General features: G+C 37.1%; 2 protein-coding genes across 14 annotated transcripts; one reads left to right on the forward strand and one right to left on the reverse strand.

Annotated features, from left to right (window-relative positions):
* Positions 1-9100: 9100 nt before the first annotated feature.
* Positions 9101-28348, reverse strand: TRIP13 (thyroid hormone receptor interactor 13). 3 transcript variants are annotated; one of them, XM_039712016.1, is made up of 15 exons: positions 28274-28348; positions 26414-26478; positions 20973-21075; positions 19261-19426; positions 18830-18959; positions 17471-17526; positions 15668-15758; positions 14401-14473; positions 13417-13480; positions 13101-13187; positions 12211-12317; positions 11408-11561; positions 11114-11226; positions 9897-9966; positions 9101-9323 (listed from the first exon to the last, which is right to left on the reverse strand). In XM_039712016.1, exons 3-15 carry the CDS (start codon positions 21062-21064, stop codon positions 9228-9230), a joined length of 1299 nt encoding a protein of 432 aa, XP_039567950.1. In that variant the 5' UTR covers positions 21065-21075; positions 26414-26478; positions 28274-28348; the 3' UTR covers positions 9101-9227. The 3 variants fall into 3 exon arrangements, with proteins under 3 accessions (XP_039567950.1, XP_039567952.1, XP_039567949.1); XM_039712018.1 differs by having other exon boundaries at positions 26414-26473; positions 28274-28315; XM_039712015.1 differs by lacking the exons at positions 26414-26478; positions 28274-28348 and adding an exon at positions 21335-21472.
* BRD9 (bromodomain containing 9) lies at positions 21411-51057 on the forward strand. Of its 11 annotated transcripts, none has more exons than XM_039712013.1 (18): positions 21411-21612; positions 22540-22760; positions 26483-26615; positions 28298-28358; positions 29268-29412; positions 31309-31419; positions 32176-32351; positions 34414-34503; positions 35359-35491; positions 37693-37768; positions 39068-39163; positions 39907-40039; positions 40820-40931; positions 42507-42545; positions 43611-43682; positions 44938-45040; positions 46802-46969; positions 47723-50183. In XM_039712013.1, the coding sequence occupies exons 1-18, from the start codon at positions 21540-21542 to the stop codon at positions 47821-47823; spliced, it is 2043 nt and encodes a 680-aa protein (XP_039567947.1). In that variant the 5' UTR covers positions 21411-21539; the 3' UTR covers positions 47824-50183. The 11 variants fall into 11 exon arrangements, with proteins under 11 accessions (XP_039567947.1, XP_039567939.1, XP_039567938.1 ...); XM_039712004.1 differs by lacking the exon at positions 34414-34503 and adding an exon at positions 50856-51057 and having other exon boundaries at positions 21458-21612; positions 47723-47831; XM_039712003.1 differs by lacking the exon at positions 34414-34503 and having other exon boundaries at positions 21458-21612; positions 47723-51057.
* The last annotated feature ends 17374 nt before the right edge of the window (positions 51058-68431 follow it).

Consider the following 68431-nt stretch of genomic DNA (forward strand, 5'->3'; position numbering starts at 1 on the left):
TGATATACTTTCAGGATATTGACTTTCTGAATTTCCAGAACAAACCTCAACAGGAAAAGAGAAAATATTGTTTCTTAGTTCAGTAGCAATCTTTGTATTCTTTATATATGAACACAAATCTTCTTGTAATTTTTGTAAGAATTGAAAAAATTATTTCAGAGATTGACATTGAATAAACTCATTATTACCAAAAATATATTGATTAAATTGTTAACAATATCCCTGTACCTTTCTGCTGTCATATTCCAGTCAAACAAAAATTTAATACAAGAAAAGAACGAAAACCAAACTAAATTTTAAGAGTTGGATTTCATCTTGAAATTAGTAGTGGTCAGCTATGGGTTTTCTTTGCATAGGGACAGAGAGGACATTTTAAAGAGCGTTGGAAGGCATTACATCTTCCTTCTGCTTCTGTCCAGGCTTACCCTGGAGAAAAACTCTTTCCTGGACTAAGAAAAAGAAGCTGTATAAGAGCACAAGAGTGCACATTCAAAACACATATACAATTGCTTTGAAACAAGGACTTTTCATGAAGAACTGCAATCAGAAAACAACACAGAAGTCAGTGTGCCTAGAAGTTAGTTAGATAGTTAGTTAGTTAGTTAGTTAGGCAGCTCAGGTAGTACAGACACAACACAGTAAGGAAGAGTGAAATAAAGCTCCCTGGTTTTCCTTCAGGGAGGTGAGTTCAGAATACATCTCTTTATCTCCTTCATGGGCACAAAATCTGCAGGTGATGAGGGCTCAGATTCCCTTCCTGTGTGTCCACTGTGTGAAATCACAGCAGTCTCAGCTTTGTAAGGACCTGTGTATTTGAGAACTAATTGCAAGAACCTGGTCCAGAAGATTGCTCTTCTGTAGGTATGGGAGTGAGCAAATGCAGTTGGTAGTGGAGCTAATTGCTTCAAATCTGCTTTATTTGGAGATACTCCATAAGCAATCTGACCTAAATTGGTCCTACCTTGGGCAAGGGATTGGACCACTTGACATGCAGAAGTCTTTTACAGATTGAATTCTTGGAAGGGTCTGTGATTCCACAGGGGCGTTTGAAGGGGCAGAAGAAGGTAAGGGCCCATTCACCACACTGCCAACATGCAGTCCTGAGGTCCATGAGCAGAGAGAATCTCTGAGCAGGACACCAATACCAAGTCTGCCTTTTACATGTCCTTCAGAAGATGACATTTGGATCAAGAAACTGTCTTTGTAAAGCCCATCCACAACCATAAAGAAACTGATCTTTGCTGGGAAGTATATGTTGCATGTTGGAATGAGATAAACACAGAAACCAGGCTGGGATTGTGATAGGCTGGACTGTAACAGGCATCAGCAGATGAGAAGGGGCACTCACATGAATACTGTTGCAGCACTCTTTAGATAAAGATTAAATAAATTGTTCAAAACTATTTAACAGTCAGTAGTAAGGCCAGGCATAGGCAACTATAAAACTAGGATGATCCAGCTCAAACATATCAATCACATTATGTGATTTTCTTTCTATAAAAAATACTTAGTATTCTATTGAATAAAGCTTGAAAAACAATAATGTAACAAGCCATGTGCAAATATTCACAGTAAACATATGGTTTTATTTGACTAAGTCAATAAAAAGTATTTCAAATACTATAAAATGCAACTTAGTTAATCACTTCAATAAATGCTTCCCAGTTAACAAATGTGGATGATTAAAAAGGGGATCAGTAACAGAGGATCTATACACATCATACTATGCTGTTACAAGTAGTGTATGCAAATTAAAGAACAGTGACTGAAGAGGTAGAAGAATAAAGCTAACAAAGGGAAGAAAAAAAAGTTGTGTTTATTTGACAGGATGAACATTCAAAGATGAAACCTGGATCACCTCCCATTTATGTATCTGACTAATTGGCTTCAGAAGGTTTCAAATCTAGCCAAGGATGTGGAAAAGATTGTACATTAGACAAGGGTCCAAGTATTTAAACAATTGCAACAGCTGTAGGGCAGGTTTGCAGGCAAACCTACGTTCATTGGAGATCTAAGTTTTTCAAAATGCAAACACCATATTATGAAGGACATTGAGGTGGTATTACTCCATTTAGCTGTAAGGGGCTGGTGCCACCAGGGAGGAGTAAGGACTCGGAGTGGTCTAGGGTCACCTTAATGGCACAGAGCCCCCAGATGTGGGACCTCACCCACAGTCCAGGATGGGGGTTCAATCCTGCTACTGGCTGGATGTATGGACATGCAGCTGCAGGTGGAGGTTTGCTTCTGGCAGCTTGGGACAGCAGGATTTACCCCAAAAGGAGAGCCAACAATTGTCTACCTTCTAACATACTCCCACCACTGCCCCCTGACAAAAAAAAAAAAAAAAAAAAAAAAAAAAATGTTGTCTGAGTTTGTGGTGGTTTTCTGTTTGGTTGGTTTTTTCTGATTTTGTTTTGTTTTGTTTTGTTTTGTTTTGTTTTCTGTGTGTTGTTCTTTTTTTTCTCCCAAGCCAAGATTGTTGCTCTTGTCTTCCCATTTCTTTGATCAAAGCCTTAGCAAAAAGTTAATGCTTCAAGAAAAATTCACCAATTCTGTTTCTAATTTTTTTTATATTTAATGAGAAACCTGTTCATAGTTAGTGTCTTAAGAAAGGACTAAGCCCTTATGTGGATAATGAAATTCAGATTTGGAGCATAAAAACTTTAGGATAACTGAATCTGACTCTTGGTTTCCTTGTCAAAGGAGCCATTAGTCAACATGAATCTTCTTTTCCCTTGAGAGCTAGATTATACTCCTCAAAGGTTCAGTGATTTAGCTGTATGAAAACTTGACATAACTTACTGTTAGATTTTAGAAGTGTTGGTATGCATTGTATTTAATATTCGATCTAGAAATAATTGAAAATTAGAGTAATAATTGGCAGCAGGTTAATGCAAAAAAGAGGGCTTTCAGAAAAGCAAATGCTGTTCTAGTTCCCATGGCACCAATCCCAATATTTGTTTTATACTCCTGAGAGAAAAGAGGAAAGCAGAACAAATGTTAAACCTCCCACACAAAATTCTCAAAGTAATATTATAATTCCCCCTAAGGCTCCAGCCTTGCTGTCAAATTGCTTTTTCTGTCAAGTTTCCAAATTCTTTTATTAAGAAAGGATAATAATTATAATTATCCAAAGTTTAAGTTGGTGAGTTTTTACTAAAATAGTTAAGCTGCAAATTCTCATTGAAAAACCTTGTGGAGTCATTGATTTAATTTGCATGGTATGATTACCACAATGAGAAAGTCTCATGTATATATATATATATATATATATATATATATATATATTTGTGTAAATGCATTTTTTGCCTAATTATCACCTTCATGGGAAAATTACTGGTTTGTATGAGCAATCTCAGTAATTATTCATAAAAATTATCTCAGAATTTACTGCTTCAAATTATTCACTTGTGCAGATATTCTCTTCTGCACTTTCCAATGATGTACAGTACAACTTCCGATGTACTGCCACATCATTTTTCTTATCCATTTAGCTGATTGTGCTTTCCATAAATCCTTGTGCTCAAGAAGAACCATCCTAGAATGCTCAAGATTTTTTTTTTTTAAGATTTCTGTTCAGCCATGTTTATGTCTTTCGGGAGAGGAAATGTTATCAAAGTTCCCTTTATCATATTTTATTTGTAAATGCGTTTTCAATACTGCAGTCCTTGGTATTTACAGAAATTAATTTTTAATTTAGCACTCAAGTGGTGGTGCCACAGATCTTTAAACACTGAAATAAGACTGTACGACTTATCTGTTGTATGCATTGTGAGGAGATACACTGAATTATTGAAGAAACAGAAAGCAACAAAAGCAACACAAGGAAGTTAATAGCTGGAAAGACACAAATAGCTTCTTTGTCCATGCATGACAATTCTTCTGTTGTCATTTAGTTAGCTTCCATTAGAAACTCAAGCCTTCCCTGTACTAAGTGCAAGAGAAGCATGCAGAGCAGCTCAGATGAGATGCTTTACAGAGGATGTATTAAATACATGAAACAGCTTCTTAAAGAAAATTTGCTGCAAGAAAACTGTTTTAGACAGTCTTCGGACCAGTGTCCTTTAAAAACCCTAACTTTAGCACCAAATGTTAAGCAGAGAAATAGTCTCCTGCATCCCTGAGGGACTTAGGCAAAGTACTGAAATACTCCAAACAGGTGCTTTTCAGGACTACAACCTGTCAAGGTTTTCAGAGTGTTCCCATCACCAACCCTTTATTATTTTAAAGCTATTTGCCAGAAGTCTCTAACCTGTAGATAGTATTTCACCAGATTTGGGTGCCTCTAACAGCACCCTATAGACAGCTCTTTGCAACCTGAGGAAGATGAGTCCACAGGCTCTATCTGAATAAAATTCACATTCTATCTGAATCCTTCAGCTGAAGGACAAACCAGTATTCACTAGTATCTTTGATAGTGCAGGTTAGTTAGAGATGAGACAGAGTTTAAAGGCAAGATTATTTAAACTACCCTCCAAAAACACAACCAACCCCCAGCTTTATACCAATAAAATATATTTATGAAAATAGTTGCTAGAACTGGAAACAGTTGCAAAAAAGTTAAGCAATAACACATCTTACTAAACAGCTAAATATTTGAGTTAGTTTCAAAGTCTGTTCTACATTTCACTCAGCTAGAAGAGCTGTCAGGACAATCTTAGGGCCATGAAATCTGGGGCCTACTTTCTTAGACAAACGTGGTCCCCTTAGACACTTTTTTTTCTAGCAGGAAGTACCATCTGGGAATTTTTGCCTTTTTGGTGCACTTCTATTTATGACAGGTGCCAAAAATTGTGTTTGTGCAGTAAGTATGTCTTAGAATGAGTTTTATCAAAATGTTTAACAAATTTGATGACTTCCCTCTCCTCTAAAGAAAGGCTGCTCTTCCAGGGTTAGTCTTTACTCTGGGGAAAAAAAAACCAAAAAAAAAAAAAAAACCAAAAACACCAAAAACAAAAAAACAAACAAACAAAAAAACCCCACTAATAACTACAAACAAGCAAATAGCAGAACAAAAACCAGCTAAAAACTCAAATGTTTTGGAAGCAAAATCTCTTACTGGACAGCTCTAGAAACTGCCAGCACAAGAGGCTGCAATTAAAAACCTACTCAGGTGCTCTTCCAGCAAAACTGAGTAATGCCTGAGCACCTTCAAGAGGCCTCCACATTTGGAAGTCCTGCTGAGAGAGGCCAAGTGCTGTGCAGCATAAATGAGCTCTGAATGAATATTCTTTCCTTCCTGGGATTCTCCCTTCCTTATTATTGTGATTGAGGAGCTGCAGTGGACAAGTGCAGGGAAGCTTCAAACAACCTCTGGCTCATAAATCCTTTCCCTGGACCAAGCCCTTCTGCAAAGCTCTGTGAAATCAAAAGAAGGACCTAAGCCTCACAGTGATATTCAGAGTCTTTCAATCAGACTAGAGAACCACAGAACAGTTTGGGTTGGAAGGGGCTGCAAAGGTCATCCAGCCCAACTCCCCCAACATGAGCAGTGACAACATTGATTGGCAACCATATTTTCTCACCATATTTTACAAGAATATTTTTTTTCATCCTATATCCTAATCTGTGAAGTATGCAGGGAAATGGATTAATAGTTATTGTAGTCAGTAAGCCTTTAATAGTCTGAAAGAAACAAAGTTTAGAGCTACCGTAGTTGGTTTATTTGCATCTATCTGTAATTATAAGCTCAGTTTTACATGAAAATATACCAAACTCCTGTCTCTATGTGATGTCAAGATGTTCGAAAAAATGGGGTTCTGCAGTTTTGTTGATAGCAGATGGTCAAAACCAGACAGCTCTTGTAATAGAGTGGTCTCAATTGCTTTGCATTGCTCTCTGTCCTCCCCAGGCTGTGGAGCCCAGATCCTGGTTTGACACCAAGACCACATATTTAAGATGATGCTGAGCTCTGTTAGAATGAGAAAGTGCCAGCTCACAGTCCCTCGAGCAGCATTTGCTGTGATGATCCTAAGCCAGGGTGACATCCAGGAGCATCATTCTCCAGCCTCTTTTGAATGGAAGCAGAGCTGTGTAGTTTTAGGGTGAGGGCCTTCCCTGTGAGCAGTGATTTTTGCTTCATATCTGGATTGCTCAGGAGGCTGAGCACCAGCCTAGTGTTATTTCTCAAAGGTTATCAATTAGAGTAAGGCAAATGCCCTATTTAATGATCAATGATTACCTCAGATGGATTAATTTGATGATCATTGTCTCTAGCAGCAAAAATCCTTCAAGATATTTCCATGACAGTTCTTCATTTCTTCCCCAGAGCTGGAACTCCAGAGCAAACTACTGTACAAATATTTCTACAGTTCTAATGATTACAACTTACCTCTGTACCATAACAAAAGAAATGTCAGAGAAAGAAAATTTTCTTGGAAAACAGCATCTCTCAGTCTAGCTTGCTGCATATTGCTGAGTGCAATACCAAGCCTTTGCAAAAGTTTTCTTTAAAATCATCCTGTTGTTCTCAGTGGCCTCAGAGAGGCCTTGCCTCTCCTACCCTGGGCTGTCATCGTTTTGTGAACTGAGAATTAAAAGGTGCAATGCTGCACCAATAGAGACCCATGAAAGTAGGATCATTGGAAAATAGTATTTCTGCAGGTTTAAAGTTTCAGAGAGTTATTTAACCTTTAAAATAAATTTTAAAAATCAGAAAAATCACTGTCTTTGCATAATTTCCAGTGAATAAACTGGGTAATAAAATCCTTCTGTCTTCAACCTCCTCTACCCCAATTTTTAAAATCATGTCATAGGATCTGGATCAGAAATGAACAATTTTCGCTGCTTGGAAAAACATTAGTCATGGAAACAGCTCATAAAAATAAGCTGTGCTTAGCTTATTTGCTCAGTCTATATTTGCTTTTTCCAAGAAAAAGAAAAAAATTTTACTTTTCTATTTCAGGATTACTTAACTCTTCCAAAATCCCACACTTTAATGTGCTTATGCTGAAAGTCTTTGCATTCAACAGGCTCAATATTTCATCATCTATGCTTATAGTGTTCTAGATCCCAGACATTTTTCTAAACCCACCAGCCAGTGGACGAGATGATAAAAATACACTACAAAGTAACTTCTGCTGCAGCACAGAGAACTCACGGCTTTTCATCTTTGGATCAAATTCTGCAAGTTTCCTTTTAGTAGGCAAAACATTTTAAATTCCAGAATTTTTCTGTAAGGCCAAGCAGAGCAATTCTATGGTGCTACATTACATTACAGCTGACATTACATCTCGAAGAGGGATTTTCACTACAGCAAAGTCTTGCTTATTAGGGCTTTTGAAACTTTCAGTCAGCATTCCCATTCTAACATGACTTGCTAAATCTTAAGGATTCGTTTTTGCCATCTAGTGGTTTTGAAGAGAATTTAAAAAAATTTGCTAATGACAAAGTTGAAAATTATTGTTTGTGATAGAAGATGGCAGTTTTAATTTATGGTTATATTTGAAAAAAATATTTATACCTGGAAAAGAGGACTACTCCCTCCACGTAACTATTAAATGAGTACTGAAAGAAAACAGGAGTCATGTGTGGCCACTGAGACTTTGAAAAGAACAGCTGAGGTTACTTCATTGGAGTTTGGGATGGAGTAGCACTGACTGAGGGAAGGAGGTTACTCAGAGGACTCCTCATATCCAATGTGTTTTTTCTTATAGCAGTCCTGGAAATTCGTATGACAATCCAAGCAGATCTCTCTTCTGCTGCCCACCTCCCTTCTATTTTTGTGGGGTGGATACAAATAATATTTAACGAATTATTTCAAAAAGTAGTACAATGAACAGACACTTAGGCTTAACAGAGAGGCTCTTTTTGCATACATATAGATGCCATAATAAAATTAATAGAACTCCACAAGTACCATTCAATTTTTTAACCCAGTGTTAACTGTGGGTTTTAACCCACAGTTTAATAACTGTAACTGTAATTAAACTGTGAGTTTAAAATACTTCTTTTTATGAATGTATAATCTTGATTTAAAAGATCTAAATAAAGAAGCAATAAAATACTAAAGTATTTGTGTTAAAACCCACAGTTAACACTGGGTTAAAAAATAACTGTAACTGTAACTGTAATTAAAAAACTGTTATTAAAAAATAACTGTAACTGTAATTAAACTGTGGGTTTAAAATACTTCTTTTTATGAATGTATAATCTTGATTTAAAAGATCTAAATAAAGAAGCAATAAAATACTAAAGTATTTCAATACCAACAGCTAGGAGGCATCTCTGAATTGGATACCACCAACTTGAATCTCTCAATTTTTTCTTAAAAAAACTATTCTGGAAACTCCCTTAACATCCAGAAATATAAAATGGTTTGGGTTGGGACCTTAAAGATCATCTAATTCCAACTTTCACCACTCCCATGGGTAGGGCCCTTCCCATTAATACAGCTTCTTTAAAGTCCCATCCACCCTGGCCTTAAACACTTCCAGGGATCAAGCATCCACAGCTTCTCTGGGCAACAGTGCCCGTGCCTCACCACCCCCACACCAAAAAATTCCTTTCAAATATCTAATCTAAACCAACACTCTCTTTTAGTTTAAAATTACTCCCCCTTGTCCTACACACTCCTGTAAAAAAGTCCCTGCCTCTCTTTTTCATAAAACAAAACCAAAATATATTTGCATTTAAAGATAAAACATTGTAGTTATACTTCATAGAGAAAATACGGTCCACTGTCGTTCACATCCTTTCAAAAACATAAAAAAAACCCCAAATGTTACAAAATACAATTATATGATCTGATTTTAAACTTTTGAATCTGATGTAATTAAAACTCATAATACTTTATATTAAATTTCAAGATAAAGAAATGTCAGTATGAAAAATCTGGTCTGTCACTGAGCATTTTGAATTCTTCCCAGTTCCATGCCTTTTATTTCAGATGCATGGATAGAAAGTTAGTGATTAAAAACAGGGAACAGAAGCCTGCCCACTTTTAGTAATGGCAAAAAGTGGAAACTGATTTAAAATAAAAACCTTTTACAATACTTTTATGGACATTTAAAATAAAGGTTTCAAAAAATACGCTGTGAACTTCCTTAGTTGTTTATTCATGAATATTTTGAAAAACCAGAAGAGGCATTTCAAATTTTTAAGGTGCGTTTTATTTTACAAATGCATTTATTTTACAAATGCATAAAAATGCATTGTATTTCACAAATTCAAAAAAGTAGCACAACTTGTATAAAAAATATAATAATACATTCAACTACAAAACAGTATCACACACAGTCTGCAAGATTCTTTTTTTCTTCAAATTGTTTGTCTACTGCAAGTGAAAGAGCCTGAAGAAAAGTTGTCATTGTGACACTGGGGGACTGAAAATAAGAGAACATTTTGTTAGACACACCACAGCAATAGGCAGACATAGTATTTTACATACAAATCACAGTATTTAAAAGAGAAATATTTTAATTTCATGTTAGACAAATTGCAAAATGCTATAAACCAAACTGCAAGTTTATTTAAAATCAGCTAGCACAGCAAAGTCAAAGTCAACCTGTGCAAGTCTTCAGTCGCAATACTGTATATTTGCTTAGAAAAAGGTTTTTAACAAATTATTATTTATAAAGTGGTAGAGGTTTGGGTATGTTTGGGTATTTTTTTTTCCAGCTAGAAATTATAAGAGCACCAATATTAATGTTCATTTATTTAATTAAAAGTAGAATGCTTTTGGGTAGATCAATCCCACCTGTCTTCTTCAATCCCATTCTAAGTTATGGACAGCACATAATTGTTTCAAAGCTGCAGAAACAAGTGCAGTTTAGATTAAAAGGAAGGTTTGGACCAATCTTTCACATCAGGCAGTGTTCAGATGTCTTCCTGCCTGTCTCAAACTCAACCCAAAATATAATGAACAGAATAAACTCACTTGAAGATAATAAACTTACTTGAATATAAAGTGCGTGTGCTAGGAAAGGAAGCTTTCTCAGGACCCGGCCACCAAGACCTTCACTTTTTCTATGGTAAAACAGAGACAAGTGCTGCTTAAATGCTAAATATCCACTCTTAAAAGCAAGCCTTTCCGTTTTATGTGTTTCTAAAAGAACTTCATACAACAATTCAACAGGTCGCTTGCAGCTCTTTTAGCAGGATCAGGGAGTGAACAGACAAATTCTGATTGTGGGAGGCTACACAGCATAGTACACAGTACCAGCACAGGCACAGTTGCCTGCCAATGCTTACATCAGGCCCTTCACATTGTTGTGCCAATCTCATGAGTCTGGGGGATGTCTACCACAGCATGATATGGACACAACTAATTTTGGAAGGACTGGAAAAAACTGAATGCTGGACCTTATGGGTACTGCCTGTCTCCTTCTACCTACCATTTACAGTTTTCTTTACCTCACCCACTTCGTATATGTTTGCATCTTCTCCAAGCACTGCTCTGTGTACATAAAATGCAAACCTCTGTGCCTGGAACAACTCACTCGCTTTTCCTTCACTCCTCACTGGTTAAGACTGCATACTTCAGGAACAGAAAGAAAACACACTTTGCAGGTTTTATGAATATTATTTTGTTCCATAGGGACCACCACTTTGGAAAAAAAAAATGTTTGATATTGTGAATATAATTTTTATTGTTTCAAGAACTGTTATGCTGCAGTGAAAGACCATTTTCTCTACCAGCATACTCAGCAAACCACAACACTACCTATTTACACTTTACTACTTTCCCCCTTGTTTCTGTCCACTTACATCTCCCTGCTAAATACTGATCTAGCAGATGGTAAGGCATAGATGGCAAGGCATTTTGAAACACTTTCTTAGCAGGACCTAAGGCACATGCTATTTCTGCCAAAGTGCACTACCAACATCCACTGAAAACTAAGGCTAATCCAGCCAGCAACTTTGTCAAGAGGACTTCAAATGGCAGAGCACAAACCAGAAGCAGTACTAGACCAAACCAGATCTGGGACTAAGAAATGCTAGCAAATGGCAATTGCTTCCACATTTTGTCCCCTGAAGGTTTTTGCACGATCCCAAACAGAAAAAAAAATTGAGTTGTTTCAGATCTCCAGTTGTTAGGAAATTTGGTTACTTTTACACTTCATTCCATAATTCAGTATATATGTGTGAAAAAAGTAGGATTTCAGAATCTTACCTTGAGATTTCTTTCAGTACAAGGCTTAACCTTGACACATTATTTTCTATGAAGCCAATCATCTCAAGCTCTCTGAGTGTCAAAAGCTGCTGTCGAGGATATATTATTTGACACTAGAAACAAGAGTTACACACTGTTGTATGAAAAATATATGCATTCAAAATTAAATTTTACAGTAAGAATGGAAATACAGAAAATGAATGAAATTTATGTATTTTTGTTACTGAGGAAGTATGATTAAAATGCAAAATTTACTAAAATATGGCATTTTACAGTTTTGCTTTCAAGTATTACCTTCATCAGTTCTTCCAGGCAAGAAAGATATATTCTAAATATTGCTGCAGTAGATGGAGGTCCAATGTATTGTTTTATGTCAGCCCTGTCTACAAAGGCCATGTCAATTTTCTCTGTAATATTTGAAGTAGTCAGGATAACTACATTGGGATACCTTCAAGACAAAAACAGATTTTTAGGTCACATGTAAAAGATTTATCTCCTTCTGTGCCTGGCAAATTGATACCTTCCTTCCTATGATTCAAATAATTTTATGCAATAAGCTGTCACATCATTCTTGTCAATCAGGAATTACATTAAATGATCTGAAGGTCTTGGCCAGGTATCACCAGCCTATTTCAATGCATAGTCTCTTTCCTTCAGCTGTTTCTCAAGTGTCCACAGCTCCTCTAATTCTATTTCAGAAGTGATATATAGTAACTACCTAGAACCTACTGGCATAGCTTCTGACACACACAAAAAAGATTATGAAAAGAATTATAAATGTGAACCTTTAATAAACATGTTCTACATTTCAATTTTGATGTCTGTTCTCCAAGCAGGCATCATGATGATGTGTCCTTTTTCTCTCCCTGTCTTTAGGGGGAGCATACTGTCCACAGATTTGATTGTCCACTCAGGTACATGTAAAATATTCTGCTGGATTACTCCTATTTCTTTTCCAGATCAGCATAATGAACAAAGAATAACTATTCACTAATTAATCTGGTTTAGTATTCCAAGTAGGAATTGAAATTTAGCAGGAATAGGAATATTGAAACTGTCAATTACCTTTTGCTGTTGCAATAATATGCAAACAATACCTTTTAATCTGGTCTATTTGTGTCAGTACAGCATTGACCACACGAATAGCATCTGAAGGCTCTGTGCCTGCCTTGAAAGCACTGCGGGCTGCTGTGAGGCTTTCCACCTACAAAAACCCAAAACAATCAATCAAAACAACAACAACAAAATCACCAAACACCAAAAAACCCAAAAAGATTGCACTTTTGGAATCCTGGCAGCAAACAGGTAACCCATACAACACACCTTTGGATTCCTGTGCCTGCTATCTAAAACTTCAAAATCTTTTGTTAGCTAGGAATTTCCAGGGAGAAAGGAAGGCATGTCAAGGAACCAAGTGTAGTGAGGGAAATTCCTTTTTAGACAGCAGAATGAAGGCTGGTTTGCATTTTAAATTTTGGAGGTGGAGGAATGGGACACCACCAGAATAATGAACAGGTTGAGTTTAGAGTGAGCTTCCCCATAGGAACTCCAATATGACAAAGCTAGTAAGGTACATACTTACTAAGTTGCTTTTGTATGTAAGGTTGAAGAAAATCTAACAATGAACTGAACCATATTCACGTTTTTTAGAGCTTTACAAAAAATGTAAATAATACAAATCTGGGCTACTTTGAAGTTTAAAACAATATTCCACTTGTAACCATGTAGCAGCAAGGGAAATTCCACCAAGAAAAGTTTCATTTCATTTTCATCTGGAATTTGCCTGCTAAGTCACACTATGTTCCTGCCAAACCTCTCAAATCTGCAGCAGTCAAGACTAAAGTTCACTTATCTGCACAATCATGTAGCTTACGAAATAGCATATATGTGCTTTTATTGTTCTTTATGAATGAGCACTATTGCAGCTCCCTCCCATCAATTTCCTTTCTGCAATGTTTTATGTACAACAGAGCTATTGGAATCATACCTCGTCAATCAGTACAAATACAAGAGCATCTCTGTCATCAACTAACTCTTGGATCTTCTGGAACATCTTGGTTACAAGCTTGCCACTCTAGAAAGACATCATATACATATGTTAACTATTTCCTTACCACAAAACTTTCTGGGGCTTACCATATTTAAAGGTGTAAATGCCTGGGTTTTGAAACAACTTTCTAATAAAACTTCTCTTTAAACATTTTCAAACATATTAATTATTATGAACAATCTTTGGTGCACATATTTAGCTAAACAGAATAATTACAGTGTAATTTCTAATTATTAGGTACATCAATACATACCTCAGAAAACCATTTAGAGAAAAGGCTATGGCTGTTTATCTCAATTAACTGTCCATACCTATACCTAAAGTATGAAGAGAAAAAGAAGTATCAACTCCATTCTAAATAAAAATCAGAGATATCATTAACTTCTGTAAGTCTCGTTCCTGACATTCTGACCCTGGAATTCTGTGAATTAGTACTTTAAATTACTTACCTTTCAAAATATAATACATATTTTACTGATATTATTTTTGTTGCTGGAACTTGCCACATTGCTGAAAATGTAACTAGAATTCTTATATTAAATTGATATTAGAATTTTTTCATTAGAACAGGATAATTGCCTCATTCTTATCTTTGTGTAAGATTTTCTTCAGTATAGCAAGAAGTGACAAAGTATATCAAACACACATTATACAGTTTGTGATTTTCATATGTTCATTTTGGGATAGTGTCAGATCATGCCAATAATTAATTACACATTATTTATGCTACACCTTTTATTTTATATAACATTTATTTTTTTAATATAGATTTGTTAAGTTGCTATGAACTTTTAGGCTATTTCTTATTACTTGTCTGATATACAAACTGACCTCTGCAGATTGCAACATTCAGACAATCCAAGCGCACAAGAAATTAGTTTAAAAAAATCACTACCTATTAAAACCAGGCTCTAACAAACATGGAGATACAAAAACCAAAATACTCCTTGATCCTTTGCCCTTTAATACTTATTGATGTACAAAGTGAGCAAAAATACTGTACTGCCACTAGAATGTCTTTTACACACCTGGGACAAATAATTACACAATATACAATGCCTTAAAATATCCTAATCAGTCTAGTAGATCAATTTTATTGCTAGGCTGGTGCACTACAAAAAAGAAAACACATTAGCACTAAGTTACTTGAAATTAAATATGAGATATACTTGGGCTAGTGAAAAAGAACAACTAAGTATAGTAAGCTAAAGTGAAAAATTTCCAAAAAAAATATCACCTGTATGACAGTCGAATTGTCAGCTTCTGAGCCAATGCTTTACAGAGAGAAGTTTTCCCAGTTCCAGGAGGGCCTGATTTGAAATCAGATCCATGTATTACACAGAGTCTGCATTAGATTGTTAATGACATCTCACAGATTTTTAACAACTTTATTTCATTACAGCACTAATTGTAGAGTAAAATCACAGCAGATGATTGTGTACACCAGAGTATTTTGAGAAAATTGCTTCTTTGACTACAATCCTAGAGCTAATGCTGGATTTTATATGTATGCAGACACCATAAAGTTAAAACACTCAAAAGCAAAGAGTATCACCCCTGCAGGGCTAATCCGCATCAGCATTCTCTATAATCAGTGCTATGCTCAAACTTCTTCCTGAAACACACTCTTCTAACATGGAAAATAGAAACATGTCACAATCAGTTTGATCAGCTGCCCACTTCCCCAGAAATTCCTTCCTTGGGGAAACCCAGATCATCTTGGGAACTATACTGAGACAACCCTTTTGGATCTGATTTAATATCACATAGAAGAGCCACAAAGACTTCCTCCAAAGAGGCAAGTCCAAGCACAGTTACCAGAGTATGAGTCTGAAATAAAGTCTTTCAAACAAAAACATCTAAACCAGAAGCTTCTAAATTGACAGTTGTAACTTAAGTACAACCAACAAATATTTCCACTATGACCTTTTATTTTTGAATACCAGTCTTGATGACAAAATCAATGCAAGATGCACTTTGCAAGAAAATTGATTCAGTTGATGCTAATCTCGTTTGTGGTACAACCTCCACAGTAAGCTAGGACTGACTGAAGATTTCAGCTTCACTAAAATAACAGTAACTAAACTAGCAAGAGCTGGCAACTGAACACAGATTCCCTTCCCAGTTTCCCCAAAGTTTTTAAAAAGCTATAACTAACAAAATATTTAGTACTGCAATAGAAGTTTAACTAATATATACCTCCTCATATCTTCAGTATCTGTATTATTTTTGTTCATTACGTAAAAATGCAACAATACCATTTAAAATTAAGAAATCCACAGTTGTCACTGCACTGTAAACTTTAGAATTTAAATTCATGCAAAACAGAATATGTGAACATTGATTTGACTCTGACATTACATTTCATCCAAATTTGTACTATTGAGGTGCTGTTTTCCTATCACCTTGTTTCACTACACAGGACTGCAGTACAAGTCTTTCCAGAAGGAAAGTATAAACAGATGGCCAATGAATCTACTTGGTTTAAAACCCATCATTTTTACCATGCAGCAAAACAACTCTGTTCCATGATATCAGGTTGCTGTCAACATTTCTGTCGGAAAATAATAATGTTGTCGTCACATAATCAAGTAACTAAATGAAGAGGACAGATAGAAAGACACAAATTAGACATAACAGCAAATAAAACCACAAATAGAATCAATCTCTAGTGATGTCTATTGTGTACTCATAATAACAACAAAAAAACGAGCTCATCTCTTTTAGGCACAGGCAAATTTATTTCTGCCAAGGATGGGAATTCATTTCTGTCCTGCCCTCAAGAATAAGAATAGCATGTACTTGACACAAATGAGTTCTGAAACTTTTAAAATGGATAAATTAAATGCTTCAAGGAAAGGAAATTTATTTCATTTTTCATTGTCCCACGTACTATGTGTCCATAAAACACAAGATGCCTAAGCACAGAGAATCAAAGACTCAAATTCTGGGTCCTGTTTAGATGTTGCACAGCTATACATTTGTACAGTTTGTTGTAGTCAGCCCACCACACAAACATTTCCTGTCACATTTATTTCTTTTTTACTGAAGCATTTGTATCAGCTGCTACAAGGAATTTGTAGATTAATTCATCCCCCCAAATAATGGAAGTTGCATTTCCTGGAATGCTTGCTTCTAAAAATACTGCAGTTTAATTTTAGAATTATCTAGAATTAGGAAGTAGAGAACTCTTTCAATAAAAGGAATATGAACTTCAGGTGTCAATCTATAATGACTTTTACCTATAATAACACCTGATACCACATTATCTTCTGTTGCTCTTACCTGTAACAAGCTTTAGATCCCTATGTGTTGATGGGATAATACAGCGGTATTGTCCCATCTGCAACATCTCATGCATGAGACGGAGCAATCACACAACAGTAAAACCAACTGAACTTAATCCACATATTTGTCAAAATTCTATTGACACTGTGCTGTTTTGAAAATTCACTATTTTCACTACTAAAATTCAACAACTATTTCAAAGCCCATAGAACCCAAATATGCCTAGGCATTCTCATGGTTTAAAGAAGGAAGATTTATCACAATTTTACAGTAGTAGTAGTAGTTCAAATTTTAGCCATTAAAAGCAACCATTTCTTTCTCCCCATACACACTTACACTCAACAGTGATCAGCTTGCTGTTATTCAGTAGACTAGCAAGTCTAATTAAACAGTCTTGTCATTTCACAGGTGACTTTGAATGCTGTTCCATAAATTACACAAATGTGGATGTATTAATTGATATTTACCTTATAAATTAAGAAGTACAATCACTGGAATATTTGCTTTTCTGTATTTGGTTATAAAGACATACGTGAGAATACTGTATCTATGGTATTACAAATAAGCTAATGAATTAATTATTTGTGTCCAAGAATTTCAGTTAGAAGCTAAATTGAATTATTTGTGTGTTTTATTTGCATCACAATTACTAAATTTCAGATTACACTACTACTGTTCTACAAGCTCTGGCAGTTATAACCTCTGATGAATGCACAGGATCTTCAAGTTAGAAAATGACCCCATGGAAGTGTTCTGTTTCTTTCCAATATCTTGCCAGCATTCAAGTGGCTTTGGTCAAATCACTGAATAAGTATTTGCATGAACAGTAACAGTGTTTGCTGACATTACTGCCAAGCCCATTAACTGTTTAGCTGCTGCCAGAAACAAAGTTAAACTCCCATTCCCTTCTGCCCAGCCTGCTCCCATATCTCCATAGGATGCAGCAAACTTCAAAAAGGCTTAATTTCAGCTCTTACTTCTCCTCTAGCAAGTTTAATTGTCATTCATTTCCAACTTACATTTGATTTTACTTCAGTGTCATAGATAAGACTTTCCCAAAGGCCATGGAATTCAGCTGAAAAAGCAATATATTATATACCTGTTTAGGATAAATCAGTCTGGAAACCTGTAACTCATCATTGCAGCACAAAACAGTTTTCAAATTATGGCAAATAAAATGAAGAATTAAGAACACATCTATGAAAGCAAGTAAAGCATCTGTGGGGGAAAAAAAAGTTATTTTTCTCAAAATGCAAATACCACTTTCTAACAGACAAATTCAGCAGTTTCCCAGCTTCTATGTCCTTCAATAGCTGTGACGAGAAATTGATGTTAATTTCTTAACATGAAAAGAAAAATATCATTCCTTCCACTCTCAGTAGAGGATGAACTTACATTTCACCAAGGGAGCAATGAAAACTTGTGGTAGGAGGAGGGTTCTAAGGAAAATTTTATCAGGTAGGAGGAGGGTTCTAAGGAAAATTTTATCATTCAACTTTTTTTTTTTTAACATCAAGATGTAGAGGACCAAAAAAACCATGTTGCTGAATAACACATAAAAAACTGAAGTTGTCATTTGAGTATCAATCATTCCTAGTTGTTGGCTTCTAACTTTCATCAAAGAAAAGCAAAAAAGACTGAACAACTATAAACCACAAAATTGTGGCAGTCTGTCAGTGTATCAGATTTAATTCTTCCTGAAAACTAATGTAAAGGATAATTAGGCATTTCACAACATGGAAAGAGTAGGAAATGTTTCAAAATTGTTTCAAAATATTTCAAAATTGTCTCTCTGAGCTAAAGCTCACACCTGTGCTTTTCCTTTCAGACAGAGAATCCAATTTCTCCAAACACAAGACAGTAACAGGCAGGTCCGGCTCTATCACAGAGGAAAGCCTGATCTTTCCTCTCCGGAAGAGAAGGACTAAATGTCTTTATTCTGTTTGCCTGTTTCATGTATAAGAGCTGTCATGGGGGCTGGAAGCCAGCAGTGGGCTCTGAAAATGAATATTTAAAGTGATAAGTTTCTTGTGGGTCTTCAAGTTAAATAAAACTTGGAATGCAACCACCAGTGTTAAAAACTTGCATGCTTCTGATTATGACTATATGTTTTAGACCACAAGACCAGTTATTTCCACACATCCACAAGCATTACAGAGATAAAGGATGTGTTTGGAATCACCTGCAGCAGTTCAGTCAAAACCACAAAGGAAAAAGTCCAAATATATTTCTTGCATAAAGAAACAAGTCCAAACATATTTGTTCTATAGACAAACAATAAATACAAATAGTACCTTTAATAGGTAACTATAAACACTTTTAGCCTTTGCAATATTTTCTTTATTGCTCCAGAGCTCCCAGAAATGCCACACAAGTACCTGCTGGTAGCACCCAGTGGTGAGCTGCAGTGATATCCTCATTCTCTTCTTCCAGGTTTTCAGATGTTGGTCCTTCTTCAGTCAGATGAAAAATATGAAGAGAAAGACTGCTTGTGCTCAGGTCAATAGGCTAGAATTAACATAAAAAGATTTGTTACCTGTCATATTTCTCATTCAAAGCTAGCTGAACAAAAGAAAGTTACAGTTCTGAGCTGGCATTTATCTCTGAAGCCTACTATCTGTTTCAGACCTTAATAAGCAGTAAAAAAAAATTAGCCACTTTTTCCTAGTTATACCAGTCAGCCTAGGAAGAGCTACTATATCACCCTATAGACCTTGTCTGGTTTCTGCCTTTAGGGTACCACAAGTCCGCCTACAACTAGTTCAGGGCACATAAACAGAGGTGCACAGGTATTCTTGACCAGGAATACCTGTCTGTCCTTCAGTTTCAGCTCTGTATCCACAATTGCCACAGACTGCACGTTGTTGTTAAGGAAAGGGTCATCAAACTCCGTCCACTTGTAATCACCAAACACGATGTTGTGTCTGTTCAACAGCTTTAAGACACTCGTCCTAATATCTTCTTTCTTGGCCACACTAACAAGAAAGAAACATTATGGCATTGACATTTATAAAGCAATTTGAATTAGTGTTGGAAAGCATTATTTCATACATGAGGCTTTCATGGAAAACAGCTTCCATCTCACACACACCAAAAAACCCAACCAACCAACCAAACTCCCAATCCTAAAAAACAACCAACACAAAAGAACTCCAAACCCACTCAATCCTCCTCCAACATTCTACAGGAAAAAAAACCTGTCAGATTCAGTTTGTCTGCAAAAGCAACAAGCTTGATAGCAGTTTTTAATTTGTGCATTAAAAGACATAATGCAAATACCATTTGCTCTGCTTGAGAACATAACAGGGGAATGTTATGAATGAGACAGCTAGAAGATTTAAAGAATGGAAAGCAGTTATGCAATCTGTGTTTCAGCAGGAAGCCCAGAAAGACTCAGGGCCAAGCTACAGACTGAATTTGGTAAGCTTAACTTGGAAGCTCCATTATACTTTCAGGACAGCTGAAACATCAGGATGGGGACATAATATAGGGCGAATTCCAGGAGATAAACTACAGGAAAAGGAATACCATTTGAAGATTTAACTTAATTTTGCAATTTCAATCATCTAGAACCAATGCAAATTCTCAGTTCTCTGTAAAGCCTGGCAAAAATAGCACAGTGTATATTTTACACCTTGATTTTTCTAACACCTCGGACATGCTCTCCCATATCCTTCAGACATCCAAAGTAGTAAGATAAGAACTGGATAATTGAACAAAGAGGGCTGGACTGACCAGCTCAAAGTGCTGGGATTACTACAAAGATTAAGCCGAGCTGTCAGTAACTTGGGCGGGGAAAGCCAGTGTAGTGGTGTTAGCATTGGGACCAGCACTGTTTTTGCATCCTCGACAATGGGATGTAAAGTGACTGCAAAAAGTTTATGGATATCACCAAAGCAGGGAGAACTTTCAGTATTCTGGAGGGCAGGGCTGCTGTTCAGAGGCACCTCTGCAGGTTGGCAATACAGTTTGACTGGAAGCTTTTGACATTCAGCAAAGGTAAACATGAAATCTTAGCTCTCCACCCACTGCCTAGATAACAAAACAGATCAGAGGCCAACTGGATGACATGCAGTTTTGCAGAAAAGGGCCCATGGGTACTGGTGGACAAGTTGGCAGTAAGTCAAGTGTGCCCCTGGTACAAATGAGGAAAACCTTATTTAAGGCTGTTATTCAAGACTGCAGATGTTAGGGAAAGCAAGTGCTTCCATCCACTGGCTTTGTAAGACCACATCTGGAGTACTGTGAGCAGTTGTGAGCACTAACACAAAACACACAAGGACAAACTGGGGCAAATCCAGAATGTGGCCAACAACTTCAATATGAGACTGGATGACACAACCCACAAGGTGGAACTGAGAGAAGTGTACTTGTTCAATCTTAGGAAGAGACACAGGTGAGGAGACTCCCGGGAGAACACAGAGAAGGCAGAGCTGGGTCCTGCGGGCTCTTGGAGGCACACAGAACGAGGCCGAGAGGAAACAGGCACAAATGGCAGCAAGCAACGCTCTGATCAGAGACCTGCTCGACTTCTGGTGAACTTCCACATGGATCTGAACGTTGTCACACACGTTTGGGAGCGCTTGCTTCAAATCTCCAGCAGCGTCTTCCATCTTTCCAGCTCCTAGGGGAAAAGCGATACCAAAGAGAAGCGACTTCCAGCGACCACTACACGCCCACGGCACGGACGGCCCTTTCCAAGAGCCCCCTCCAGGCGCACACCGCCCCCACAAAGACCGGGTATGATCGGGACCAGGATCAGAATCGGCACTTCCCTCCCTCAGGAGATGGCGACGACAGGCTCGGGACACGCCGCGAGCGCGGTCGCGCGTACGAGCGGGCGGGCGGCTGCTCCCGCCTCAGCGCTGGGGACAGGGAATCACCTCAGGCAGGCACGGCCTCGGGAGCGGCGGGGATGGCGGGCGCGGGCGAGCCTAAGGCAGCAGGCACCCACGGCGGCAGCCGCTGTTTGTAAAGGGCGCGCTGGGCGAGGCAGGGCCGGCCCCTCACCCGGATCTTCCTCCGCGGCGGGCGGAGGGGGGGTCCGGCCGCCCCAGCGCTTCCGGCGGGGCCGGCTGCGGCTCCGCCATGGGGAAGAAGCACAAGAAGCACAAAGCCGAGAAGGCAGAATGGCGCTCGACCTCCGCCACCGCCTACAGCGGTAAGGGCCGGGGGTGTCTCTTTGTACCCGGGACGCGCCCTTCCCTTCCCCCGGCGCAGCTGTCGGCGGGGCCCGGCGTCCTTGCGCGGGCTGGGGGGCCTGGGCAGCGAGAGACCTCGCTCCGAGTGCCGGAGCTGCCGACGGCGGGGGCGGCCCGAGGAACGCGGGGCGGGCGGTGGGGTGTGAGCCGGAGCGTCTCCGTGCTTCCCACGGCCGCTCCTGAGGGCGATCCGGTCGCTAGAGTGATGTTTAATTTCACCTTGCTCTGCAAGGACCTTGCGACTCTTTTAGGGGAGGCCGAAGAGCTGGTTTCTTATGTCTTGAAGGTTTGTGGAACATCGCAACGTAAATGTGCAGGACGACTGTTTGTTAGCTTGGATTTGTTAGCCTTTGCTATTGTTTTTCTTTCCAAATGTATTGTGTATATTTTTGATTTGCAGCAACTTCTTATAAACAATAGTTCTAGAAGAAGCTTTGGAGCTGGGGTTGTTTATCCTGGAGAAAAGGAGGCTCAGGGGGACCACTCACTCTGCAGCTGCCTGAAAAGAGGGTGTAGCTGGGTGGGGGTCGGTCTCTTCTCCCAGGCAACCAGCGACAGGATGAGAGGACATGGCCTCAAGATGCACTAGGGGAACTTCAGGTTGGACATTGGGAATTTCTTTACCAAAAGGTGATTATGTATTAGAATGGGCTGCCCAAGGAGGTGCTGGAGTTACTGTCCCTAGAGGTGCTAGGGACAGTAACTCTTCGTAGTCTAGGAAAAGACTGAATATGACACTCAGTGCCATGGTGTAGTTGACAGGTGGTGTTCGGTCATAGGTTGGACTTGATCTCAGTGTCTTTTCTGACCTAACTGAGACTGATTCTGTAATTGCTGTGTGCTGTTAGCTCCTTGCGCATTTATTAAGTTATTTTTTTTTAATTTAGATTATGTGGACAAGCCTTTGGAAAAACCCTTAAAGCTCGTTCTTAAAGTTGGAGGCAGTGAAGTCACTGAACTCTCTGGGTCAGGGCATGACTCTAGTTACTACGATGATAGATCAGATCATGAGCGAGAACGACATAAAGAAAAGAAGAAAAAAAAGAAGAAAAAGTCAGAGAAGGAAAAAGAAAAGCATCTAGATGATGAGGAAAGAAGAAAGAGAAAGGTAAGCTGTGAATTTTAGAATTCAGACACACCAGCCTTCATGCTTGCTTATCAGGTCTGAAATGTGGTGCAGAACTTTTTTTAAATCACTGTTACAAGAAGCTTATTGTCTGGAGATAGCACTTCAGAAATGTAGAAAACCCTGTGTGTGAGTTGGTTTACTTTTGCCATTTAAAGGAGATACCTTTTGTGATGATTTTATGAACAAAGTAAAAGCTTCCTTCTTGTAACTTTTTATTTTCCTTATTTATTTGCCTTGAACGAATGTTTCTGTTTTTCAGTTGGATCTTTTGTGTTTTTGTCTGGTGACAAACATGTTTTGCTACCATTTTAGGGAGGGTATTTTCAGCTTTTCAAATCCAGGCTGTGTTTATGTTTTGGAGATCTGCCAGGATACTGGACATTGAAATTGATATGTTTACTCAAAACAGCTTCTGAACTCTTGAACACTGTGGTATATTACATCATTAGCTCTTTGAATAACCTGTGTGCTGGGCTTTGTGACTTTGTTAATAGCAAGTAGGGTGGTCACCTTAGTTCTCTGTGTTGAACATTGGGGAGAGTTTGTTTAAAATCAGGACTGAGGCATTGACAGCACAATTACTTGTACAATTCAATCTTAAGAGTATTTGTTTTGTGTAATGATGGTTCTCTGACCTTTCTGCTTTTTTAATTCTCTCCTGTCATGTAGTTTTACTATTCTTGTGTGACAGGTTTTTTGTGCTACTTTGTGTGTGTTTGTGGCTAACATCTATCAGTTCCAAGTAATACAAGTCTAACAAAAAAAATCTGTCAAGCGACAGATCTCATAGGATTGTTCAGAAGCTCTGAAATAGAGCACAGACAGTGCACAATTTTCTTAGTACAGATGTTTCAGGCTGGGAATTGAAATGTAGCAAAACCAGCTGTCATTCATACAAGATTTTGAAGTATCAATTGCATTTCCTGACCTACAGCGGTAAGGGCCGGGGGTGTCTCTTTGTACCCGGGACGCGCCCTTCCCTTCCCCCGGCGCAGCTGTCGGCGGGGCCCGGCGTCCTTGCGCGGGCTGGGGGGCCTGGGCAGCGAGAGACCTCGCTCCGAGTGCCGGAGCTGCCGACGGCGGGGGCGGCCCGAGGAACGCGGGGCGGGCGGGGGGGTGTGAGCCGGAGCGTCTCCGTGCTTCCCACGGCCGCTCCTGAGGGCGATCCGGTCGCTAGAGTGATGTTTAATTTCACCTTGCTCTGCAAGGACCTTGCGACTCTTTTAGGGGAGGCCGAAGAGCTGGTTTCTTATGTCTTGAAGGTTTGTGGAACATCGCAACGTAAATGTGCAGGACGACTGTTTGTTAGCTTGGATTTGTTAGCCTTTGCTATTGTTTTTCTTTCCAAATGTATTGTGTATATTTTTGATTTGCAGCAACTTCTTATAAACAATAGTTCTAGAAGAAGCTTTGGAGCTGGGGTTGTTTATCCTGGAGAAAAGGAGGCTCAGGGGGACCACTCACTCTGCAGCTGCCTGAAAAGAGGGTGTAGCTGGGTGGGGGTCGGTCTCTTCTCCCAGGCAACCAGCGACAGGATGAGAGGACATGGCCTCAAGATGCACTAGGGGAACTTCAGGTTGGACATTGGGAATTTCTTTACCAAAAGGTGATTATGTATTAGAATGGGCTGCCCAAGGAGGTGCTGGAGTTACTGTCCCTAGAGGTGCTAGGGACAGTAACTCTTCGTAGTCTAGGAAAAGACTGAATATGACACTCAGTGCCATGGTGTAGTTGACAGGTGGTGTTCGGTCATAGGTTGGACTTGATCTCAGTGTCTTTTCTGACCTGAGACTGATTCTGTAATTGCTGTGTGCTGTTAGCTCCTTGCGCATTTATTAAGTTATTTTTTTAATTTAGATTATGTGGACAAGCCTTTGGAAAAACCCTTAAAGCTCGTTCTTAAAGTTGGAGGCAGTGAAGTCACTGAACTCTCTGGGTCAGGGCATGACTCTAGTTACTACGATGATAGATCAGATCATGAGCGAGAACGACATAAAGAAAAGAAGAAAAAAAAGAAGAAAAAGTCAGAGAAGGAAAAAGAAAAGCATCTAGATGATGAGGAAAGAAGAAAGAGAAAGGTAAGCTGTGAATTTTAGAATTCAGACACACCAGCCTTCATGCTTGCTTATCAGGTCTGAAATGTGGTGCAGAACTTTTTTTAAATCACTGTTACAAGAAGCTTATTGTCTGGAGATAGCACTTCAGAAATGTAGAAAACCCTGTGTGTGAGTTGGTTTACTTTTGCCATTTAAAGGAGATACCTTTTGTGATGATTTTATGAACAAAGTAAAAGCTTCCTTCTTGTAACTTTTTATTTTCCTTATTTATTTGCCTTGAACGAATGTTTCTGTTTTTCAGTTGGATCTTTTGTGTTTTTGTCTGGTGACAAACATGTTTTGCTACCATTTTAGGGAGGGTATTTTCAGCTTTTCAAATCCAGGCTGTGTTTATGTTTTGGAGATCTGCCAGGATACTGGACATTGAAATTGATATGTTTACTCAAAACAGCTTCTGAACTCTTGAACACTGTGGTATATTACATCATTAGCTCTTTGAATAACCTGTGTGCTGGGCTTTGTGACTTTGTTAATAGCAAGTAGGGTGGTCACCTTAGTTCTCTGTGTTGAACATTGGGGAGAGTTTGTTTAAAATCAGGACTGAGGCATTGACAGCACAATTACTTGTACAATTCAATCTTAAGAGTATTTGTTTTGTGTAATGATGGTTCTCTGACCTTTCTGCTTTTTTAATTCTCTCCTGTCATGTAGTTTTACTATTCTTGTGTGACAGGTTTTTTGTGCTACTTTGTGTGTGTTTGTGGCTAACATCTATCAGTTCCAAGTAATACAAGTCTAACAAAAAAAATCTGTCAAGCGACAGATCTCATAGGATTGTTCAGAAGCTCTGAAATAGAGCACAGACAGTGCACAATTTTCTTAGTACAGATGTTTCAGGCTGGGACTTGAAATGTAGTAAAACCAGCTGTCCTTCATACAAGATTTTGCAGTATCAATTGCCTTTACTGAGTTGTGGGATGGGGGTTGTTTGGATTTTTTTTCACAGAACTTCATGATTAATACATTGAAAATAAACTCATTGATAGTTAAGTAATGAAGCCATAGTCTAAGGAAGGTTAATGAAAGTATGCTTTTCTGTGCAAATGTGGATAATAATTGTGGGATTTCAGGAATGACTTAGCTGTGCCTTTGCTTTGAAACTCAAGAAGAGATCATTAATTGCCACCACTGTTTTTTGTGGTTCTTTTGTTGGCTGAGTTGTCATATATTTTACTCATTTCTGTTTAATGTGACAAACAACAAAAATACATTGATGAGAGTGGAGCCACAGATTGATCTTTACTCAATAGTAAGTTAACTTTCTTTGCTCTCTGGTGTAACTTATTATCATGCAGTTTTACATATAAATAGCTTCAGAATTTGTCTTTTTCAATAAACATGCAGGAATGATAGCACAATACTGTATCAAATACAAAGTAGCAAAAGATGAACAGTTTTAATTGGAGAAAAAAAATTTAAAAAGTGGTATTGAAAATATATGCAGTATTGTTTAAACTGTATTATGACTTGGATATTGAATGAGTATTCCAAATTAAAAACATCACTGTTTCTTACCTTTTGATGTATGGGATTGTGCATTCAAAGTACATCCCTCTAAAATATGTCTTCTCTCTGCTGTCCTAGGAAGAGAAAAAGAGGAAGAGGGAGAAGGAACAGTGTGACACTGAAGGAGAAACTGATGACTTTGATCCTGGGAAAAAAGTGGAGGTTGAACCTCCTCCAGATCGTCCTGTCAGAGCATGCAGAACTCAGCCAGGTGAACAGTGTGAAAGATTAAATTATTTTCGTTCTTTTTAAAAGCACACAAAACAAAGCTTTTGTCAAAGGTAAAATTTTCATGAAGATTTACTGAAATATAGGAACTTTACTTTTTCCAACATCCAGAACTTTCTGCTATCTGAAAAGTCAATATTCCCCTTGATGCTTCCATGTTTTAGTAGGTTTGGTTTCAGGTGATGGATGTTGCCGAGGACACCTGTCTCTGGCCTCTGTTCATTGGCAGGGTAAACCTCATTATAAAAGTGTCGTTGCATGTAGTGCTTCCCTAATTCCTTCTCCTTAGTATTTACACCATAGTGATCAGAATGTCTGAAACTAGGTTTCATTTAGTTCAAGGGAAAAAACTCTCGTGGAGACTTTTTAGGTGTTGTTTTTGTCTTTTTTGTTTTCTGCCGTATGTAGAGTTTTAGTATCTCTAGTCTCATGGAAAAGAAGTTGTGATAGTGTATCTCTAAAGATTGTAGACACCACATACCAGCCCTGTTTTTCATTTACAAATCTTCTTTAATTCTTATCACCAGCCAAAATATTTGTCAGTTGTGTGTGGCAACTTCTGCATGTTTGATCCTTTCAGATTTTGCCTTGCTTTTTCTACCTGTAGCCATTGCTTGATAATTAAAAGTCAGCATTACTCAGTGGAAACCGTTACTTTTGAGAATTTTCAATTACATCACGATCTCAGTTATACATAAGCCTGAAAATGGAACCTAGGAGCAAAAAATTGTGTCGTTAGGAATATTGTGAGTCTTGTCTTTGGAATACTGCCCTTTAACTAGTCAAGTAATCCCGAGGAATTTTATAATTGTGGTCACACATTAAATTGAGGAATAGTGGCCATCAGCTGTCAAGGTCACTGAAATTTTCAGGTCAGAGTTTTATGTCTCTGGGTAGTTAGGAGCCTTAAAAACTGACAAGATAAAAACTATTCCTATTATTATTCTCTTTTCGTCTGGTTGTAAAATGGTATTGGAAGGCATTTAAATTACCTGACCCATTCTGTTTAAGAAAGGAAATGTCTTTCCTCTATCATGGAGAGTTGGATTTTCAATTCTTGATGATTCATTAATATTTCAAATGTCACTTAAAGCCAGTCTCTCTGAAGTAACAAGTTATTAACATGTAGTGTTTCTTGTATGATCTGTACAGGAAGTGAAATTGTAATTGTTACCTCTCCTGCCAGTAAATCTGCATCTGTTTGTCACTCTGTGATTGAAAGGCTTATAGAATTGCAGGGGGTTTATGGTGAAGAAACCATGAAAATCGCACAGTGAATATGTTGTAGGAATACAGATTTCCCAACTGCAGTATTGGAGCAACCAAGTTTCACTTTCTCTGCAGAAATATATAATGTAATTATTTTAATCTTATTAATGCATATTCTGAGAGCTGCTAAACTTAGCACTACATCTGACTTAACAGAGACTAGGTTTTAACATGGTAAGAAAACAGCTCAAAAACTAATGGAAGAAGAAATAGGTACTGTGTGCTTAGGTATCTGGTGTGTTTCTGCTTTCAAATCCATGTTCATACATTTGGCATCAGATCAGTACAAGCTGTACTTGTAGTAAGATTTCCTGTGGTACTTATATTTTTAAACAAAAAAAATATATGCATGTGTGGTTTCATTGCACTTACCTGGGTTTTCATCTCAAAATGCAGCTGAAAATGAGAGCACACCAATCCAGCAATTACTGGAACACTTCCTTCGCCAGCTTCAAAGGTAGTAAATGTTTTTGTATCTTCAGCTTCAGTGTTGGCAGTGTCTGGTGCATATTTATATGTGTTACTTGGCAACTTCTTATGCTGGTTTTCTGTTTGAAAGTAGTGCCTGGTGACTGACTGTAAGATATTTGTTAAGCTTTGCAGCCACGTCAAACCTGCTTGTTTTTAAAGATAAGTTGAGGATAATTATTACCAAGTTTGCAATTCTAGCATTGGGCAGGGAAATAAGTGTTTTGGGCAAATTATACATTACCATTATAAATTTATTAAATATTAATGACATAGTTTAGGGATTAAAAGCCAGTTATAACTCTACATTACTTTAAAAGATTGGACCGTTTTAGTTAAATTTTGTTTTATTCAGTGTCCACTGTCAGATACAAAGCAAATTTAGACTTGGTTACTTGTTAATCTTCCAAATCGGGAGAGCCTTTTTATTTTATTGTTTTCTTAAACCTGCACCTCATGTTTAAACAAAACATTCCTTTTTTATTTCATAGCAATAAGCTGAATCTGGAACTAATTTAAAAAATTAAGCATTGTATTTATTTTAGAGGACTTTAGGAACAAGAAGGATTGAGCTTTTTTTCCTCAAAGAAGCCAAAAGACCAAGCTGAAGTGTAGAGACATACAAGAACTAGCTTGAATTGATCATTTGTTCATTGAATTGAATTGAAGGACATTTTTAATGGAAATTTTCAATAATTTCTTTTTGAAATAAGTCTACGTATGTGAAATCACAATGCTTTCCTTTACCAGGAAATTTTTCAAACGTGCATCTGTTTTATGAGAATGTTTTTAGTGGGTTTTGATTTTTTAGTAGTACTATTGTGTTATTAATGTGATGCAAAAGCAAGGATCATTGTGTTTGCTGCTGTAAATCTAAATTTATTGTTTTTATTTTTAGGAAAGATCCTCATGGGTTTTTTGCTTTTCCAGTCACGGATGCCATTGCTCCTGGATATTCCATGATAATAAAACACCCTATGGATTTTGGTACGATGAAGGAAAAAATTGCAGCAAATGAATACAAATCAGTCACTGAATTCAAGGTGAATTAATAAAGATTTAGATATTTCACGACTAGTAAGAAACTGAAGATTCTTTTTAACTGTAGAAACCTTTGTTACATTAACTAATGCTCATTTTTTTCAGAACTGAGCACTTTTGTATATTCAGTGTGTTATAAATAATCTGTCAGATTCTACTACAGTCTTCTACAAATTACTATGGAAAACAAGAAGATCTTCTAAAGTTCTGTGGAATTTATGCTGCTAAACTTTGACAGGAGTAAGATTATCACAAAGACTTAAGCCATTGAGCTCTATTTTTTTGGTTCTTTTTTTTTATCTAGACCTTGTTACATTGATTTAAATGTAGTTTGGACCTGTCTGCAAGAAACCTTTGCATATACTGGAGCATGTTGTATGTGAATAAATAGCAATTACATATTTTTTATCTTTAATTATTCTGATTTTCATATAACTTCATTTGAAATTGTCTTGTGGCAGAAACTTACTTGGCAAGTTTATTTGCAGCTTAACTTAGTTATTAATCATATTGTTATTGCTGTAATAATTTATTAGATATATTGTGGTTTTACAGACAGTGCAGTAAGAAATGTTTTCATAGTATTGCTAGCTCCTGAAGGAGAAGAGTTTTCCTTAACTGATTTGTGAAGGTCATGAATTATTAGCAGCTTTTGGAATTGCTTTTTCCTAGACTGATGTTGATGTGACAGTAGCCTCAGCAAGAGAGCATTGGCTTGTTTCTCAGGGTTAATCTCTTTTTTTGAAAGGTCCAGCAAGGTGAGCAAAGAATGGTTTACATTTTTTACAGATGCTTTGACAAAGGGTATTACTCTGTTTTGTTAAATATGCCATAGAAATTTATAGGAAATAGTGAGAAAGGATTCATTGCCATCAGCAATGCCTTCAGGTATCTAAATTCTGTCTTGCTGTATTGTCTTATTCAGTAGCTTAAAAGTGAATTTTGGGTGGAAGCTCTGTCACTGTTAATTAACAGGCAAGGTTGCAGTATTGAAACTGGTGGGATAGAAACCTAAAAAAAGTTGCAGTATTTTTAGACTGACATTCTTATTTCCTCAAGGACTTAGCTTCTCCTGGTAGTTGGAAGAGTGATAAAAGTTTGCTTAAAGTCTGTCCATGTTAGGGCGAAAAAGGAATTGGACTTCCTTTCCAGATATGTGAGGGTACCTAATTACACAGAGCTACAGAGCCATAACCTTAATACAGAAATGAAGTTTGTAGGTTTTTAACCTCTGAAACAGAGTCTGCTCAAAAGGTTACCTGTCTGATATAACTAGCTGAGGCTAGTCACAAGACAATGAATAATCTAAGAGTAGAGTCTGAAAGAACTCTGTCCTGAATTTAAAAGAGGAACAGTTTCTGCAGAACACTCCTTCGTTTTGCTTCAGAAAAAAAAGGGTCTGCTTCAAAGCTGGGCAAGCAGAAGACTGGCTGTTTCTACAGCACTTGAAAGGTCATCACTGGAAGTGTAGCTTACATACACATCTTTGTCTGCTTTTTGGCCCATAGTTTGCTCATCCATGTCACCTCAATTTCTGTCTTTGCAATGGTCTTGGTAATTGGAGGCAGAGGGATTGCAATGCTGTAAAAAGTCACCTTGGTAGCTCGATCCAGTGTTTGGTCCACTTAGTCCAGTTGGTCCACTTGGTTAAGAAGATGATGTTACGTTTGGCATTCAGGAAAGAGAGTGTTTTTTATAACCAAAAGCCAGTTCCAAAGGAAACTGAGCATCTTGGGAGAGGCTCAAACCTTTGCAGTTCTGTTTTTGGCTTCTGTTCATGAGCCTGCTCCTAGAATATTACTGTGTTTTTCAAAGAGATGCCAAGAGGGAGTGGTATCTTCCAGTCATTTGACCAAGGACCTGAAATGCTTACAGTTCCTTTGTTTTGTATTTTACAGGCCGATTTTAAACTGATGTGTGATAATGCAATGACTTACAACAGACCAGATACTGTTTACTACAAGCTAGCCAAGAAGATACTGCACACAGGCTTTAAGATGATGAGCAAAGTAAGAGACCTATTAAAAACAAAAAGCAGAAACCTTGGGGGTTTTTATGTTACCATACTTAAAAGGAACAAAATAACAATGGTTAATGTTGTTTCATCCATCTGTGATGAATTACAGCAGCGCAGTTAGTGCTGCTGTATATAAGGGCTTGATGGCATTTTTGTTATAACGGAGTAATATTTACTTGTTTCTCCACCCTACCTGCACTACTGAAGTGTGTAAGAGCTTCTTTCAGTGGAAGCAGTTAGAATTCACATATATTGGACTCTACTGAAAAATCCTACTTCTGGCTGAAACTTTGGAAGCAAGATCTCATTTAAGTTTTATTTCTGTGTAAACAAGAAAACACTACTTTTTTGAAGGTGTTAGATGTCGGGGAGTTTTCAGAGGTGTCACAAATACTTTTTATTCAGATACAGTTGTTGGCTTGTCAAATTAAAGTTTTTTGTGAGTTGCTCTGTGTGTGTACGCATGTGTGTGCACATGTGTTACAGCGATGGTAAGTTTTGTGTAAAATAGTTGGTTTTGCATATGCAGTTTGTTTGTTTGTTTGTTTGTTTCTCTCTTGATAGTTGGGCTGCAGAAATTCTGATGCCATGCTACCATGACCAAATCATGTTGCATCGCCATTGGAAACAAGACATTAAGAACAAAATAAGGCCATGGCCATTCCCATCCCATCCCATCCCATTATCATAGCATCTTGGCTATGAGGGAAAGGTTAAGTCCCTGCCGCTCTGTCCTTTCTGATTCTAGGAACGGCTGTTAGCTTTGAAGCGCAGCATGTCGTTTATGCAGGACATGGATTTTTCTCAGCAGGCAGCTCTTTTGGGTGATGAAGACACAGCAGTTGAAGAACCTGTTCCTGAAGTTGTTCCTGTACAAGCAGAGACTACCAAGAAATCCAAAAAGCAAAATAAAGAAGTCATTAGGTAAAGGTTTTAATGGGCATGCTTACTCGTTTTGTTGCGGCGTTTGTAGTACTGCGCAGCAGGAAAGAGCTGAGGAAAAAAACTCAGCATTTTTCCTTGAGGTCCATAGCATAAATGGGCAATTTTATTGTATTTTATTTGTTTTTTTTGTAGAACTTGCTTAATAACCCAGTGATTCCTAATTTGAAGCAAACAATTCAAAAGACGACTGCATATTCTTTCAAATGCTTAAAATTAATATCTATAGAGATATTTTCATTCTTTATTAAATCTGTATTAAATAATGAGTGGTTTCTTCTCATGATGGTTTAAAATGTTATTTTGGATACAGCTACAAATACCTTTTGCATTTTGTCCCTTTTTTTCCTTTCCTAAAGAAGTCTCATCAAAATGTAAGAGGTTCTTCCCAGGAGGGCAAAATGGCCCCAGATCAGTGAGTGATTTTATTTAACTTTAACTTGTCTGGCAGGTTGTGGAGATTATTACAGGAGATTATTTCTGGAGCAGGTGATAACATCTCCCCAGTGAAATCTGATTAAGCTTCTTGGTAAAGATATTGCTAGTGCAATAGTAATCTTCCAGCTAATAGGTACCCCCGTGTCACAAATTCACATTTTTATAACTAAAATCTAATGTTAATAATTTTTCTTTAAATCTGAATTTAGTCAATTTATTTTATGAGATTTTAGCAGAAACCATGATATACAAGCAACTTATATTATCCAGTGTTCTTGCATAGGCATCCAAAGATAGACTGTGAATTTAAATTGTAAAGCATTACATCAGCTGGAATTTTATGGGAAAAAATATTGCAACAGAGCATCACTAGTCATATTGTAAATAGTCTGATCATGTAGATATGTTCTGCAGGTTTCTTTTTAAATCTTCAAAGTAAAAAAAGTGAAATATACGTTGTTTCATGTTTTTTTAAAAGTGAGCTTTAGAGTTCTCATCAGCCACTTTTAATTTTTTACGCTTCCAGCATTTTTGTAATCCTTATTGCTGACGGAAGAAGTAGTATTCTAATTTAGGGGTTTTTTGGAAATAGAAGACTGCAGCATGTATCTTCATAAATAATTTTAAACCGTATTTATCTGTGGAGGAAGCTATTCTAATGATAACACAGAGAAACTAATCTCTTCCTGTATCATAGAGAATTGAGAAGGTATAATTTGTCCTTTGTTTAGTGGATTGTGGATAGAAATCAACTGAAAGCACCTTTTTGTAAACAAGTCTTGAAAGGGAGGTGCTTTGGTTTTTTATTGTTCCTATAGAACACAATAGAAGACACAATAATTTGGTTTGTGTGGTGTCCAGCATTAATTCTTGCATGAACTCTGCCACAGGAGTAACTTTGTTCTTTATCACAGAACAAGAAATTGAGACTGCCATCTACATCTAACATACAGATCACAGTTAAAAATTATGACCTTTAATTTTATCCTGGTACCAGTTTATCAGCAATTGGATGTAGTATAAATCTACTTTTCTGTTCTTCTCAATATCTATGTAATTTTAGTAGTTGAAATTAGTTGTTTTCTAAGTGACATGAAGTTTTAAATACTTGTATTTTTGCATCTGTAGGATTGATACTGTATTTTTTGCTGGACAATAAGACCCTTAGAGGGGAAAATCAAATCTAATAGCAGATATTTTTGCCTTCATATTTGGTTACAAATATGAAGGCAAAAACATGGTTACAAGCAGAGAAGGAGTTGAAGTCAGGGTTTACAAAGTGTTAAAGCAGCTTAGACCTCTATATAGAAGAAAAAGTAACTTGATCACTTGAATATCCTAATGTTTAAATAGTTTTTGAAAATTTTTTTAGGATGTTCTGAATCCTCTGAACATTCTTTCAAAATTCTTGTCCTTTAAGTATTCTGTAGTGTATGACAGAAAGTGCCAGTTGTTGAGGAGTTTACTGCTGTGTACACCCTTTCTTAAAGTTTCAATGAAACAAAATAGTATAACACGTTTGTCTCGTAATAGTATGATCCTGTGATGTTTTTATTGTCTTTAATAGCAAAACTTACTTGTGTATTGGATCTGAATCTCTATACAGAGAGAAATTCTTAGCTAAGCAAATGGAAGAAGATAACCCAGGAGAGAGAAATGGATTTGGTGTGAGGAGATGCTCTACCCAGTACCTAAGGTGTTTGGCCCTAGTGTCTAATGTCCATATAATGCCCTGAAATACTTCGATGTACAACATTTATTTTATGTATAAAATATAATGAAGACTGCCATATTCTATGATATCTTCACACTTCTCTTTATGGTATTACCTTTTTCTGATTTTATGTGATAGCTATGTCCTGTTCCATCCTTGGGTATGCTTATATGCTACGATTTTATTGGTTTGGAGCTCTAATGAAAACAGATCTACTGAAAGAGAAATGTCAAATTCTGTAATTTCAGTTGCTAGCAGTTTTGTGATTGATACAGATTAGGAATGCTAATTGCCAATACTAAAAACATAGAAATTAAAGGACTCCCTTTTAGACTGGGAGTTGTGTCCTACTTCTGCAAGCAGCTATATGACATCATCATCATCATAAATGCAGGCTCTTGGGTTTTTTCTCTGATAAGCACCAGTTTCTATCTCTCATTACGTAATTTATTTTCTGCATCTTCCTGTTTTTAATTTTTGAAAACAGCGTATGTGTGCATGTGGCAGACTAAGGATGCATACATCATTCACCTTGTATTAATGCCAGCTTTACTCCCAATCTCTGTTTCGTGCTTCATTTTATACTTAATTTTCAACAGGATACAGAAACAATTAAATTTTTGAAGTTAGTAGTTTGGTAGTTCACAGCTTCTGCTGCAAAACTTCATAATATGATTATAACGATTATATGATTATAGTGATTATAATTCTACTTAAATGCTGAAGTAGACTGACACTGGGAGAAGAGTGGGACTGATTGTTCTATTAAGCAAAGCCAGAATTCAGCCCTTTGTTTTAGCTTTTAATTGCTACAGCTCCTCTTCTTCTCTTTTTTAGCTGCATTTTTGAACCTGAGGGGAATGCATGCAGCCTGACAGACAGCACTGCTGAAGAACATGTCCTGGCACTAGTGGAACATGCAGCAGACGAAGCTCGGGATAGGATTAATCGATATCTACCCAACAGCAAGGTCTGCTGCACATGGCAGTTTGCAGGTCCAGTTTGTGCCTGACTGTTGAATGCTTTGTTTCATGTTAGGAAACAGGCTTTAACTGCTAGGCTGCCTGGGACTAGAGCATCTGGGATATATGTTCTGTGTGGCATACTGATACTGCTCTTGTCTATCTTTAGTTGCCACTGAAAGCCACTGTAGGGGGTCCTAAGTGGATCTCAGGTTCTGTCTTTGGAAATTCACTTGCAGGAAACAATGAAATGGTGTTCCTTCTTGAATTGCAGCCCTTAGCATTGAAAGCGATTAAAATAACATCATACTTCTCTTATTGTTGCAACCTCAGAAAAAGCAAACTATGGCACAGGTTGAAGGGCTATTAGGCTATCCCTTTCTCTCCCCTCCCTTCCCGCCCCAGGAATTAACATTTTTAGTGTTAAATTACTGTTTTTAATGAGGAGAGTCTGTAAACTTGTAGTTTTCTATTTACAAGTAGTTGCTGTCAACTGTAGCATGAGTACTAAATATACAGATCTTTTATTGAACTAGGTTTAGATAGCAAGTTTTACAGTTCTGAATGTGATGCTGATGTTATTCCATGTATTTGGGTTTTGTGCTCTTCCAAGGACAAGCTCGGTGATGCTGTTGGTGCAGTTTTCTCTGGAGGATCAATTTTTTTAGCTGTGGGTTTTTCAGCTCTGTGATGATAGTGGTGGATTCCTTAATTTCCTGGTGCTAGGATTGGAGTGAATGCCCCAGGCATTTGCTACAGATCTGTACTGAGATACATTTACTCTCTGTCCCTTGAATTTTATGGAGTCTTATCCCCGCCTTTGCTCCCATTTCTCATCTTTCACTCTGGTGGTCACTGCAGTCGAGAAGAGAATCAGGATGTGTCCACATCCTGCATTTTCCACTGCTTTAAAATTATTGCAGAAGAAACTTTACTTTTAAGTAAAAGTGGTGTTGCATCTTCAAACTTAAATGTCCGTTTCTTGGGCAGTGGCCCTGATTATGCAGTCAGTTTAGGCTCAACTGGATTATGAAATAAAACTGCATAGAGTAGTGGGTGAAGGCTTAGTTTCAATGTATTTGTGTTTCTTTGGATAATGAGAAGACTTGCTAGAATTGAAGTCTATTTGAATCCTCCAAAGTAAGAGTGGCTTTTTAGATATCTTCAAAGCAATACTATTGACTGATGCAGTCAGTTTTGCACTGTTCAAGGAAGTTTGTCAAGGTGTGCAGCTCTTAGTTGCTAAGGCTGTTAAGTCAGCTTGACAGCCCCACTGCATGTCCCACTGAATCTAGGTAACACTGGCACATTCTTGGAATTCAGCCATTGCTAACTTCTGCCATCGCTTGAAGATACTGTTCTTGTTCAGTTTCTTTCCAGCACCTCTGTTTTTATTGTATGCCAATATTAGCTTTGGCCTTCTGTATGGAGAGTTTTAAACTTTTTCAGATGGAGGGGGATATAAAACAAAATTGGAGAGATTTGTTGTTCATTTCCTCAGAAGTATTTACTAATATTTTTGTAGGGAGACAACAGATTTTATTTTCCTTTTATATTGAGAGGTTACAGTGCTTTTTTCTCAATTCATGTGTAGTTGGTTTCTGACATTAGCTTTGCTTGTTTCATCAGATCTGGCTCTAACTTTTTAGACCCTGGTGTGCTCTGTTGTGTTTCACATCTGTCTTTAGCATTGTGCGTGTCTGCTTCAGTAGGTCTGTCACAGCACTTCTTCCTCTTGAAGAATTTGGTAGTGTGTTAATAAAAGTATTTCTAATTTGAGCAAGTTGTGGGTGAGACATGAAAACAAGCAGTTCAATCTACATTTGAAAATAAGCAGTGATTTTGTGGATAACTGCTTCTAAAAAGAACGTGTGTTCTGGACTTTGCAGTCAGAAAGGCTGGTTCCGTGCTAATGACAATGGAATTGGGTTTGTCTTGGGTGAAAACTTTAGATCTCACTTAGAAAGATGAATAGGGCATTATATATATGATGTATTAACTTCTTCTAAGTCTTCTGTTCTGAAACTCTTGCTAAGTGGTGTTAAATCATTGTGACCCAAGGTTCTCTGTATGAAAAAGGGAATATCAAAGTGCAGTGCAATACAGCTAAAAATGCTTTTTATAGTTTTCTCTGTAAATGAGCAGCTCCTTCTTTGAGTGTGAACAGTTTTGAATGATTCCTCCTGTATCTCTCTGGTTCTGTTCACAGATTGGTTATCTGAAAAAAAATGGAGATGGAACTTTATTATTTAGTGTAGTAAATTCATCTGATCCAGAAGCAGAAGGTAAAAGCCATACTTTTTCAAGCAAGGCTTTCTTGTCTTGAATGTTCTAACAGATTTTGAAGTCTTAACTGTAGATACAGATCCTATGTAGTATATATGAGTTTTAAAAATGTTTTTATTTTTTCAAAAATTTTTATTATTTTCATTGATTATTTCCCAAACCATTTTTCCAAACACCCCAAAGGTATTTCTGTTTGCCTTCTTTTCGCTCTTCAGATGCTTTGTTTTACTGATACCAATAGTGAGAAGATAAAATAATATCTCCTTAGAAGCACTTACACATTGCTACAACTTTATTAAAAGCTTGGAAGACAAGCTTTTACTGCAAGTACACTGTAGTATTAATACCTAATGACAAAAGGTGAATGAAGGTGCTGCAATTCTATGTAAATGTGTAATGCACAGATGCAAATTTAGAATAATCTTTTACCTCTTTATTACCTAATTTCAGTCATTAGCTAAATTTCAGTTTTAAGTTTGTGAGATTTTGTTCAATTTTTTTACTTTAGTTCCTTGATATTTTCTCTTTTTTTTTTGTTCTGTTACTATTATGTTATTTATATTGTTTTATGCTTTCCCTTTGCTTTAATTTCAAGCTCAAGATGCAGAAGTATTGAAAAATTGTAATTAATGAAATGCCATAGTTTTTTGGATGTCATGTTGACTTAGCACTTCCTTCTCTGCAACTATGAGATTAGATTTTTTTTCACAGCTTTCCTCTTGTTTCACTGATGAATATATGAATGCTTTTGACATTAATCACATTAAGAGACACAAGCCTGTTAAATTCTTTTTCATCTGGTAGTAAATTTTTCTGGAATGAAATTCAGCATTTTGGCTGCTATCATGCCTATAACCTATTTCTAAAAAAAAATTATTTAATGCCTCTGAAATTATGCCACTGAAAATTTAAAGAGTGATGGTAATGGATTTCTGTAAACAAACAACTACTTAGTGAACATAAGAGAGAGTGCAAGAGACTGCTTCTATCCCTTCAGTAATATCTGGAAGGTTTGTGAATCAGCTACTAAAATAATTACCGATTCTGCTGTATTCTTTAAAAGTGAAATAACTTAAGTAAGACATAGATCTTGTGAATATGACATGGAAGCATATTTATAACTTGTGGTTGAAATTTAAATGGAGAACCTGAATTACAGTACCTACCCTTAATGTGTAGTTTAAAAAACATTTAGTCTTTATGTTAATTACAGCTCTAAAATAGCAAATTCTAATTATTTGTCATAAATTGTAAACATGAAATGCTTTTCTAAGCCTTCTTTTAAATAAAATTATTAGAGGAAGAAACTCACCCAGTGGATCTGAGTTCACTGTCAAGCAAATTATTACCTGGCTTCACTACTCTGGGCTTCAAAGATGAACGAAGAAATAAAGGTAATTACCAAAGACTATGTTTTAACTTTGTGTTTATTAAATGTTTAAGCAATTGCTTGATATAAAATAATTCCAGTTTATACCTGTTTATACTATGAAAGTTCACTTGGTTACTTGTATAATATAATAATTCCATTAACAGCAGAATGCAGCTTATATTAAATGGAATATTTTTCTTATTAAACCTAATTTAATTAGTAGTTTATGTCTTAATATTTTACCTTAGTGTTATAGCCACACTAGAAGATTTCCAATAATGGTAGTCCATTTCCTCTGAGGGAATAGTTTTTCCGTAGTAATTGCACTTATGGTTGAAAAATAACTTCCAGTCATTTGCATTTTGCAACATATGACAAAGATTTTGCAGACTGTGGATTTTTTTTCTGGTATTATTGACAGTTTTTTATAGTTTCTAATCTGCTGTCCAGAAACTGACTGGCAACTAACATGCACACAAAATGTAGAAATATAAAAGGGAATGTGACCGTGAACCTTTTTCTTCTCAGAGTGGGGTGGATAGCTTAATTCTTGATTTTTCAGTAGTATAAGTATGTTTGTTTATATGGTTTAAATAGTGCTGATCTAGAGTCTGGAAGTGTCCTTGAGACACTGCTCTTGCTTTCAGTTGAAAGAAAAAAGACATGGCACTTTCTGTATCTGTTTCAGAAAATACAATCTTTTTTTTTTTCCAAGTGATCTTTGACACTTGTACTAATCATTTGTTGTGTCTTTTATCTGTGTAGTAACCTTTCTTACCAGTGCCAATACAGCACCTTCCTTGCAAAACAACTCTATATTTCATGATTTAAAACCAGATGAGATGGAGCTCCTATACTCAGCATATGGTGACGAAACTGGGATCCAGTGTGCCTTAAGGTAAGTTCTTCCTTATTAGGAAGGTTAACTTCTCATAGCAATTTTTTGCAAAGCAATTTAAGCTAGATCTCAACTAAGAGCCTCCAAATCCTGATTTTTTTTTCTAAAACTTATTTTTTAAATAAATCACTATAAAATTTGAAGCTAGTTTTTATCCTTCTTGGTTTGTTTTTTTTTTGGTTGTTTGCTTTTGGATTTTTGGATGTGGGGAAAGTTTTAGGGGGTTTTCCCATTTGACCTTTTAAGCTATTCTATTTTATTGCAGGGTTGTTATGGATCTTGTTATTAGGGTCTTCCACTATAGTATATTATAGGTTGCCATACATTTAGTGTTACCCAGCAGTAAATTTTAAAAGGAAAGTAATATATTTCAGTGGCTTTAAAACCATGATGTTTTTCAGAGGGTTTCAAAGGGGTTAACACTACTTGAAAAGAAAAATGCCTTTTATCATTAAATTGTTGATCTTGGAGGGAAAGAAATAATCTCAAGCTTTTTATCTTTTGTGTTTTGTTTCTTAACCCACTACCCTACCATCAATGATAGTTCAAGACGGAATTTGCTGGTACTTGTGAAAAATAAATTGTAAATCTACTTTACTACTGAAGTAAAAGAAAAAGCTCTATATCCTGGTGACCTTAATTGCTTTCCTGAAAGCAATAAAGAGTTAAAGGAAAAAGAAAATGTCAGTGTAACTTGGTATGTTTGGGAAAACATTTTAAGTTGAAGTAGTTTTTATGAGAGTAAATGCTTTCTGTAATGCTTATCTCCATTCCTGTTAGCTTACAAGAATTTGTGAAGGATGCTGGAAGTTACAGCAAGAAAATAGTTGATGATCTTCTGGACCAGATCACTAGTGGTGACCATTCCAAAACTATTTATCAGCTAAAGCAGGTGTGTCCTGGGTGCACTGAAGTGTCACAAATTCATCAGAAAAAGAATGAACCTATTGGCTTTTTAGTACTGTGAGATGCTTTGTTTTCCACTGCCAGTTTAAGCCTAGCTGTTCAAGCAACCATAAACCAAATTAGAGATTGAATTAATCAATGAAGGAGGAATCCTTTTCTTTGGCTAGGTCAGTTCTTCAATGTGGTTCACTATGTGACTGTAGAAAGGAGAAGACAAGAGATGCAGCATAGCAGGGTCCAACCAACGGGATGGAGTTTGGGCAGCCTTGTCACTCAATGTTATGACTTACAGACTTCTGAGTTATATTGCACTCCTTTTGTTAAAGTTTTGGGTTTTTTCTTAATTGAAAAGCAAAATATATTTCTCATGGAAGGATTAGTTATTTGGAATATGGAAGTAAAGTTTAAAAATAGAGTAATTACCACTCTACCAGGTGTCTTTTACCCCCATTGCTAAATTTTACATTCATTCATGTAGTGTGTCTACTTATTTCCAAAAGCACTTTCCTGAAGAGACACATACTAAGGTTGGAGAAGAGAGTTTTCTCAGAAACGTGTATGGGTCTCGTGAGAATGTTTGCATTCCCAAGACAAAATAAGCTAAAAAAATTGCAAATTTTCTGAAGATAAATTTCATGTTGTCTTCACATTGAAAGGCAGTCTTAGGTTTAAATAATTGTCTGCTCTTTAAAATGCTAACACTCTGAAAGATTGAAGAATAAAGAAAGGGAGGCAGGGTGGGAAGATGGAAAGTACTTAGGCTTACTGACATGGTGGAAATGAGATTATGCTGGATCTTTGCAGACTTAGAAGTGGAGTAGGATGGGTGGTGTTAGGAAATAAGGAGACAATGGAGTGAAAAACACTGACCGTCCTTTAGTATTTTCTGGGTGTTTTTTCCCTACGGAAAAAGATGGTACATATAACAGGAAGAAATGTAAAGGATTAGTTCAAAAAGTTAAAACCCAATATTTTGAATACTCTTCTTCATATAGAAATGTGTGTATGCATCATAGTCAACTTAGCATTAAAATAAAATGCGCCTTTTCCTTTTACCATGTTTTTCTATGAATGTCGTTCCAGGTGAGAATTTCTGAGGACCTTCCAAATGGTCAATGGCTATTTGCACTTGAAAATGCTGTTTATTGTGACATATATGGATATACACTGCTTTTACACAATTACATGTGTTTCAGTGATCATATACATAGTGTTCTATGCTTAAGCATTTTGTACTGCTGCATTTGAGTAAGAATTAGTATCTCTGGAAGTACAACCTCGAAGGATTTGTGATCAGAAGTTACTGAAGTAATGACCAACATACTGCATTTGAATATAAAGTTTATGAGCAGAAGAAATAGTATAAGGGAACTCAAAGATTAGTTAAAATGCATAATATTATAATATTTAAGAATGGCAACTGTTGCATTCTAATTATGTTACAGATATGGGAAAAAGTTAGCTGCCTCTAGCCTCCTTTTGTGTTGTTTGAATATACCTTAAGAAAGATGTCTTTCTCATGTGTTCAATATAAGCAATTGTTGGTATTCTTTCATTCCAGAGGCGAAACATCCCAGTAAAACCACTGGATGAAGTTAAAGTATGTTATGCTAATACTCTGTTTGTTTGGGGTTTTTAACAGGGAAAAGTGTTTTGTCATTTAAAGTAGAGAAAGTTACGTTCTCTGAGCCTGCAACATTCCAGTTCTTTATTTTATTTAATGTGCCTCTGTTCTGTATGGTAATGCAGAAAAGATTGATAAGTGGAGTATACGAGAAAGGAGAGGCTATAGGTTATTCCTGGAGTGGCTGTCCTGGTTAGTTACAAATTGTTGGCATGACTGTATATGATTGCCCTAGAGAAGAGCTGGTCTTTAGTTTTTTGTGAAGGTTCTACTCAAACATCACAGGATGTGGCAGTTTTCTATGATGGCCCAGAACCTCATTGTAGAAAACCAGTAAATTACACAAACATTCTCAGGGAACATCCTTAGTAAATATAAGTATTGGTTTTTACCAATATTGCTGAATGGGATGTGCCTTGGCTTGTCTGGCCTCTGCTGCTGAGCCAAATAGCAACGGTTGTGCTAGCAGAGATACTCTGGCTAGCTATGAGTTGCAGTTGGGCACATTGGGACGAGTCGGGCATGCCCGAGCTCTGGTGGTGATGGGATAGAACCTCCTCTCTCAGAGGGTTCGTTCCCCAGGTTTCCCTGATGGAGAAGCTTTAAGGCGAATGGTGAAGGAAGGAGTCAGTTCTGATGGAGGGTTTTAATCCAGAGTTTTTATTCTGGGCCGCATGGCTCCTGAATGTAGCAACAGCTCCACTAGGACTATCAACTGCGTGGTGTCCCGTCCTTTTACCCTGGGGAGGGTGGGAACACAAGGACCACCAAGCCAGTATGGGAGAAGGGAGTCTCAGGTGAGGAGGACACCTGGATGGGCCAGTGGCCCCCCAGGGTGGGGCACTGAATCTGCCAATCACTTGACGCCCTTCTGGAATTTCTGGGTTGATGGACAGTATTCGGCAGAGGTCAGGGACGGGGAAAGGAGAGGTGATTGACGCATTTGGGGAAAGACCGGGGTAACTGAGGCAAGTCATGACATCACACCACAACATATAAGCTATGAAATGCTAAGATCTAAAGTATTTCTTTGTTATTTAGGTTCTGCCAGTTCTTATAAAAGAAGAACACAAGTTGCGCAATACCTGTCTGGATTCTTCCAAACAGATTATGGTAAAATGGCTGGAGGGTAGGGAAGGGAAACAACAGGGAAAAATCCACAAACAGAAAAGTAGTATTGAGACATTACTTTGTTTCAGTGCACAATCTGAGGTATAATATCTGGAATAAGGTTGCAGTACTGAAAATGAATTCTCTGATATTCAGTGTGTTTCTATTTGTGGCTTTATTGTTCTTCATCTTATTTCATCGTGCATAACTAAGTCTCAGAGGCAGAAAGATCACATAGGAATCTGAAAAAGATACTTGATCTGCTGATCGATATTTGAGGTTCAGCCTGCTGTAAAATTGAAAAACACCTCGTTGTTATTAATCAGTTTTATCATATCCATTGAAAATGTCTACTAGAAAGTATGGGTAAATAATGCATATCTTACGCTTTTACAGCTACTAACCAAATCTTTCTTTAAGTGGTACTAGTTTTATCTTGCATATTATTTGTGACAACAGAAGATACGCACTACATTCCATGCAATTCACATAAAAAATATATGGATCACATTATAGCAGCTAAAACAATTAATTATAGTTCTATAAATATTCCTTATGTTTTGTGGGAAGGTGTGGATTTCTTTAGAAGGTGATTGGTTATTTCATGTAAGTGGTAGGTCGCATTTTCATATTTCTAAAAGATAATATCTGGTTGTATGTTTACCTGAGTGTCTCATTTCTCCTGCTGGATCAGGCATCCTCAGAGATTTCCCTTAGATCAGGTTTTGATGCTTAGTGATTCTGATTTCTTCCTTTGTGCCATTACATTAACAATATTGTAGTGAGTGTGGAGAGAAAGGGAGTTGCAAAGTGTAGGCTGTATTTCATTATCCAGATGTATAGGAAAAATACTAGAGCAGCCAGTTCCAGCTGATACTGTGAAGAAGGAGGCACACTGTATGAAAAATTTCAATAAATCAAATGTTCACATGTGGAGAAGATGAGGGACACTGGCATTACTTCCACCTGCTAGGGTTCTACCATGAGACGTGGATGAGTTGAGTGTGAGTTTCAGTAGTCCTGGATCATGAGATAAAAGACTTGGACTACTGTGCACATCCCTGGCCATTCATGTAACTAGTCTGTCCAAGAATCTTTTTGAGCTGTCTCTGAATTTCAGGTTAGCCAAGATGTTGTGGATGCTCCAGTCTCAGATGTTGAGATAACACTTCTGAGAGAATTTATGCATTAAACTTTGTGAAGTTAACAGCACAGCATGTCAGTCTTGCTAATCTTTCTCTTTCTTGTATTTTAATAGGTTGGAGAATCTGCTGGAGACAGTAACACTTCTGACTTGGACTTCCTCTCTATGAAGACATATTCAGATGTATCTCTTGATATTTCTATGCTAAGTTCATTAGGTAAGTAGCTAAATATACAAGACATCAGTTATGGTTTAGTTGTACCATTTAGAGAAAATGACAGCAGGATTTGCTAAGACTAAAAAAAACGGTTTGAAAAGTAGTAATAAGTATACATTTGACTGCAGTAAAAGTAATGGGCTGATAAATGGAACCTTGCTCTGTTTTTCCTTTGAGACATCCATGTGTTATACAAGCTAACTTTTCCTATACAACTGAAAAAAACAAAGTATTTGTACCCCACTATTTTGATAGCTTTGCTTGTGTTTCTTGTGTTCATAGTAATATAAATTTTAAGAATCAGTGTGAAGCTTTCACTCAGAAATTATGTTGCTTCTTATAATGTCTTTTAAAATAACTTGGGAATTAGGTAAGTATGTGAAACCTGATCATATTGCTACTTGGAATGTCCCAAAACAAAAGTGGGAAGAAACTTCCTGCACTGGATAGACTTTATCTTCAGTTGTGTGAAAGAATTTGGATACTGTTTCAAATACATGCCTTTGACAGTTATCCTGTAATTACCACAACAGGTATTGTTACCATTTCTACAGACATCTGAGCTAGTCAAATGCCTTCAAAAATGTCATCCAAGCAAACAACTTGCTTATATTTTAAGGTACTTTTAGTTCTGAATGTGAAGGAGGCCAAGCCATCTATTATAAAACACAACCAAACTAATTGAAGGCTTAAAGGGCAAAAAGATTTCTACAAATTTCTCACATAGGTGCAGTTTGAAAAGCAATTGTAAGCTTTGATTATGCTGTCTCACTTTAATTTTATTGCAGTTCAGTAAAAATTAATAAATATCCATTTTATAGATCATGTTTAGACATATCAGTCTTACTATAAATTTCATGCACCACTGAAAGCTGCTTATATTTTCTTCTTTGGCCTTTCTGTAAATAATCATACTGCTAGATTAGTTGGTTTCCAGAGAGAGTTTATGAAATTGCTTCTTACCATAATTTTTTGCAAAATTAACATTTAAGGAAGAGAAGGGAAGAAATTTATCTTTCTCTTTAAAGTTGAGGGAATTTTTTTAGGTCTTCATATGAAACAATAGCATATATTGGCACATACATCCAGTTCTTTCCAATTTCGCAATTTAATTTTACTTACTATAAAATCAGTGTAGCTGGAGAAGATACAGAACCTTAGAAACTTCTGTGATGGGGATATCTTTGCCTCCATAGATTTCATGTTCTGTTTTAACAGTATTTTGAGTTAGATATTTAAATGATCTGTTTGCTGACTCCGTTTTGCCACAAACTAAATGTGTTATTTACTGTGAGGGTGGTGAGACACTGACACAGTTGTGTCAGTTATGTGTTCCTCATCCCTGGAAGTGCTCAAGGTCAGGTTGCATGGGGCTTTGAGCAACCTGGTCTGGTGAAAGGTGTCTCTGCCCATGGCAGGGGGGTTGGAATGAGATGGCCTTTAAGGTCCCTTCCATCCCAGGCCACTCTGTCCATATCTGGCATTTCTCAGCTAAGGGAGACAAATTAAACTTACAGTTGTTTAGATACTGGGAGTCAGTTCAGTTTCAGTCATTTCCTTGTGGCACTGTCCTTCATCTTGCAGTACTGCACAGGTCTGCAGCTGTTGCTTTTTAGAAGTGCGAGGGAAAATGCAAGATTGAGGTAATTTGGGTATAGACAATACTTGGGTTAATTAAGTTTAGAACTTTTTTATAGTGACTTGGTAATTCATGCGTCAATGTACATGTGCTAATTATGGGTTTTGGTTGGTGGCTTTTAGGAAAAGTGAAGAAGGAGCTTGATCATGATGATAACCATCTACATCTAGACGAAACAACTAAACTGCTTCAGGACCTTCATGAAGCTCAGGCTGACAGAGTGGGATCCCGGCCATCATCCAATTTGAGTTCTCTCTCCAATACCTCTGAAAGAGACCAACATCATCTTGGTAAAGTTAGCTGTGTCACAGAAGTTCCAGTACTTGTGCTCTATTTGGAATTGATTTAAACTTACAATGTAATTTATATAAATCTTTGTGGGAAGCTACTCTGATAAAACAGTGTGCTGACTGATCATGTTTTAATTTTTAAATATGCCTGGCAGAGATAACTAACAAGACATTCTTTGAACCTCCAGAACTAAGACCACTAATTGTAATTTCCTATTTTTTATTAGATGTGATTGAAGTAATTGTGAAGTAAGTCAGTAATTCAGTGGCACATTCCTATAAGCACTTGCATTTGATGCCATCAGTTACATTAAGGAGTATGTAATGATTATTTTACTTCAGCGTAGTTGTGTGCAGCAAATAACGAGTGGGATTCTACAACAGCATTTCATTGTCAACTGTAAAATTCAGTGATAAGATGGGATGATAGCATAACATACTGCTTAATTTGGTGCCGTTTCTGAGAAGGCAGAAGATGTTGGATGCATGATACTCAGTTGCATTTTGTATAATTAACTCAGAATAATCAAGTCAGTAATAGCATAATGATTACTATTCCAAAAATTGTCTAAATTACTAAGAATCTTGTGATTTCTTTTTCAGAATCTCCTGTTTAAATATCATTTAGATGTCTGTCTTACTTTAACAGTCTAAAAGGAACATGTGAAATAACCATCCTGTTTATATGTATAAATATCTCTTAATTTTTTTCTGTACTTTTAAAGTTTTTATTTTTTTCCCCACATTCAACAGGAAGCCCCTCTCATCTGAGTGTTGGAGAACAGCAAGACATGGTTCATGATCCCTATGAATTTCTTCAGTCTCCAGAAACCTCAAATGCTACTAGTAACTAATCTGACATGTACTATATTTATTTTGTATTTTAATTGTATTATGTTTTTATAAAGTTTTTGTCCATGACAGAAACTGCATTTTTGTCCTCTTTTCTATGAGGATTGCTGTATAATATTATCATGTATACAGGATTAAACAAGCAAACCCTAACCCCAAACTAATTAGTGCATCATGTTGTTAGCAATGTACCAAGAACTGCTTTCATTTTGTTTGTTAAGGGAGAGTGTTATTTACTGGTGTGTGAATCTTGACTGAAAAGCAGCGAATAATGTGTTAGAAAAATTGATATTTTGTAGACACTGAAAAGCGATAATTTTCCCAGAATCATGGCAACAGTCATTAAATATATGCAGTACAATTATCAACTAGTTCTGTAGATAATTGTTCTGTTATCTGCTCTTCAGGTTAAGACCTGAACATCTCCAAGGAAGATCAAAGAACTGCATGAACTGGGATCATTACTGTATTTTCCATCTCCAAAGCTAATAATCTGTGGAAATTGTTTTAAACGTTTCCCCATATTTTAAAATCTTTTTTTAATCACTGCAGAGAGCATTTAATTTGAGAGTAACAGTACTTGGTAATTCTAGTAGAATGGTAATTTACTAAACTTCGACCCTGGATTTGAAAAAGATTAATGTTTTTGTGATCTCTTATATCTTGGAACACAAAGAAAAGGTAATACTTGTATTTTTTAATATCATGTGTATATCTCATAGGGTGAAAAAAATACTAGATAAGGTGTGCTTTTCAATAATTCCCAAATAAAACTTTTATAATACATCAGTACTGAAACTGAGGGGTTTTGTACTATTGCTATTTGCAAGCAGACAAATGTTATTAATTTACCTTATTTTGTAAATATTAATAAAAATAGAAAAGCAGTTTTGATGTATAGCAAATCTGTTGTTCTTGCCAGGGAGAAGTTTGCTTCCTTATACTAAGTCTGAAATACTAAAGAGTTTTGGGTTGAATTCATGTGCTGCTTTGAAAGATCAATTTCATCATGCCACATGTAGCTATAAACAAAAAAAAACCTTTTGGTTTTAGTAACCTCAGTTTTTAGGAACCATAAGGGAAGTCAGATAACTGGTAGTAAAGTCTTGATAAGGTCTAAATAGGAAGATAGTTTCGTTCCAAGTGGGAGTGCTGAAGAAAGAACACGGCAAGGTTTTTCTGTCTGGGAGTTGTTAGGAATGTGTGTGGCACTGTGCTTGGGCTCCTATGCTACTCCTGCATTCTGGTGCATCATGACTGTGGGTTTTTGGAAGTGACATGGATGATCTGCTGCCCTGAGGCAGTGTTGTTGGCCAGGATTTGCACGGACACACAGCCTTGTGTCGGTTTGCAGCTTCCCAAAATTATTTCAATTGAAAAGTGTCTTTAAATCTAATATGCTTTTGATCTCTAGTAAGTCTGATTTCTCATACAGTAAATATAAATTGATTCCTGTAATAGACTCTAAATTTTAGTTACAGTTGGTGAGGAAATCTTTATTGAAACACTTGCTGTTGGATTGCCTGCCTTAGCTCTTGAATAAAATTCCGCAGGAGAATGTTTGAAATCCCTCTAGAGGAATGTGCTGGTTTTTGTTTGAACTGCAGTGTTTACTACTGAAAACTGAAATAATGTGCAGTAATTTGATACCTTCACCTTGGATTTCAGGCAGAATGCATTCAAACTCTGTGAAATTCTGTAGATCAGCCTTTATAAGCTCCATGAGCTGATTGTATAAAAGGCTGGATGTTGTTTGCTTCATTACTGTACCAGAGAGCACTTTGTGCCTGAGGAAGGTTTGCTTATTTATTCAGCCTATCTGGCCCCTAAGCAATGTTAGTTATACACAGCAATCTCCAACTGCTGTTTCATGGGTGCTGGACAATCCCTTCACTAGGCCTACTTCCTGCATTCCCCAGGGGAAAAAATGCTTTTAGGACAAAACTTCTTCCTAGAAGAAAATATAAATATTTTTGCGGTGGTGCCTTCTCAAAAGTGGCAGACATTGACTTGTAAGCTGTTTGCTGAATGTACTGAGACACATGATTAGGCTCACTAAATGCCACAAGAAAAGTTTTCATGTTTCTTTGAGAAATCTCATTCTTCTAAATTTTATACAAAGATTGGACTCTTCAGTTTGCAGTCTCTGGTAAAAAAAAAAGCTAAAATTTTAAAGTAAGTGGTTGAAGTAATGTCTTTCAGTCACTTGTTTGTCACAGTGCATTTTTACTGATTCTCGTGCTAAAACAGAATCTCTTGCTTCTCTTCGTTATTGGTGTATGTGCCTGTGCTTGTACCAGTGGTACACTGTTGCATATTCCAAATTATTCTGGTTTGTTTGAAAAAAAGCCTTAAGAAGAAATCTGCCTGTCCTTTCCTTACTTAATTGAAGGGTAAAAATATCCCTAAGCCATGTCTTATTTGCTCTTGTCTCTGAAGGTGGTAAGTTCATATACACAGAAAAGCTTTGAACTAACCAGTAAAGGCCTCTAATCTTATGGTCCTATTTAAATACTAGGAATTTGAAAAACTTGATTTAGTTCTTTAAGTTTATATAACACATATCATTATTTATTTAATCCAAGATAAACACCATTCCTTTCTAGGTGTTTGATAGATATTTCCTGTTTGGTTCATTTGGGAGACGACTGTGTCCGTGGCACCCTGTTCAATTCTAATACATAACATGTAACATGTTCTAGCTAGGTGGCACCATATGTCAGTAAACTTTATGTGAGTTCCCATCGGTTGGAATATGCTGCCATTGAATAGAGGGGAAATTCCTAGGCTGTTTTGTAAAATCAATCCAGGGTTTCTATAAAAAATTGAGAAAATTAAATGCATTTTTTCAATTTTTCCCTCTAATAACTGTTATATGAAAAAGTGTATTGTGCTAAGAATGTAAGTAATGTTAAAAGAAATCTTAGATCTGTTCTTCCACAACGTCGAAATATATCAATGAAAATGTAAAATGGTCTAAATAATTGTGATTATTCTTTTTTTTTGTATGTCTATTGTCAAACTCTGGTTTCAGCACAGACATCTTCAGTGGCAGCAAAGGGAATGATGAGAGTGTATTGCACATATAGCAAACATCTTTGTAAACAAGGATTCGGCATGGAGCAACTTTATTCCACTCTCTGAGATACAGAAGTACAGGGACAGAATTTGCCTGACAGAATTTTCACCTACAATATCAGGTGATAAATGAAAATAAAAATATCTTTCTAATGTTACTACCTTGCTCTTTTATTAAAAAAGGAAAAGCACAAAGACATTTTTAAAACCATGTAATTCTTTTGCTTTCTGGCAGATGCATTGCTACTATGAGATATTTATGCAGATGAGACCTGAACAGCTGACCAGCAGAAATAAACTGATTTCTCCACCCCTACATTCCAGATTGAAGGGCTGGTTCTTACCATGCCACTCATTTTTGTGTTTGTTGCTTTGCTGTTGTTTATCTACCTGGCCACAGTAGGATTTGGAGTCTGCACACGATTACTTCCTCATGGATGGAAATGCGCTGCTTTTTCTGGTTTGGTTTCTTCTGCCCTTCTACCATCCTTCCTGTAATATGTGTTATTATAAATGCTGATCTGTGTGCTCATCAGCATTTATAATAATGGGGAGGGGAGAAGAAGCCCATCTACCTCACAATGAAGGCTAGGGTATCTCCAAGGGATGGCATTTATCCTAGTAAATTTAAACTTTCACCTTGTTGCAAAGCTCAGTTCATGTAGATGAGTTGGGTTTGTGTTGCAGGAGGTATGCGTATATGTAACTGTAAATGTGAATTGTGTGTTTAATGACACTTTAAGTGGTAGCTGCAAGTAAAGAGGCAGGGGGTGGGAGAGTGAAAAGTCACAAATATTTGGAAGCCTGGGGACAATGCTTTGTAGTTGAATTTTTTTTCCCAGAATAATCAGAAATTACTATAAATCTCAGAAAGTAAGACTGGATGCTGCTTCTGCGATGAAAGACCCCTTAGAAACAGCCCTGTGAGAAGCAGAATGCGCAGCTCTCCATTTGCTTATGGGGCATTCAGTCCATCATTGCAGGATTAAAACTTGGTGAATCTCTCATGGAATTATGAACTTACACTAACTTTATTTTCAGAAGGGTCAATTTGGGTAACATGAAATACCTTGTTTTATGTTAGATTTGCTTCTTTGGCAGTTCATGACATTACAGAGCATAGTCTGAAGTTCTGCATAATGTCCAAATAAGACGCTTTTCATTTTACGTGGGAGAGGGAGAAAGGTTTAACAGCATAATGAGAAAGAAAACACTGATAGGCAGTATTTCATTTGCTTTTTTATGTACAAAACATAGATTGTTGCTAGGAAATGGTACGGTGTCATTGGAGCACTCTTATGACAGCACTGTAGTTCTTGTTGAAACAGAGGTTGAGCAGTCAGCACAGCTGTAGATCTAATGCTTAAGGTCTTTTGCAATGTGTTTAAGAAAACAGTCTTAATTGTGTGTCTGCTTTTGCTTCTTTTGAACATACCCTAGAAAAAAACAGGTTGCTGACAATTATCATGCCGTTATAGATGAGTAACAGCAGTTGTGTTTTTTCTGTCATTTGCATTCTCTGTATTATCAGCTGAGGACATGTGTGTTCGCTGTGTTGTGTCCCATAACCATTTACAGTGCTGGAGATGAGGAAAGGAAGACCTGTAAATCCAGCAGCATTCTGCATTTCTTGCTCAGGAATTCTTGGAAGAGATGACAGATTATGTTATTCAGAGGTCTTCCCGTATACCTCTTTTTCTGGAGGAGGAGATAGGTCTAAGCTAGGAAGACATGAAGAATCCTACCAACTGCTGTTAAGTTCCTTTCTGATGCTATCGTCAATATAATTGGTCTATACCAGCTGTAGAATGTAGTAAGAGGTTTCGATTCCAACACTGACAGGCATAAAAGGCAGCCAAAACAGGCATTTCTTGCCTATTTTCCAAAGTGTTTCTATGTTCTAGCTGATAGAGGATTTAAATACAAGGAATATTGAGACTTTTTTTCCTTAAATTTCTGCCTCTTTTAGCAAATATTTGAAGAGGCAAAATCCTAAAACTTCTATATCTCTACACTGGTCCTTTCTGAATTAGATTTTTTTTTTTTTCTCCAGCTTAGCTGTGGTTCTTTTTCTGATGAATAATAAGTTTGCCTAGACATCAAAGGAAATAATTGTATTTGGGCACACAATGAGACTTCCTGGACTGGTGAAGAAAACACACCTTCCCATTGTCCTCGTGTTGTGTCAGTGAGCAGTCATTCTCTTCAAAATATTGGTAATTGCTGTCATGGTAACAAAACAAAAACATGGTGTAGCAACTATTTTCAGCTTTGCACATGTGTTATCTCTCCTGGCTGTAAAGCACTTCAGTTTTTAATCAGGACAAGAGGTGTCCTCTAGTTTAAGCCTGGCATGGATATTTTTTTTTTCTGATCAATGGTCCAGGTGTGTGTGTGTTTTGTTTTTTGTTTTGTTTTGTTATGTTGGTGTTTTTCAGGCAAATGGGCTTAGAGGTAGGAGGGGAATTAGAGGACAACCATTGCAGAGTGATCAGCTTATTACTAGTAGCTGTTTGCAATACTTGTGAACACCTCTGCAGCTGGGATGGGGTTGGCAATGGAATTCTGGGGGCTCGGCAGTACCAGCCCTTGTGTTCTTCAGCACAAGACGAACCAAGCTAAAGTGATCAAGGAGCTTCACAGGAAGCTGTGGTCATGCTGCAGCTTCCAGGGAAAAAAGGTTCCTCAGATGGCTGCAGCAAAACGGCCAAGAAAACAGTGGGAAGGAGGGTGATATAAGCTGGGAGGGAGGGAATGCTTTTGGAGGAATTGGGGCGAATCATGAACCGAGAGTGCACAGCTTTCATGTGTAACTTTTTTCTTGGGCTTTTGGAGTAACAATTTATTGCAAACATTTAATGCATTTCAAGCATCTTTTCTTCTTTTTCTCTGCCTTTGCACCAGCTAACAACTTGTAAGAATTGTAAAGAGCATCCAGAAATTACCAACCCTGAGGAAGGCCTTTCATCTACTTCTGAATATTAGGGAGCATTTAATAGTAAATGATTGTCTTAGGATGTAATTCTACTGGGTTGGGGAAGAAAATAGAGCATGAGGGGTATTTTAAAGTGTAGATTTACTTTCTGTTTTGAAGAAGGCATGCTGACCTTGCCACATTTGGGTTTGATTCCAGGGAGGAACATGCAAAAATGTGGAAGAAAGAAGATTGTAATGGAGGATTAATTCATTCCAAGTACTAATAATTTCATTTTCAACCCATGCAGTTCTGTGGCATGTCACAGGCTACCTAAAATTTGAGAAAGAGTAGAGAGTGATGTTTAGTTTTCAGTCAGTATGCATTAAAAATTTTGAAAAAAAAATTCTCGCTTCTTAACATTGAAAATCTACTCTTGCCAGTGAGAGGGAAAGGCAAAATGAACATAGGTGTAACTTGCACAAGAGGAAGATAGGCTATGCTGGACAATTTTTTTTCATTTTCTCTTATTATGCTGAAGCTCTTACCAATTAAAAAAAAAACATTTTAAGTAAATTGATACAAAACTATGTTAGAAGGAACACATACTTGATCACAGTTTGTTCTCCTTTGAGCAATTTTTTCATTAATACACTTGATGCTTTCTTAACTTTTTTTAACACATCCCTGGTGTTCCAGTCATCATCTTATTTTCTCACCCTGTTGCTGCTACAATTTACCCAGCAGTAAAAAATGTACTAAGAAAAACTTTAATTATTCTGCTCCAGTCTTTGACAGAAATAAACATGAACCTGTCATCAAGAATCAACACTTATCTTTGCAAAGACAATCTATAAATTATGTGATTGAGCAAACAAGTTCCAGGTTTTTGGGATATTCATTTTTTTTAAATTCATTTTTGGCCATATTAATGAAAATTTATAATCATTCTAATTGTTCATACATGTACTATCATTATATATTAAAAAATCCATATCTTTTATTAAAGCAACCTTTTGCTAGAATTTGTATATTCACAAGCAGAGAGAATACATTCTGCTCTTAAATGTTTAGAAGTGCTTTTCTAAAAACAATGTTGCTGCTTCAAGGTACAAAATTGGTTAAAGGACTGCTATCTGTTTTACGGATCTCTACAAAATTTTTTTTAGAAGTCTGCCACACTCTCTTACGTGTAGAATTAGGCCATTGCAGTATGAGTAGTTGCCTTGAAACTGACTCAAATTTAGTCATGTTTTTATCATGCTTGTTAGACTAAGGCCAAATTCACAAGTGTTTTTTTCAGTAGTTTATAAAGAAATCAGCTTTGAAATTTTCACTTCCTTTCTACATAAACTTAAGGAATTTCCATCGCTTGCTGTGCTTCCAGTTTGTTTGTAATCTAAATGTAAATATCTTTAAGTTTGGTACCAATGGATTTGATTTGTTTTATAATAATGTTAACTCATCATTAGGATTTGGAGTTAATTGTTCTGAAAAGCAGGGACCACAGAAATTACTTGAAAGTACAAGAAAAGTGATCTGATGGAATTGGGTTTCTCACGTAAGTGTTTAATTCAGAACCTTGTCTTTTCCCTGGTCCTCCTAGTCCTGCAAGTGGGAAGAGGCTTTGTATTTCTATCTAGCAGGGGTTCACATTTACCCTGCTAAGCAGAGCTCGCTGCCTTGTGAAAACACCTGGACTAGCACAAACTCTGCTGGGTTTATGCTCCAGGAGGTCACAGTCATCCTACCCCAGTTCTGAGCAGTGTGGTTTAGTCACAATGGTATGAAATGTATCAACTAGGCACATGTTGGGATGTACCTTCTTCACTCACTCAGCATTTGTCCTGTACTATAATATATTTGTTCTGTCTTATTTTCTCGAACACATATGGAAGTATTTTTGAACTAATAATAGTAATAATAATAGCACTCCTCAAGCCATGCAAATCTTCAAGTATCATTTTTTTACTTGCCTTTCAATCTTGCCTTTAGCACAGTTGCAGAAGAAAAATGACATTTGAACTTCTAAGGTTAGGTTACCTGAGTGTTGAATGTATGTAATGTAAAATAAAACTGCCTGTAACTTCATGTTCATATTTGGTTTATATAGAGAAAACTGGCAAATTTTCTGTATTCTACGCTGATAGTATGCATGATATTGGATCTAAAAATTTCTGCTTACAGGACTCATTCTTTAAAATATGAATCTGATTTAAATATCTGTTACATATCTTGTGCAAATATTTTTTGAAGAGCCATATTTGTCTTTTTTTCTACTCCACTGAAGGATGTTAATCTAATACAGAAAAAATAAAATATTCTGTGAAATGTCCACAGGCAAGATTTGTATGAACAGCAAAACAGTTGGAAATGGTATCTTATGTATTCTGTACCTTGTTAGATCCTTTTTCTGTAACAACGTGGTGGACAAAATCTTGATCACAATGAAGATGATTTGACTTAAGTGGAGGCAAAATTTGCTGCAGGAATCTAGAATGTTCTATCTATTGCCAAACTATGAACAGTATGAGGAAGCTGGTCAGAAGAATTTGAAAATATCTATGAGAGAGAGGAAAAGATGCTGTATTAGGAACTTCTGATAGGGAAAACAAGGTGGGATATGCCTTGGTCTTCTCTTCAGAAGAGCCTGAGTAATTTTTCTTGTGAATAACCAGATGGTGTTTCTCTCTTGCTGCCCATCCTCCATCCAAGGAGAGCAGCAGTTGCCTAAAGTAATAAAAATCTCTAGGCTGGCCATTATTTAAAGGATTGATATTTGAAAAATCAAACAAAGGGTAAAACTGTGGAAAGGAATTCATGCTGTTATAAAAAATGTAGGAAGGAGGGAGACAGAAGAGAAAAGAGTAAGTATTTGGTAAAATAACAGTCAACAGTAACCCTTTTGTGCCATATTGTGCAAAGGCAGAATTGAAATTATTTTATTGGAATTTGCATTTTGACAACTGGAAGGGAAACGATAACTCCTCAAATTTGTTTCAGATCATGTGGATTTGTATATTTCCTTGGCCATGTTTGGACCTCTACCCTTTAGGTGTGTGCCTTTTGCTGCATATATACATTTTGCCAAGCTGAGTGGACACCACTGAGGGTAGAGAAAGCTGGTTCCAGGTCACCTGTTTGTTTGTCAGTTTGGTTAATCCAGGTAAATATCCCCAAAGTTAAACATCCGCACCCTTAATTGGGAATATGTACAGTTGCATTTTGAAATCTCTGAACAAAAACCACTGCACTCTGTTTATCAGGCAGAAAGTTCTACCTTTTGAAAGTAGTGTCAGATTTTCCAAACAATACTTTCCCATACCATTATATACTAAATGAAGCTCTAACAGAGGTTCTTTTGTGCTTTGAGAACAATCCTTTCGAAGCTTTTAATATTTTTGAAGATTTTTGTGTTGTTGTTCTTTTCCATTTTCTTGTTCTTTTACTGCTGCCTCAGAGCCAGAGTTCTGAGGGTTTTTTTCTCATCTCCTGGTCATTAAACTACAGTGTGAGACCTGTCCCACCAATCTCGCACAATACAGGTCAATACATCTTTCTGACATAAGACATACAGCAAACTTGTAACACCATTTCTGATGAATGAAATTACTGATTAACTTTGGGAGAACTAACATTTCACTTCTAGCTTTAAAACAAATTCAAAATCTTCTGGGTGATGACAATGAATGAATGAACAGTAAATGTGTGCGCAACCTTCCTTTAGGAAGTGGAGTTTCTGTTTCAAATTATTTGTATCTCTAGGTCCTCTGTTTTAAGGTGCTTCCTTTGTCTTAGGGTTTGGCCAATGTTAATAAAATATAAATATTTATACTGGTCTTTGAATTGTTAACTGACTCAAGCAATAACTTAGCAACTGAGATAACAGAGGAGGTTATCTCTAGCATTCTGTTCTTGCCATGCTATTTTGCTGCCAGAAGTACTATGAAAGGCTTCAGAAAAAATCATCCTGTGGCCAATGGTGCACAGGGACTACAACATTTTTAAAGTTTACTACTAAACGAACTGGCTTGCAATGACTCATGGTGCTGTGCAGTAGTATTCCTGTTGTGATTCAGGATAGCCTCGTAATTTGATTTAAGAATGAAACTGATGAAGCTATAACACTGTGGGTGTGATAAGCACAGAAAGGTTCGTTGGTGTTTGCACTAAACCATAAAGCTGCAAGACATAATTTTCTCACAGACTGAGTTAATGGATCTTCACGCTTTAAATGAAACCCTGCAACATACGTGTGTGTGTGTCTTATGCCAGTATACATGTCAGTATATGTGTGTGGACTTCAGGCAAAGACTAGTGCAAATGATTCTCCATTTTAAAAAGTGCTTCTTTTGTGTATTGGGGGGGGTGGTTGTATGTTTTTGTTTGGTTCGGTTTTTGGGGTTTGGGTTTTTTTGTTGGGTTTTTTTTTCTTTTTTTTTTGCTTGGTTTGGTTTGAAGAAATTGTGTCTATAATTTCATAGAATTGTAGAATGCTAGAAAGGCTTTGGAAGAGACTTTAAAAATAGTCTCATTCCAAACCCCCTGCCATGGGCAGAGACACTTCCCACTAGACCAGGTCGCTCAGAGTTCCATCTAACCTGGCCTTGAACACTTGTCAGAGATGGGGTGTCCACATGTTCTCTGAGCAACCTGTTCCAGTGCCTCACCACCCCCACAGTAAAGAACCTAACCCTACTTGCTTTCACTTTTAAGCCATTCCCCCTTTTGCATCACTACCTGGCCTTGTAAAAAGTCTCTCTCCATCTTTCTTGCAGGCTCCCTTTAGGTACTGGAAAGCCCCAGTTAGGTGTCCCTGTAGCCTTCTCCAGGCTGGACAATCTGAATTCTCTCAGCCCTTCCTCATAGGAGAGGTGCTCCATCCCTCTAGTTGTCTTGATGGCCTCCTCTGGATTCACCCCAACAGCTCCATGTCCTTCCCATGCTGGGGACACCAGAGCTGGATGCAATGCACAAGATGGAGTCTCGTGAGAGAGGAGTAGAGGTGTATTCCATTAATACTTTTTTAGTTGATGGAAAAATATAGGCATACTTTCTTTTTTACAGCTTACAGATAAATCACAGAAACATGTTCTGTTTTCTAAAAAGCTCACAAGATTTTTTTTTGACCCCTATGCCCAGGAGGTAGGTATCAGTATCTTGGTAAGCTTGAGCTGTGTTTTGTAGAGTATTAGCTGTGAATCCCCCTTAAAAATAAAACACCAGCTGCATTTATTTAAAATTGTTTTGCACTGTTACACAATCAAGCAATATCTAGTGCACTAAAATACCCTACAACTGTAGCAGTTGTGGAAAAATACATGATTGTGGTTCACTGGAGATATATTTCATTTACAATATCTAGTTATGAAGGAAAATTTGTGACTCCTCTTTTTTTCTGAATTATATGATGGGTTGTACTTTGCTGCTAAAGATTTCCTAGAAAAAATTTTCAGAGGAAGTCAGCACAACAATGTGCATGCAGAATAGTAGGTAAGCAAATTACAAGTATGGTAGAGGTTGATTAATACTACTCTAGAATGAAAGCTTTTTTTTTTTTATTCCTCTCTAGAAGTGGGTTGGCGCTTCTGTAGTCAGACTGTAGCACTGATAAAGTTTTCTGCTCTATCCATTTATAAGGCGAAGGAAAGGAAGGGAAGAGTAACAACACAAGCCTCCTAGTGTTGGACTTTTTTACACCTCGTAGTACGTAATTATTGTCTGTTTACTTCAGGTACCTCAGGAGGCCCAGCTGCTTTGGTCTTTGCAAATTGCCAAACAGCCTCATGTTACTGCCCTTGGCTGGTACTGCTGGTACTCTGAATATCTGGAAATTAACAAGACTAGTGCTGTTTCTGAACTAAATTTCAGTTTATTCTTTACAGCTCCAATTTAGGAACTCTATCAGTGTTCTGGTAAATATAACAGGTTTTTTTCTCATGTTGCCATATTTAATGTTTTCTAGCCCTGCAAATTTTATCACTTAGTGTCTCTTAAGAGTATGACCTCTACAATGTAGGTCATGGTAGTTGCAGTAAAGCAAACAGACAAATGTCCAGTCTACTACCTGCAGACTAGAGCCTCTAAAATTATCATTAAAAAATCAAGAAAGGCTGTTGTGTGCTTCAAAGGCATTTACTCACTCCTGGGCTGTGACGTTATAAATTAATTGCCTGTGCAAATAGTGTATTCATTACTATACTGGGACCACTCCTCACTCAAAAACTAATACTTTTATGATGCTTTCTATGTAAAAATATTGTCCATCTAGAAATGCAGTCTTGTAGCCTTAAGCAGAAAGCTGAGGGAAATCAATGTGCCATTAGGGGTATTGTATGAAATCACGTTGAAATGAGATGTTTCTTGAAAATTTCTAATGATTAAAGATCGAGCCAGTTCCAAATCAAAGATCAGTGTCAACTGTACCAAAATTTCAGAAATGTGATTTTGTGCTTTACTGGTTTCTCTCCATGTTCTCAGGTTATTCACTCAGGAATATTTGTATGCAGGGTTGCTGCATTTTATTAAAAATTTCTTATGAGATGAAACTGATGTTCTTCAGCTCTGAGCTTTATTAAGCTAAGAACAAGCCTGCACTAAAAGTGAATTTTTGGCTCTCAATTAAAATTGCTAATTTTCTGCAATAATTCAGGATACCTTTGCTCACCTTCTCTTTCAAATAATATCACGTCAGTAGCCAAACTGACGTGGTATCAAAAAAGGAAGTGGACACCAAGGTCTTGAAGGGCTGGAACCATGCATAGGGTTGTGGTCAGTGGCACAAAGTCCACCTGGAGGCATGTTGCTAATGGTGCACCCCACGGATCAATACTGGGTCCAGTCCTGCTTAATATCTCCATTAAAGGTCTGGAGAAGCTCAGGAGAGTTGCAGATAATACATAGCTCTGAGGGGTACCAGATGGATGTGCTGCAAATCAGAGGGATCTTGGCAGGCAGGAGAACTGGGCAGAGGGGAACCTTCAGCAAGGGGAAATGCAAAATCCTGCAATCTGGGGAGGAATGACCCCAAGCACCAGTGTGTGCTAGAAGCCCACTGGATGGAAAGCAGATCTGCAGAGAGGGACACTGGCATTCTTGGTGGCCTACAAGTTGCCCATAAGCCAGCAATACACACTCATGTCTAAATCAGCCATCCATGTTCTGGGCTGCATAAAACATCTTTGTCAGTATTGGTGAAACACATCTGGAATGCTGTGTCCATTTCTGGTCTCCCATGTACAAGTGCGATATGGACTTTCAGGAGCAATTCTAGCACAGGCTGACAAGGATGGTGAGGGGATAGGAGCACCTCTCATATAAGAAGAGGTTGGAAGAGATGGGATTCTTTGGTCTGGAGAAGGCTTATCAATGTGTGCAAATATCTGACAGGAGGGAGTTCAGAAGAGGGACCCCGATTCTTCTCACCCTACTGACAGGACAAGAGAAAATGGGCACAAATTAAAATACATCTTATCACTTGCTCAGGCTTTATACTCCCTGTTGGGCTGAACTATGTACCCACTTCCCCAGTGCTGGTCTGGCTGCCACAGAAGGCTTTTCTCTCCACTAGTCACCTCAAGGCATGTAACCCGATGACCCACTCATGTGTCCACACAAAGAATATCTTTCAGTGCCCTTTGTGCTAAGGTTTTGGTTTTTTTTTTGTTACAATAATTGGCAATCATTATTTATATACTCCCTGAGATAATTGTTCTTTTGCTCATCTCCTCTGATCCTTCTTCTGTTGACAGAGGGTTTGAGTCAGTTACACTTGTTGAAGGTCAGAGAAACTAAACAGCAAGGAAGAATAACTGGTCATTATGTAAAATGTAAAGGGCTTGAAGACAGATAATTTTCATTAATATTCAAGTGAAGTAAAATGCTTCAACCTGCAGATATGTATCTTGAAAGCTGCAGACTGTCATATATTGCTCACCTTTCCTGTGCAATTTTGCTACTTTACTAAGAGATTTCTTTTGCCATGTTCTGAGTAATTTATGCTCCTCAGTATTTTATTTTAAATTTTTATCCTAATTTACTAACTTCTAAGATGTCTTAATGGAGCCTGTATTTTTTTGGTCTTGAATAGTCCAAATTGGGAAAAATATTTTATTTGAAAATACGCAACAGATATACTTTAGACACGGGATATGGGGATGTTTGAAACTAACTAAGTGCTGCTAACATTTTCCCCAAACGGATAAATTAATTGGCTGACTATTGGATTACATAAGGTGATATCAATTTTCATTTTATAGCAAATAGAACCAAATTAATTTAATTTGTTCAATTCTTGGTCTATGAACATGAAGTAAGAAGTTTCAGTTTAGACAATGCTTATTTTTTTGAAGAAGTGAGATGGTAATAGGTTATAGGTTGTGGCAAGAGAGTAAGAAGAAGATATAAATTAAATTATTTAACATGAGATTTATATATGTCCCACACACTTATATGAAAGCTCAGCAGAAAGCAAGACTTTTTTTTACATTTCTAAATCAAATCAGAACCAAACCAAACTTTTTGTAGTAAAGTGTTCAGTTGAGGACATGAAGAAAGCAAACCATAAAACCGCAAAGGAATGATTTTTTAACTATAAGAATTTGTTTTCAAGTTTAACATATTAGTATTAAATGATCTTTTTTAACCTAATTGTTAGGACTTTCACTGTGTCGTGACATTGAGGATTTCATGTCATCAGTTCAAGATTATTTTGTCATGAAATAATAATTTTTAAAATGCCCTGTCATTTTGCATTTCCTTCTAGAAGTCAGAGTTTTAGAGCTCCTGAGTGCTGATACATCCTAATTTTGTTGATTTTGAGGTAAAGGAGCATTGAAGGCTCTTTAAGGCTTCCTTGCTGAACTGCTACCTAAATCTGGGGCTGGTATAACAAATTTTCAGGAAAATATTCAGCATTGTCGCAAAACACTAAAACTCAACACTCAAACTGGGTAGGAAAAGTCAAAATGTAAGTTAAGAATTCCATATAAATATGTGGCTAAAACAGCATATAAATGTGTGGTTTAAAATAAAAATTTTAAATTAAACATATATATATGAAAATATATTAACAGAATGTTATTTTTAACTTATTAGTGTTTCATTAATCTTCATTAATTAGAAGAAGGAAACTTTTTGAAATTTCAAACTGAAAAGGAATGGGGTTTAAGGTATTTTTATTTTATTTCATTAGTTTTTATTTTTTATGGGAAGAGGAAAAAGCAAGATCTTTAACTGTAAATTGACATTACTATGTTATTTGATGCAAAAAAAATTATTTTTCAGTTATATAATGTTAAGGTTTTGTGTTGATATATGTAAATTTAAAGCAAAGTTGCAGTTGTATGAATTGATTTGGTACTCTCTTTTCCATTAAATAGAATGTAAGAAATTTCACTCTTAAAAGTAAATATACTCCCTTACATCCCTTTCAATTTTCTATTGTCCAAAGGTTTAACTTTGTTAAAACCTGAAGGCAGAGATAGGGAAAATATTGCTTTTCTTGATAGGGATGGTAGAATCTTTTTGTAAGTTATGATTTTTTAAATTTCCAGAGTCTAGCACTCTGTTTTTGTAGATACAGTTTATAGTAGGCTTGAGGAAGAAATTAACTATTTTCAATACTTGACAAAATTATGAAGTTCAGCTTTTTTTTGCTCTCAATTATGTGCTACAGGAAAACCTTACATGGCATAGAGAAATAACCAATCTGTATTTCCTTTGCTTAAACTGATGCAGCATTTTGAAATGAAACTAGTAGGAAACATGTGCATGATCTCATTATAACTTAATGATAATTGCACAAAACAATAATGCAATGAATATTTTTAATAAGACCAGAAACCTTAATTACTTTAAGGTTTTATTTCTGTTGCTATAGTGATTCTGAGAAAACTCTAATACAACAAATGAATCAACTTCCTGCCATGGAAACAATCCAAAAATCAGAACAAAAGCCTTCTACTGACTGGACATGATGTCCTGGATTGTTATCATTCAGCATGCATGTCTTAGGAAAGCAGCAGCCTTGCCTAGTCCTAGTCCTAAAATGCTGCAGCTTCTTGTCTAGGGGGGAGAGACCAGGTAAATGTATTCTGGAGGGAAAGTGTCCAGATCTTGCACTGAATCTTTTATATTTACAACAGATTTAGTGGGCAACTGGTTTTGACAAAAGAGCATTACACTCTTCTTCAACAGTTTAATCTTAAAGAAAAATGCAGCGTACCTCTCTGAATATCTTCTTGTAATGAGCATTACTGACCTTATTTCCATTCCTTCTCTCTTCTGGTCTTTGGGAATATGTCCTTTGGCTGCTGCTGAGAGAATAGCTGAGATGAGTGGCACAGGAATACAACATGGCAAGGAAAGGTTAAGGGAAGAGCAAGTTGTTGCCTGCTGTCCTAGTATCCTTGTCCCCCAAACAGCAGCAGAAAAACTAAACCAAGTGTCCCAGGTCTCAGCCACATGTTTGCCCCACATTACACCATCTCCTTTTGCTGTTTGCGGGAGTAATTGAGATCCATTCTGCTCATCCTTAGAACAGCTGCCTTCAATCTCGCCTGGGCCATTGATAAATCTCAAACCAGTATGGAGGCAATTTAATGAGGACACAATAATACAATTGAAATAATGGATAGGCAGTTTTTGTGTTACTGGTTCTCTGGTAAACTGAGAATGATTTTATTTTATGAGAGACATACCCATATTTTGGTGAAAAGAACAGATTTTCTTTTCAAAAGTTTAGGTGTTGGCTGAAAAATAATTTCTAGAGGTCTACAGCTACAAAAAAAAACTGCAGACAAAATGTGTAGTTATTTTATGTGTTAAAAAAATAGGTTTGAAACTGTCAAACTATACTCACATCTTCAATTAAATACCCTCGGTAAAGGGTAAGAGAAACATAGAAAATCACCTGGGTATTAACAGAAGTGTTAGAAAGGTGTTAAATACATCTTCAGAGAACTTAAAGCTAAACATATCAGTGACAAAATGAAGTGACATAAGTCTGCTGGGGCTTTTTTGCCCCTGTACCTACAGTACCAAGATGGTTTGACACAGGCATAGATATTCTTCTTGGCTGCCTTGATGCTGAACACGGGCCTTGTGGGTGGCAATGCTTAGAAAGATGTTTGTCCCAGTAACTGCATTGCAGGAGGAAGACAGCAAAATGTGAAAGCATTCTTGCACCCTGAGATGATGGGATGATGTTCCCAAAAGAGAATGGGAACAAAATTCGGAAAATGTGTTCAAAATTTAGATTAAGTTTCATCTTACTCTTACTAGAAAAAAATAATAGCAGCACTGCAGGGGAAATAATGTGTATTTTGTGGTGTTACAGAAAAGATTTAGACAATCCTTGAGTTCAGCACAGCCTGGAAACACATTTTAACCTATGCAAGAGGTTTTAATGGGCCTCTCAGCCTAAAGGAATCACTTCATACCACAGAAAGTGAAAGGCATCGATAAGCTCTGGCAATCAACTTAACTACAGCAGTATTTTCCAAAACACTGTTTTTAGATCTGTTGTGACTGTTCCATGACAAAGGTATTCCAACAAAACAAAATCTTTCTAATCTCAGAAGATACATTTTTGTTTGTTAGGTCTTTATTTTGCTCCTGGTTATTGGCAAGTGTTTGAAATTTCCTTTTTTAAATTGAAGGAATGTTTGACAATTTATTTTTTGTTTTTCAGAAAGAGAAAATGTATGTTTTAGATCAATTTTGTCCTACCTTGGATAATCCAAGAGATACAGAATTGAACAATTGCTTTAAAATCAGAAGTAAATAACCACAAAGAAGGTTTCCATGTAAAGAGTGACAAAACACTGAGCTCTCTGCTTTCATGTCAGCATTTAAAAATACATACTTTACATCTGTGGAACTATAATAGGTTCTGCATATTCTTCCTACAAGGTAACAGTGAACTTTCTTCTTTCCAGATCTTTGATTCAAGATTAAAATATTAATGTGGGAAATAGTCTTCATTCTGTGGACCCCACACATAAGTTTTTGTAAATGCTCTTTCAATCTAGACCATGTTATTTTAACTTCAAAGTTGCAGCAAATGCTTGCATAGGTATTTTGCTGTAGTGCAAACAGAATTCTGAGAGGAAAAGGTTCCTTTTCTAGTCTGCAATCTGGTTCAGCGTTGTTTTGTTCACCCATAAATTCCATGTGCCTTGTGCGGAGTGGGGCATTGTTCCCTAAGGAGAATACAAATGTCTGTGCAAAGAAGTGGCCAAACTTGTTTCTTGTCACCTGGGTTGCTGTAAAAGATAAGAACTGTCTTGGCTGTCTCCAGTTTTGCCTGGAGGGTGTTGAGATACACTGTGGGTGCGCTCATGCACACTCACCTAAATTGAGTGTATTTTGGTCCACACTGAAATGAAAGTGCACTTTGATGATTGATATTCCTAATAAGTAAGAGCTTTGAGCAGGTATAAATGCACTATTAAATTAGTGCACTTCATTAATTGACAACTTGAATAGTAGGAAGGCTGGCCAGGGAGCAGCTGGTCCACTTCCCTGAGCCCTGATTTGGGCTGCTACAGCCTGTTTTGCTGTCGATCAAGAACTGCTTTGCTGGTTCTCAGTTCACAGTCTTGAGTATAAATTAAGAGTTAATCAGAGTAAGTGTGAACTGCTTTAGAAGGGCGTTTGTCAAAGTACTGAGAACTTGCAATTACAAAATTATTATGGAGCCATCAGGCACCTTTGAGAGTATCCTGTAGTTCAGTCTGCCTTTTCTCCTGCTACTTGTTATACTCCACATATGTTTGGTGATGGAACCAAGGGGAGCAATTTTCTATGTTATGAGGATACATACTGGGTTTCTTTGCTTGACTTTAAGTACCAGAAGAGCCATTTCAGCCTCTCCTGATCCTCATTAAAACCTAAAGTAAAACAGAGGGTGATCATGTAGCCATACGAGCTTTGTTGCCTTAATAAGTTACACTCTTTCCATGATGAAAAATTGGTGGGACCAGAAGTAGACATTTCTATTTGCTTGTTCTTAACAGATCCATGTGTGATCTGTTCCAGTATCTTTAACTTAGGAAATAACTGCTGTGGGAATGAAGTAATAGATTTGTACATCTTTTTCCCACATTAAATGTTGTTGTCTGCAGCCAGACCATGACCAAATGGATAGCAGAATTTGCTGTGTTGAATATGCCTAAAATATGGGGAGTTGTTAGTGGTCAGTGTGTTGAGGAGTACATTTAGTGCTCATGTAAGGAGCACAGCTCCAAGTGCAGCTGCACCTAGAGCTGCAGGTTGTGGGCCCTGAGTGTGGGAGCCCAAGCCCCAGGTAAGAGGCCATGACCTGCTCAGGGACCTGTGGCCCAGCCAGGTGACTGGACACTCAGAGACACTTCAGGACCTGATGACTCCTGATTTCCCATGCTTAGACTGTGAGGCATAAAAGCCCAGGGGTTCTTTTGTTCAGGGTCCCTCCCTGGAGCACTGAGCTTGAACTGTTATTTTGTTATTGCTCCGAGATTTAATTATTTTAAGGATCTGGACCTCAGAGACTCTGCTAAGGGAAACCTGGGGTTGAGCCCATAAGGAAACCTGGTCTGACTGGGGGGTGCAATTGCAAAGGGGCATTGGTCCCAGCTTAGACGATGCCAGAGTGGCTCCTGGATGGTGAGAGAGGGAAGCCTCCTTAATAATTGTCCTCCTTTGACCATCCAACTGTTGACTGAAATTATCTTGTAACATTAAAAGTTTTAGTGGGTTCTCAAACATTTTACCTGTCATCACTTTTGCCACATACGTGGGAAAGAACTGCTGCCTGAGTGGAATGGGGTGGAGCAAGTGGACATTTCAGTGAGGGAGATCTGGAGGTATCAAACTAAGAATAAGGTACTAACAGGTTACTTTGCAGGGTCTTTCTTTTACATTTGATTCCTTGATGTTCTACTGCCTTTCCAAAACAGGTAAGATCTGCAAGTCCTGATTAACCCCAGTTAAATACTCTTTTGAGGAACAAACAGTGCAGAAGTCAATTGCACATTTTGTGCCAGTGAAGTGCACCGAATTAGTCAGCAGGTTACAGACTGCTTTGAGTATTCTCAGTTCAAGCCACTTTGATTGGATAAGGTCTGGAGTTTAATTAATTTCGTCACCATTTTGATGTCTATTTATGTATTTACACCATTACTACATGACTAAGATCATGTAACAGCTGTAAGAATGTAAGCGAAAACTGTTCTTTCTGTGTTGCCCTGCTTTTTGTAGCCTTTGTATCTGCTTTGACAGGGCTTTCTGCCAAGCTCTAAGTGGCTGGAATATTCACTGACTGAAAACTGCTGTCAATGTTTGTTTAAATATGTAAGTATTTGTTGTAAACACCTGTGATGGTTGGTTAACTGTAGCACTTTATGCAGGATCTGCTAAGATTAAGGACAAAGTTTACACTGGAAAGTTCTTTAAAAAATTAGCAACAACAGAACAAACATGTAACTTAGTTTTCTAATGTCTCTTTCCTTTAATTACTTTTGTAGAAATTACTAATGTGTTTGTTTTCAACATCTAGAATGAAATTTTATTGGATATTTTTTTCATGCATTCTTTTTTTCTGTTTGTTTGATTCCCAGCGGCCCCCCCCCGCCCCC

This window comes from Passer montanus, unplaced genomic scaffold (assembly GCF_014805655.1).
Source record: "Passer montanus isolate IOZ18808 unplaced genomic scaffold, ASM1480565v1 scaffold26, whole genome shotgun sequence".
NCBI classification, from domain to species: domain Eukaryota; kingdom Metazoa; phylum Chordata; class Aves; order Passeriformes; family Passeridae; genus Passer; species Passer montanus.

What these genes read in the sequence shown, in the direction of transcription:
- TRIP13 (XM_039712016.1), bottom strand. Translation starts at nt 21,064, where the DNA reads ATGGAAGACGCTGCTGGAGATTTGAAGCAAGCGCTCCCAAACGTGTGT. An exon ending in ACAATTCGACTGTCATACAG is followed by an intron (nt 13,481 to 14,400) that starts GTGATATTTTTT and finishes TTCATACTTTAG; the next exon opens with GTATAGGTATGGACAGTTAA. An exon ending in TATTTGTACTGATTGACGAG is followed by an intron (nt 12,318 to 13,100) that starts GTATGATTCCAA and finishes GGGTTTTTGTAG; the next exon opens with GTGGAAAGCCTCACAGCAGC.
- BRD9 (XM_039712013.1), top strand. Translation starts at nt 21,540, where the DNA reads ATGGGGAAGAAGCACAAGAAGCACAAAGCCGAGAAGGCAGAATGGCGC. An exon ending in TTCCTTCGCCAGCTTCAAAG is followed by an intron (nt 28,359 to 29,267) that starts GTAGTAAATGTT and finishes TTTTATTTTTAG; the next exon opens with GAAAGATCCTCATGGGTTTT. An exon ending in GCTTTAAGATGATGAGCAAA is followed by an intron (nt 31,420 to 32,175) that starts GTAAGAGACCTA and finishes TTCTGATTCTAG; the next exon opens with GAACGGCTGTTAGCTTTGAA.